We start from the raw sequence: 72,089 nt of genomic DNA, 5'->3' as shown, positions 1-72,089 counted from the left end.
ACATTGGTCTAATAGAAAGGCATAAATGGACGCGTAACTCTTGGCCACATTATGCGGGTCAAAGGTGGTACAGCGAGGGTGGTTAATTGCGTCAATGGGACTGTAGGGAAACCACTTCTAGATTCCAGTGCAGACTTTTGCAATTCGAATTTGGGCCACCACTGCGCAAACGGTCTCTGCGAAAAGTCACACACACTGCAAGAAGAAGCAATAGAACAGTGGGACGGTGTGAGAAAAAAAGAAAGAAAAAAGTCATTCACCTCGGTTCCGTTGACCACCAACGTAAAGTCAATCGAATATGTCAATTCAACCAGTCACGTGGTAAATTGAATTCAATGAAAACAGGTGATGTCTTAGAATTGTTACGTAACCTTTTTGACATGTAAATCATTGAATTGATTTGCAATGGCGGGAATCAACACGTGCATCAACACGTTTAGGGCAACGGAACCCGTTGAACCTGGACAAAACAAGTCATATACTCCGTTGACCCCCAACCTGCCTATGTTATTCACGGGTTCCGTTGCTCACCAACGCTAAAATTGGAAAAAAATTAACACGACAGGAATTTCATTACTCCGTTGCCCACCAACGTGCATAGGCTATGCATGGGTTCCGTTGCCCACCAACGTGTGTTCCGTTTACCCCAAACGTTCATAGAACCTATCCCCGATGTGAAATCAATGCTTTTAATCAACGTCTTCCTCGTTGTATCTTTCTACCTACAATCTTTCTAATAATTTCATTACTCCGTTGCCCACCAACGTGCATAGGTTAAGCATGGGTTCCGTTAAAATTGAAAACAACACGACAGGAATCTCATTACTCCGATAGCCCCCAACGTGCCTATTCTTTGCACGGGTTCCGTTGCCCACCAACGTGTATATGTGACACGATCTGGTCCATAGGGCCAAAGTCGGCAAATTTAAAACTGAGATAAAGGTAAAAAACAATAAAATACATAAGAAAATAGACATCAAAACTTCATAACTTTAGAACCAAGTATGCTAGACATTTAGTGTTTTCAGTAAATGATGGCTTATTGTATGTATAATGTAATAATTACAGTAACTCAATTTTCAAAGATGCCTCCTTTGGCCCCCATGGACCAGATCGTGTCGCATATGTAATGCACGGGTTTCTTTGCCCACCAACGTGCTTAGAGCATAAAATTCCATTAGCGGACGACAGATGGTTTGCTTACGGGAAAGCGTCGGGTGTGACATGCGTCCGATTACCTGCACCGCGGCCGAGCACACAAAAGTAAAAGAACTAACAGAGATATCCGGTATTCCGGGTCATTCCCTGGGTGTGCATTCTCGGATATGGACAGCGTCAGCGCCCGGTGACATCAAACATGCAAACGGTGTCGTCGAAGTTGCCGGCACGGTCTGGATTACTTACCCGAAAGCGCCGGGTGTGACATGTGTCCAAATAGTAGCGCCATGACAGAGTACGCAAAAGTCCCCGAAAGGATGGGAATTTCCGGCGTTTGTAGTCGTCGCGCGAGTAGGCTTCAGGTGCGCATTCTGCAAAACGGGCGGCGTCATGGTGTGGTACCAGCAAGCATGTACTAGCGACCATCAAAGGTGCCAATCCTTCCGTGATCGGCGGGATTGAAAAGTCGCTATTGTAAGAGAGGGGCATCTCTTCAGAAGTAGGTGACTTTACCGAGAGACGTGTCCGGCAGTTGTGGACCAAATTCGAAAAGCAAAAGTCTGCACTCGAATCTAGAAGCGGTTTCCCTAGAGTCCTATTGAAGCAACAGTTAAGAAAAACATGCGCTGGAGAGTGAAAAGAAGCCAACTGATCGTCGGAATTGAAAGATCGCTACTATAGGGGCAAGTATGTATGATGATTGTTTGTGTGGCAGTCTCGCATGTTTCGTTTCATGGCCGTATTTCTCCCCTACTGTTCTGAAGCACTGCTCACAATATTGGCACTTGTGACATTTTATTGTTGTATATGTCCTCTCATGTCTCTTGACATGACTTAGCCGTCCAAAACAGGTACCACGATATTGGAACATGGACCACCCATAGTGGGTAGGAGAACATGAAAACTAATATAAGATACTGTATTAGGATCACATATTAAGTATCATGTGAGAGTATACTCTTGTACTCCAGAAGACAGGATCACATATTAAATATTTGACACCATAGAATATAAAAACAACTAGTAATTTGATAAGTTAAAATCTAAATAATATGATTATGCAGTTTATTCCGTTAAATATTTACCCCATAATTTCCCTCATTCTTCAGGCCCTGCCCTCTATCGGGTGCTAATTTAAAGTTTAAGCTTGATTGCTATTGTTTCTTTGTAAGCCTGCGGCGCAACCTTGCACAATATTGTCTCTTTGTAAGCCTGCGGCGCAACCTTGAACAATATTGTCCGTGAGATAATATGGTTAAAAAAGGGGCTTTTAAGAAGTTAAACCCCAGAGACCTCACAGTCCTCTGTGTATGTTCTTTGTACTGCAGTACCAGTTGACTTGAAATTCTTCGTTAGGACTTGGTAAGGTAGAGTAACACAGCCTCCGAAAGCACCAGCTTTCAATAACATATTAGTACTCTCCTTTTGTCACACATGTCCAATATGTCCTCATTAACCCCTGGTTGTGTTTTCCTGCGATGTTTCCCAAGTGTCTCCGTTGCTGCCTCAATCATGATTTCATTAAATTTTGATGTCAGCATTTCGGCACTGTCGTTGTCGTTGAGTATCAACAAGGGAGCACATTTCCCACCCACTGTTGTTTTGAAGGAGATGTTGGGGTCTTTAATTCTGTCTGTCCAAGTTGAACTTGATCCTGGTGCTCTTGGTCTCTTTGGTAATCTTTAACCTGACGGAAGTTCAATATCACCTTGTCATGGTCGCTCCCAACGTCTGCACCTGGGTAGGTTCTTGTTGTCTCTTTGTTGATTCCTGACTGAAACCGCTTGATTCCTGACTGAAACCGCTTCTGCAGCCTTAGCCCTTATCTAAGGGCTCATGCTTTCTTTGTTATCAACCAGCCTAATCATGAAGCTCCCGTGGCCAAGTGGTTAAAGCATATGTCTCGTAAACCTGAGGTCTTGGGTTCGATTCCCAGGCGGGATCACTTTTTCTCCTTGTCTCTTTATTATTTGCGACGGCGAACCTGGCGAAAAATATTGTTTATTTTATATAATTCCCGTCGATCATGCCACTGTTTTTCCGGGCCTTAGCCCTCTTTCATTGGTTTCAGTATTACAAGAGGGGCCACAGACTTCATCCCAGTCTTTAAATGCATATTCACCGACTTTTGCATTCCAGTCCCCCCTGGATGATCAAAAGGTCCTTCTTTTATACTTTGTCCATGTCTTCCTGCAGTTGGGTGTAAAAGGTTTCCACCTGTTCATCATCATAGTCTGACGTTGGCATATATACCTGGATTATTGTGATGTTAAATGTTCTGCTTGCAGCCGAATGGTAATGATCCTGCTAGAAACTGGACAGCATCCCAAAACAGCATTCTTGATGCTCTTGTTGACAAGAAAGCCCACTCCATTTGCATGTTTGTCAAGCTCTCCACTATAGTACTTTAATAGTACAACACATGGCCTTCCTCTGTTTGATGTTCTCCGAAGTTCTTCCATCTCATCTTGCACAGATAAACTGGTCCACTGCTTTTCCCACGAGACTTGGTTGCTAAGGAAGCATCCTCGTTACCCGGAAGTGATGTTGATTTTAGCAGTGGGTCATATTGTTACGAGTCGTACTTGACTCAAGGCCAAAATCACCTTTTACCCGAACTCACACGAATGCACAACACAAATACACTGTTTGATTAAGCTAACAAATTCTAAGTCTTTAATTGAAAGCACGTTATTATTGATACAATATATGACAACAAATGCACATACACAATAATCAAATATAATCACTCTTTAACTATTTAGTACTTAGCCAGCATTCTTCTTCTTGGTGATCATAAAGTTCTTGCAATGTTCTGGACGACTGATGTAATATGTCCTTATTCACTCGTCCTGCGAAAATCAGCGAATTCCAGTGCACACTTGAGTTTATAAATATCCTTGTGTATGAAATCCTCACACAAAAATGGTGTTGCTTTCTCCTTGCCGTTATCTCCTTGCGCTGCTTTCTCTAAACTTAACTCCTTGCGCTGCTTTCTCCAACCTTGGTGATATTTCCTCCTTTCACACAATATCTTCAGGAAGCAGGACTGCGATGCAGTTGTCCCCACTTATTTTGACAGTTGCGTTGAATCAAAACACCAGACTTCAGAAAGTCGGAAATTTTAAACATTATTTTGTATTGTATCTTTAAAAGTAATGATAAGTACATAAAAGTATACATTTTCAGAAAGGAAATGACACAAGGAATCCAACTAGCATGGCAGATTTCTGCAAAAATGAGCAGTTTTTGAGAAATGCGCCAAAATTGATTTTCGGTCCGCCATAACAACTTACCTAAAATATCAAAATGGATGAAATTGCATATTTGTGTTCTAAAGACACGCATCTAAAAAGTGTTTTCTTAATTTTTTGAAATTTTTCTTCATTTTAAAATATGGGTCAAAAAAGATCAAAATTTGACTTTTTTTTTCAATTTTTTTTCAGTTTATATTAAGGTTGACTTTTTGGCTGCTGATAACTTGTACTTTGGTTTCACCAACATTGATCTTCAGTCCGCGGTTCGAGCTGCTACGAAAGACGTTGTCCACTGCAGTCTGCGGGTTACTAGCAGAGTCAGCGACCAAGACAATATCATCGGCGAAGCGGAAGTTTGAGATCAGATGTCCCTGGATCAATATTCCTATGTCGGTGTCATGGGTTGCGTATATAAAAAGTTCAAGAAGTATGTTGAAGAGTTGTGGTGATATCACACAGCCTTGCCGCGCTCCCACTGTTGTGTGAAACCACTCAAGGAGCTTTCCAAGTGCCGACGTGGGATTCGACCACCAACTTGCAATGGCAAACATCCAATTGAAATTCAAGACTAAACCTAAACCTAAATATCCCAAGCGATATGATGTCTTCAAACTCAAGAATCAATCTACAAGAGAGAGGTATGAGGTCGAAATTGGGTGTAGATTTGCCCCGTTGCTCGACGATGAAGACACTGATATCAATGACTCATGCGAAGCAATAAAATCAGCTTTCAGCAACACATCAAAGAAGATACTGGGAAACGAAAAGGCTCAAAAGCCTAAACCCTGGATAAGCGAGGAGGTCATCAGTTTATGTGAAGAACGTTCAGAGGTCAAGCAGAAGAAACTGACAGATCCTAGCAAAAAGACAAAGTACAAGGGAAATCAAACGGAAAACCAAAGGCTGCAAAGACATTTGGCTGAAAGACATGTGCAGAAATGTAGAGAATGCACACCAAGTCAAAAGAGGTGTATTCTACTACAAAGAAAATCACTAATAAACCAACCACCAAAATGCAGACTGTAAAGAACAAAGAAGGAAATATACTATTGAACTTCAAGATGTGAAAACCGATGGAGAGAAAATTATGCACAACTTTAAAACAACCAAAATCCTAATAATGAAGAGATAGTAAACAGCATCCCACAAATGCCAAGCAAAGAAGAGAAGGATGAGATTACCAGCGCCATAAAAAAGCTAACTAATGGCAAAGCACCTGGATATGGCAACGTGACAGCAGGTGTCAAAATCGTGCACCGGCTGTGCAACAAAATATGGAAGAATGAAGTATTCCCATAGGTCTGGGGAAAGGCCGTAATAACACCCATATTTAAGAAAAAAGAAAAGTTAGACTGTGCAAACTACATGGACATCAGCCTATTGAGCCATGCAGGGAAAGTATTCACCACCATTCTCCAACGTAGAATCATGTAAAAAAGCAGAGGAGGTCATCTCAGAATCCCAAGCTGGCTTTCGACCTGGAAGATCAACAGTTGACCAACTTTTCACCCTACGTCAAATCGCAGAGAAATTCCTTGAGAAAGGCAAGAACATGTATTGCTCCTACATTCACTTTGAAAAGGCCTTCGACACCATATGGCAGGATGGGCTGTGGAAAGCAATGGGATTCTTCGGCTTCCCAAGTAAGATCATCAGGCTTCTCAAAGCACTGTACAGTATATCAAACAGTGCTGTGCGTGTGAATGGCGACCTAACTGAGTGGTATTGATTTGATTAAATCACTTGCATTTGTCACTGCAGTTTTTGAACCTACAAATCGACAAAAAAGGCTCTCTTGGCGGGCGTCTAACTATACTGCGCCAAATATGTATCCTTACACTTGAAAATATAATCATAATTTCAAACCTGACCCATATTGGGGTACATTTTAATAAATTTAAATAGGTTTTATTAATAGATGCGCTATCTAATTCTGCACATTTTGACACCACATTGAATCTAATGTGACTTCAAGAAGTAAAGTTACAAGCAATTGAATAGACGAAGGTCCAGTTTTAAAAGTGACAAACTGGCCTATACAAAAAGATTCCATCAAGCGCAACAAAGAGACATCCAGTTTCGTCAATAAAGCTTTATTTAAAGCAGTTTTTATTTCAGTTTTTACTTCTCTGTACTTTTCATAACTTTTATTTTATTTGTCAGCTGTTTTGTTTCAGTTTTCTTTTGTTCCTTTTGTTCTAAATTAAAGGCACGCACAAATTAGCCATTCACCACTCTCAAACCAGATGTCTAGTAAATGGAGTTTTGAATAGGCCTGTTTGTCACTTTTAAAACTGGACCTTCGTCTAATCAAATGCTTGTAACTTTGCTTCTTGAAGTCACATTGGATTCAATGGGGTATCGTAATGTACCGGATTAGATAGTGCATCTATTAAAAATATAAAAAATACCCAATATGGTTCAGTTTTGAAATTGTGATTCTTTTTCCAAGTGTAAGGATACTTTTTTGGCGCAGTATACTATACATCTTATTTGTAAAATACCAAAACGTGTCGCGTGTCCTATACCGATACCGCCTGATTAAGATTTGACTCTAGAACCGTCCCGTGTAGACGGCATACTTGTGTTTTGTCGTATGCAAAATTTTCTTTACAACACTAAAATCAAATTAACTAAACTAAATCATCCATGGAATGTCAATATTAGTTCATATGTTGATATCTGTATTACTGATCAGACCTTGCCTATCGGTGGCTATCATAATCAATCACATCTGAATGCACACAGACTTGAATAGTCATGGGAATAAAGGAAAACTTAATTGTGTGGTTTTAATACGTTTTAAAGTTACTTCTTACATTTAAAGTTATGGCAAGAATAGGCCTGTTACTAATCATTCGCTCGTAGATATTACTAGCGGAGAATAAATATTAAATGCATTTTATTTATTTACCTGGAAATTTACATCAGATATAGAATATCATGTAATATTTGGTTTTGAATTAGCCAGCCAAAATAGGTTTAATTTCCCTTTTTTAGCCTGAAATTGACTAAAAACTGCATAAAACTAAGAATTGGCTGTTACCATGGGCAACAAGCAAAAATAGACGAACATTGCTCGTCATTGTAACATGCTACCAAAGTACTTCAACCCCCCCAGGTATAAGCAAAATCTATTTTTTACCTTTGCCAACCATACTAAAAATTTACCTGAACTTACAATTCAGTATCTTCTCTTGTTCTGGTTGTTTGCAACAAAATTGACAATTCAGTCGGGTTCCTATACACCATATAGCCTACTCTTTATAGTTATCAATCCGTGAAATTAAATACCAATATCGTTCACATTGGAATTAATCAATCATGTGATTTCAAAAGATTTGTACAACAAGAGGCGCTAAAGTGCATTGCTGTAAATAAAATTCACTGTGGCAAACTGTACAAATAGGAACACCTAAAATCGGTGTACGCCAAAAGTCATTAAAATAATATACTTTTGTATTGTGTGTTGTTGTTTAATTTATTACTAGTTAACATTGGATTTTGCCTGGTGCTTGCCAAATGTTATACAAACATAAATTGAATACATGAATACAAAAGCCACCTGCGAAGTCCATGCGAAGTTATTTTGAAAGAAAAACCTGTGTATCATTTTAATTCCTTCAGTTAGATTTACCTGGTCAATATGGTAAGTTTTACGTGCAAATGAGTGGATTAACCTGTATTAGGTATGACGATTAGCATTTCAGGGACTTCGTGGGGTTCATTTTAAATTTTGGACTTTTTGGGTTTTTTGAATCATATACAAAGACAACAATGTTAGAATGAGATTACCACTAGTAAGATAATACAAAATAAAGCACACAGGTATGTATAATGTTGATAAGCATTCTGCCATGTAATATAAACCACACACTTTCCTTTATTAAATACATACTGGATTTCAATCAATGTGTTACAAGACTCAAATCATGGAATTGGGTGATTCTTTCATACATGCTATTTTTCACATGCCCAATAGACACAGAGGATGAATTTGAGTTGTTCTTTCATGCATATAACAGGCCTATGTATAGCAACAATTTCCCATGCTTAACTCAATTTGGCCAAAGTATGGACTTAGGTGGCTTTTGTATTCATATATTCAATTGTTCAACCAGCTTTGCATAGACTGAACATCAAGATATTGTTCAATCTACTCCACCGCAATTGGTCCAAATAGCGGTGGATCAATTGTGGTTGAGTATAAACAGATTCTTTAAAATTCTTATAAATACAGATTGTTGATTTTAACTTTGGCGCATATAATAATCTAAAACTGGTAAAATGATTAAATTTTAGACTTCGGTTGTTCTTGAAAAATGATAAAGCACTCACTTTAGGGGAAGAAGTAAGGATCCCTCCAGCGGTCTTCCTCGTCAGTAGCTATTCATCAGCGAAGCTAATCTCTACAACATATATTCATATCAACGCGATTTCATCGCCAAGAAGTACATCCATAGCAAGTCTTTGTCTGATTCACGGGATCATTCGTCCTTATCATGACCACTGTTACCTGCACCTGTATTTTTCAACTCAATACCGAAACCCTAACTGGTCGTAAGGGCGTAATCCAGCACATCACTAAAGGAAATGGTGATGTCTACATGTCAAAAGGAATGTGATCTAAAGGAATGTGATCTTTCTTCAAGCGATACATCGGGATACAGAAGAACTACTTTTTTTGGAAGTTTTGACTTAGTCTGCTTCATACCACTGGAAGAATGGCATCGCCCCAGATAACATGCATATATTGGCCCAACGTTGGTTTTCGAACGCCAATCTTGGCATCGGCATTATTTTGCTGGCCATATTGGGCCAATCTTGGCTTACCATCGGTAATCTTCATATTGGCATCACAGTGGCAGCCACCTCGGTTTCATTATCATTGAGGTATAGGACTTTTTATTTTTTCAGAGAAGAGCAGTTAGGGCAACTAAACATCTCAAAAAAGGTAACTAACCCCCCTTAAATAATGGCCATTATTCAAAAACGCGCTGTTGTATTACAAATCTGTAAAATGCGTTGGAAGCAGAATTTATTTCTGCGTATTTTGACACCTCATTTGATACGATAGCTCAGATGTCCGCCCCAGACCAAGGTGTGCAGCCTATATTGGTCCAATATAGGTCCAATATTTGGCCCAAGTCCAATCTTGGACCAATCTTGGGCCCATGAGCAAATTATATTGGGCCATTATTGAACATATATCGGGCCACCATCGGACCAATATCGCCATGTTATCTGGGGCTTCGTACCTCGATCAAGCAGGACATCAAGCACCCACCATTAAAACAATTTTCTGTGAGCTTAGAAACACAGTGGATTACCTTTGAAGCCATTAGGACCACATACAGTAGAAGTTGACATTATGCGCCTGCCTTCTCTACCCGAACCCTTTTGTATGCGGAGACTTCTTCAGCAGAAACACCTATATATATAATGTTGATAGCGTTGCATGGATTAAGCTCAAGAAATTGTTCATCTGTAAAATAAATCCTTGACGTTAACTAATTGTGATTTTTCTCAACCAGTTAAGGGGGTACTACACCCATTGATTTTTTTTTGCATTTCATTTTGTGAAGAAATTACAAAAAAAATTGGACAAAGTGGTATGCAAAATGAAGGGCAAATCTTCTCGTTTTATTGGTGGTATCAGTATCAATGTAGCTTACATGCTTTTACAGATAGAAGCCAAAAGGAGGTACATCACTGATGATTTAAATTCACTTCATTTTGGAAAGCTTACTATCAACGGATTTCGTTAAAATTTTGGATATGTGTTGCTAACACATTAGGGAAATAAAGTTGATATGTAAAATGGGAATAAGTGGTTCCTGATTTCTTTTATGACTTCATGAACTTGGTGCTCCACAACTATCAAAAAAGGAACTGGTTAAAATGCTTCTATTTTCAATGTTGAGCTATATTTTGCATTTTTAACTTGCGACATTATTGCACTGAAACTTAATTAAGCCATAGGTAACAGGTTACAACAACCATACTACAGCAATGATGAAAAAAATTGTATTTCTTGTCACCTATACAACCATATTGGGTAGTTTTCCGTAAGCTTAAGTTTTGTGATTTTGGTAACTATTTTATATTTATTTGTGAAATCCGTCTCAACTAGGCATTCTAAATTGTACTCACCATTTACATCCCAAGGTATATTAGTATATCCACCATGCACTTCTCGATATATATCCAGTTAAAGACAGAATATCAAAATTATGCCTCATATGATATCACAGACTCTCACATGTGTATTCAAAATTGATGCTTAAATTTGACCTGAACCAATTGACCTATAACCTGACATACGGTGACCCAATAGCCTTTTCTTCTCCTAACAACTAATGACTATGCATCCATTGCCTCACTTCAAATATATAGTTTTAGTTTTGGTTTTGGTTTTGGTCACGTGGTTTCCTATTGTCCTGCCTAACCACTTGAATCATAAGATATCGAACTCATTGTTTCTACCTTTTGTTTAAAACCGAACATTTGTGTCAGTCAGTTTCGGTTTTGGTTTCAGTTTCTTATAAGTGGTGTGACGAATAAAATTACAGGATCTTCGAGTTACCTGATCTAAGTATACAAAAGAAATGTTTAAATTTCGCAGTGCAATATTCACGAGCAGAGAAGTCGAACAAAGCAGTCTACATTTGAAAGCATTGATTTAGTTTGAAAGCATTGCCTCATTTCAAATATATAGTTTTAGTTTTGGTTTTGGTTTTGGTCACGTGGTTTCCTATTGTCCTGCCTAACCACTTGAATCATAAGATATCGAACTCATTGTTTCTACCTTTTGTTTAAAACCGAACATTTGTGTCAGTCAGTTTCGGTTTTGGTTTCAGTTTCTTATAAGTGGTGTGGATCGTAAAATTATTTGATTTGAAGTTACCTACTCTAAGTATACAAAAGAAATGTTTAAATTTCGCAGTGCAATATTCACGAGCAGAGAAGTCGAACAAAGCAGTCTACATTTGAAAGCATTGATTTAGTTTGAAAGCATTGACTTGAGACTACGAATTAGCCTAAGCTGATTTCACTGTGAAAATATATAGACCATCGAAATATTTCCACAGACATTACAATAGGCACTTGACAGATTATGACTTCAGTGTTATAAACACTATTATACATAACTCTATTTATGTGCATGTCGCATGACGGAAGATCAATATCATAGAAAGCTGGTTTAAACTAACTTTTATTCAATTTATTTATTAGAGAATAGAGAGAGAGAGAGAGAGAGAGATAGAAGAGATCGCCAGGGAAAGAGGGTATGTGTGTGTGGGGGGGGGGGGTAAGGGAAAGGGAGAGAGAGAAACAGAGGGGAGAGAGGATTGGAAGTGGGAAGGGAAGGAGGGGAGAGGGGGGCTCAAGAGGGAGTGGAATAATAGGGAAGAGTCGATATCGAGTGTGGGGAGGGGGAGGAGGAGGTTATATATAGGTGGCGGAGGAACATAGGTAAGAGGTATGGGTTGTGGTTTCCGGGAATAATCTAATTCATAATCAAATCATCTACATCATCATGCATCGTTTATATTTCAGACAAATAAACAAAACACCCCCACCCCCACCCCTCAATATATGCACATGATGTCTATGCATAACTTATCAACTCGGGTGTAATTTTATGGTGTCATGGAAGTGCGCCACATACGGCAGAGAGCATCAAAAGTCGTCCGCGTTGATAGATATCGATAATGAAAATGTTAGCACAATAGGCTAGTATATACGTATGGTTATAGGCCATTATACGCCTCTTGTGTCCTCCCAGCACAATAGTGTTATGATTGCATACCGGTTCATCTCCACATTTTAATCCCTTGATTTTTGGTTTCTGAACAATAGAGAAACCAAAACTATATATTTGAAATGAGGGATTGACTTGAGACTACGAAATAGCCTAAGCTGATTTCACTGTGAAAATATATAGACCGTCGAAATATTTGCATTCGACATTACAAAAGGGCCACTATTGTAATTGTATAGGTGCTATAAACAAAATCGATTCATGTCCTTAATCCCATGTACCAGAATCGATGGAAGGCCATTATATGACCTCTAATAACCTAATGACTTTTACTGAAGCAATTTTTACTGCAAAAAGTAGAAGATAGAGGGGAGAAAAGATTGTGTAATGTGTGTGTGTGTGGGGGGGGGTGGAGGGCAAGGGGGATATGGGCCGGGAGAGAGAGAGAAACATATGAGAGAGAGCATTGGAAGTGAAAGAGAAGGGGAGGAGAGCTCGAGATGAAGATATCGAATGTAGGGGAGGAGGAGGGGAAAGGGGTAATTTAGGGAAGATGTGGTTATATAGGGAGGGAGCCCCTCTTAAAGAGGTATGGGTTGTGCTTCCTGGGGATAATAAACTAATTCATAATCAAATCATCTCCATGCATCGTTTATGTTTCATACAAACAAACAAATCCCCCACCCCACCCCATCCTTCAATATACGCGCATGTATATGATTTCTAGGCCTAGAACTCGTGAGTGTAATATGCCACCTACCGTCGACAGAGAGCATCAACTGTCGTCCGCGGATAGATTTCCGATATCAATCATGATAATAATTATGTTAGCACAATAGGCTATTGTATACTTCTGGTTATATACCCTATATTGTGTCCTCCCAGCATAATAGTGTTATGATTGCAGAACAGATCAGCTCTACTTTTTAATCCCTTGATTTTTGGTTTCTGAACAAAAGAGAAACCAAAACTATATATTTGAAATGAGGGATTGTATAAGTGTTTATTTAATTTATTCAGTGTTATATCATGGTAGGTATTTTGCATGCACCACTATAGATTTTCTATAGAGAGTATAACAAAGGATTTAATGTATTCTATTCATGTACCCTACTTGAACATTTTCAAAAGAATAAATTATGGTTTGTTATGAAACACAGATCTGAGTTACTAGGTTACAGTAAACAAAAAAAATATATAGGGCTAAAATGACTTACTAAAATTGTTGAAATTCACTTTATATGTAGATATATTTTATAAGTTCAGGACATGAGGTGATAAACATATATATGTACTTAATAAATTTGCAAGAAAAAAAAGAAGAGGGGTACTGATGAAAATCGGGGTATTATATCGCCTTAACGTTACAAGCCTTGCAACGGTTGAACACGAAGACGTTGTTCATCTTCAAAATAGCATTTAGGCCTACATCTTTGACACGATCTGGTCAAAGGCGGCATATTTGAAACTGAGATAAAAGTCAAAATATGGAGTTAAAAAACAATAAAATACATAAGCAAATAGACATCAAAAAACTTCTTAACTTAAGAACCAAGTATGCTAGGCCTTTGGTGTTTTCAGTAAATGATAACCTACTGTACATATATAATGTAATAATTATAGTATTTTCAAAAATCGCTCCTTTAGCCCCCATGGACCAGATCGTGCCACTTGACATTGATAAGATAATTACGTGGAAGGTCCTCAATGAGCGCCACCTGTTTCTTTTTAGCTATAGCTTCAAATGGTGGGCGCTAGGCAGCCTGATGAACTTAATCCATGTGCTGCGTTTGGAAATCGCAATGTCTCTATTAATAGCCTTGTCGCGTGTAGAACCACGCGACATCAAGGTTATCGCCCTAACAAGAAAGGCGAACTACAACTCCAGTCCAGTGAGCACACGGCCTCCACATCACACAAAACCGAACAACTGCCCCCCAAATCACTGTGCTTACACTCCCTCATTTCAAATATTTAGTTTTGGTTTCTCTTTTGTTTAGAAACCAAAAATCAAGGGATTAAAAAGTAGAGCTGATCTGGTTTGCAATCATAACACTATTATGCTGGAAGGACACAGTATAGGGTATATAACCAGAAGTATACAATAGCCTATTGTGCTAACATAATTATTATCATGATTGATATCGGAAATCTATCCTGCGGACGACAGTTGATGCTCTCTGTCGAAGGTAGGTGGCATATTACACTCACGAGTTCTAGGCCTAGAAATCATATACATGCGCGTATATTGAAGGATGGGGCGGGGTGGGGGATTTGTTTGTTTGTATGAAACATAAACGATGCATGGAGATGATTCGATTATGAATTAGTTTATTATCCCCGGGAAGCACCACCCATACCTCTTTAAGAGGGGGCTCCCCTCCCTATATAACCACCTCTTCCCTAAATTACCCCTTTCCCCCTCCTCCTCCCCTACATTCGATATCTTCATCTCGAGCTCTCCTCCCCCTTCTCTTTCACTTCCAATGCTCTCTCTCATCTGTTTCTCTCTCTCCCCGGCCCATATCCCCTTGCCCTCCAACCACCCCCACCACCACACACACACACACACCCCACACAATCTCTCTTCCCCTCTATCTTCTACTTTTTGCAGTAAAAATTGCTTCAGTAAAAGTCATTAGGTTATTAGAGGTCATATAATGGCCTTCCATCGATTCTGGTACATGGGATTAAGGACATGAATCGATTTTGTTTATAGCACCTATACAATTACAATAGTGACCCCTTTTGTAATGTCGAATGCAAATATTTTGATGGTCTATATTTTTTCACAGGTGAATTAGCCTAGACTTATTCGGTTTTGTAACCCACGTCTTTCAATGTAGATTACCATGCTCGATTTCTCTCCTCGTGAATATTGCACTGCGAAATTTAAACATTTCTTTTGTATACTTAGAGTAGGTAACTTCAAATCAAATAATTTTACGATCCACACCACTTATAAGAAACTGAAACCAAAACCGAAACTGACTGACACAAATGTTCGGTTTTAAACAAAAGGTAGAAACAATGAGTTCGATATCTTATGATTCAAGTGGTTAGGCAGGACAATAGGAAACCACGTGACCAAAACCAAAACCAAAACTAAAACTATATATTTGAAATGAGGCACTATCAATATGTTATTGTCCAACCACTTTACCGTTTTAACGCACCAGAACAATAGCTCTGGCTGAGGTGAAACTTGCAACAAGCTATAAGTTGGTCACTTGTTGTCCAATCATCCATGCATAATAGCGGTTGGGCACACAATTCATAGTACCATGGACCAAGAAGCTATAATTGCTCTCTAATAGTTTATCATTGTACTTTTGTTGGAGAGTATTAAATATCTGAATGGTCATCGCAAAAGGGGCATGGATGGTACAGGAATATTCACATTTCAGACTAAAACAGGACTGTACAACAATAATTATTATTATAGAAACAAATGTCAGAAGGACAACTTTATAGGCTAGTAATATTTGTGCAAATGAAATTATAAAGACAAAAATGGCTGATTTTTTTATCTTTGACAATAAATTGTCAAGCTTACGCCTTTATTTCTTAAATTTTATATATTCTTTCTTTCTTTTTCTGTTTCGTACCGTTGATATAAATATTTTATCATATTCCAATATATTTTACAATAATTCCATTTTTCTCTATCTATATTTATTCTCAGTTTTCGTTTTGTATTCAGCATTATTTGATCAATTGTTTTTATTTACTGAATAAATAACATCAATATAGGTATAGAATTTCCAATAGCAAAACACGCCAAAACAAATAAAATATTTACCAAATGTTTTCCATTACTTTAAATATCCCACCCACATAAAATGTTTTCCAGGTTTATTTTAAACAAGTTGCAATTTTCCATTTGACAGATAAAGTTTGAACATTTAATCCAGAATGCGTTGTTATTTGAACACATAAAGAAATGTTCCAAATTATCTGCACTATTACAAATATCACATCTATCTGAATTACTATGTTTCAATAAAATACAAATTCCTTTTACATGGAATAAGATTGTATAACACATTAGATTGGAATTGCCCCAATCTATTGTCAATTCTGTTTCAAATTTTAAATTGAAATATCATTTCCCAATACTGAATACACACAGGTTTCTCCAGATCAGTATTTAATATATTATAAATTTCTTTCGTTTCAAGAATGGATATAATATGTTTAAATTGCTTACTATGAAATTCAAAAATAGACATAGGACATTTTTTCAGTTTTCCGGAATCACATGAATTAATTTGTGAAATAAAAAATGTTCAGTGGATATTTGATAAGTTGAAATTATATTTAAAAACCTATTATTTATTACAATAGAGACCTTGCGAAATGAAGTTAGAAACCACAAACTTTAACGTCTAGAGGATTATAGAGGATTATGTATTCAAATTACTGATTGAATTAGATCAAAATATTTTTTTTCCAAACGTCACACTTTGTATATATACTTTTGTGTGTGCTCATGACGTACACCAAATCAGCTTGCGGAACCAAATTTTGGCTTCGACTTCAACGCCAAGGGGATTAAGTTCCCGTAAAATTGCCTGATTTTACGGGACCCAGCAGTGTACTGAACTTCTGCGAATTGCAGCTACTGTGAACATTTTTTTACAACGTTGCGTGTCTTATAATTACACCTCTATATAACCAATAACCAAATAATGCTTGTACTGTTCAGGTATTTTATTTAACTATTTATTTTATTCATTTAGGCCTACATTATGTACCCTATTCAGCAGAAAGCTGGTCTAACATGTGCCACGCTATACGCTGACACTCTTTAAACACACTCATCAAACATAAGTTATACATTGGGGCATATAGGCCTATGGATATTGTATGTCAACCAAATTATTCATTATTAAAAGAGGAGGCCTATTTGTTACAAAAAATAAGAATGTCAGAAAAGGAGCATCCAGAAATATGTTGGTTTAAATTCAAAATTCTGGGAGTTTTTAAAGAACAAAATGAGGATCATTCGGGGAGATATATTTAATTCGATCAGAATGCAAAGAGGAGTCCTTGCCCTCCTAAAAGAAAACTCCTGGCAACGCCACTGGGGAGTGGGAAAGTGAGGATAGATGAATAGATGGAGGGAGGGGAGGATATGGAGAGGTGGTGGTGGTGGTGGTGGTGGGGGGGGTGGCTAGGGAGAGCAAACAGATAAAATGGGCTTGTGTCCTGATGGAAATATAAAATTGACAAAGCTAACGTTTACTGGAATAATAATTGGGCTTTTATTATAATAATCCGGGACAATAATATAGGCATATCACAAGAATATTTCATTGAAACATGTTTAGAAGTATAAATTATATTAGCGTATAGCTCATAACATAGGCTTAATTCCCATTGCATTGGTCATCGCCTAGAGATGTAACCATGTTAATTCAGACTAAGCGCCTATTGTATTGAAGTGTTACCAACAAAGCACTTCAGCAAACAAAAGGGAGACATTTGTTGCAGTCGCTTTTACATACCCTTCTTTTGATCACCCATTGATACACTTCCTCTAGCTTAAATAACAAGACGCTGTTGGTACAGAAACCAATCTGACGTTCGCGTTGAAGTGAATTTGAGCAAGAAATCCAATCGATATTTTTGAAGTTGCCGTTAAAGACAAGTTCCAGTAAAGTTTCATACTTCATTCCGCAAAGTCTCTATTAAGTCAAACTGCTGGGTTGAATGCGCATGTAATGGTCGTCTTTTTGTTCGCCTCTGCACAGTATACAATTTCGTTCTAAAATAAGTGTCATTATTAAATTATTGCGTATAAACTATGTGACGTTTAGCACCTAAATTGCCGAGCTCGGTGAAATCTAGTAAAATTCTGCTGCATCACCCTCTACATGATAGAATCACATTGAAATAATATTGATTTCTGGCTGCATTTAAAAGAGATGTTAATTTAAAAAAAAATAAGTCTTCGAGTATACAAATGAGAACCTCGCCCTATTGTCAAAATTGATTTCGGCTAAAAACAGTCCCTGAAAGAACCGTATCATCGGAAACTGATTTTTGTGGTACTTTAACGCATAAGCCAAACAAAACTTTTGACAATTGACCACTCCGTTTTTGAAATAAAAGAATTTTACGAAACTCCCGCACTGTCAAGCCTTTCCACAGAGTCAATACCTATCAAAACAAACATACGCATCATGCGCTGATGATGCGCTGTGATTAGGCCATCTTAATTTTTAATCTTAATAGTTCGCCTCAAAAGCCCTTCCCAAGTTAAAAGCCTAATACGGAATGCGGTTTTAATTTATTTTTAACTTTCATTTTGTGTATCTGCAAGAGTAAACCACCTTTTCATCTCTCAGTGATGTTGCACTGTGGTCGAGATTAAGAATATTTTATTGAGATTTATACTTTGGCCTTGTTGACGCCTGACGATGTCAGATGTGAGATTAGTGTGTGGTTGATCGGGAAAAAATGACACAGGGGAAAACTAAAATTTACTCAATCCAGTGGAAATAACGCGAAAAACTGGTGATTTTACTGAGGCGCGCGGGGGCTTTGAGACGCATTATTAAATCAATATGGCTTTAGCACTCTAAAGTTCATCGATTGATATTTGTATCCGTGGAAAGGCTTGAAAATGAGGGCGTTTCATAATATTCTTATATTTCAAGAACGGCTAGGTCAATTGTCAAAATTCAAAAAGTATGTGATAGCTGATTTATTCTTCAACCACACCAATTATTATTTATTTACGTTTTGTTGTGGCGTTAAAATACTCAAGCAATTTAGTTTCTGACGATACAGTTTTTTCAGGGACACCCTGTATAAACTTTTGCGTTGATTACCATTATCGATACGACTAGTAAGTAAAACAGTAACAAATGTTTATTATTATACTGTCTCAAATGTATAAAATGGTTTCATCTGTTTGTTGCCAGTGATTACACAAATCTACAAAAGTATTAAAATGTAACAAAATAATTCAAACAATGCAACACGCCCAAACTTGTACCCAATCTAAGAACCGATACGTCTCATCTTCTCCGTCTTGTATTAGTTGGATGGTTTGGATGATTGACTGAACTACAGGCTAACATCAGATATGTTATTATCTGCTTCGGTATTTTTCAGTGTGGCTATTGTGTGGCATGATTAATATCCGTAAAAAATGACATGACCTATTATATTTCAGTCGAATTATCACTATTTAATAAATGGCGCTGAAATTGTTTCAGCCCATATCTTAGTATGATAGGACAAAGACCTTATATAACCCGACATTTAATGTTATTAAAACGTTTTTAGCTAAACCAAAACCCAACACGTTTTTGTATATAACAATATTTTTGTGCTTGCTAGGTTATTTATTTATTTATTTATGTTTATAACTTTTGAAAATTATCGGTTTCTATCGCAAATGATTTTAGGAATTTGACGTTCTATTACTATTATGGTTGATTTTATTCAGCGGGATGTTGTCGCGCCTTTGTATGAATGATTCTTACGCAAAGTCGCAACTTTTTTAAGGACACACACATTTCCCGATATGTTAATCACTTATAATCAACCTCTCTACTGTCAACATAGCGTTAACGGTTACCCATTATGGGATATTTTTAACGATTTCGCCGGCAAATTTGTTGATTGAACCCTTTCAATATGTGGTCGTCACTACCCACCCCAACCCCCATCCCCACCCCCATGACTCACGTTCTGCGCTACGCCTCTGAAAATACCATAGAAAAATGCTTTTCGTTGATTTTATATAAAACTTATTCTTAAACCCAATAAGTCAAAAATACATAAATTTTGAAACGATTTTGGAAAGTGGTATAATTAGTGTATAATTATCCTTTATCAACTATTACACAGATTCAAAACAATAAATACACGACAAACTAAATTACGTACCTTCTCTACCCAGTTTATTAATTGATTTCTTAAAAATTACATTGCTCTGAACATCACACACATTAGCAAACTCACACACCAACACCCCAGCCGAACAAAACCCAGAACAACCTTAATGATACTGCCACTACCTAATACGTCAAAATAAAATGGTCACTAAAATCATTCACAAATGCTTTATATCGTTATGAATACCACATACGGACAAAAAGAAGACGGTTATAAACTTTCTACGACCAACAGTCCTTTGTATAGTTCTGCCCAATCTGATCCGACTGCCTGCCCAGGAAACATTGCCGGACCAGGCTGTTGATATTATAAAAGATCACACATGATCTAAATATAATTTGACAATTTCTAAAACCATTTTTTTTGACAATTTAATTTGAATATACAAATTACCTTCATTTTGGTTAAAGGTTTATCAACAACTGAACGGATTGTTCATCCATTGATAATGTTATATATTTTACCTAATTACTCTAAACCAAGAAATAACGGTCTATTAAAGGATACTCTATTTGAAATAGAGCATTGCTTTGTGGGATATCATGTTGCCTGGCCAGGTCGTCAGACCGGACTGCTGACAGAGGACGATGCTATCGAAGTAAAACAATGCAAGCCGACTTATCTTGGTCGCTACCGGCGCTCGGCGAATCGCTGTAGGAACTCCACGGTTTATATAGGGACGGTTCATAGTAATCTCGCATTTGGCCACATGCGGTGATCACGACGAATTATGTAGCATTATGCTCCTTCAATGACCAGATTAAGATTCAATGTCTAAATCATTCTATTATGGAGACCTGAGCTGCTGTGGAAGTGCCCAAATCCAATTTTGGCATTTTGAAATAAGCAGTATTCAAAATATTCTAGCAAAACAATGGACCAAGGTATGGAAATAACATTTGGTTTGCACATTGGAAATATCTTTAGCATTGTTTTAGCATAGGAGTTAGTTCTTGATGATTATTGATTATTGATAAGATTAATAGTATTGATTTTGGACTTTAGAAAATTCTATTATAACATCACATACATTAGCAAACTCACACACAAACACCCCAGTCGAACAAAAACCCACAACAACATTAATGATACTAACACTAACTAATACGTCAAAAACAAACTGGTCACTAAAATCATTCACAAATGCTTTATATCGATATGAATACCACATACGGACAAAAAGAAGACGGGTATAAACTTTCTGCGACCAACAGTCCTTTGTATATTAAAATCTGCCCAATCTGATCCGACTGCCTGCCCAGGAAACATTGTAAGACCAGGCTGTTGATATTATAAAAGATCACACATGATCTACATATAATTGGACAATTTTTGACCGGCCTAAAAAAATCACCGGGAGGAATATAATTTAAATAAGAAAACAATTTCTAAAACCATTTTTTGGACTAAAATGCAAATTACCTTCATTTTGGTTAAAAATTTATCAACAACTGAACGGCTTGTTCATCCATTGATAATGTTATACATTTTACCTAATTACACTAAACCAAGAAATAACGGTCTATTATTAAAGGATACTCTATTTGAAATAGAGCATTGCTTTGTGGGATATCATGTTGCCTGGCCAGGTCGTCAGACCGGACTGCTGACAGAGGACGATGCTATCGAAGTAAAACAATGCAAGCCGACTTATCTTGGTCGCTACCGGCGCTCGGCGAATCGCTGTAGGAACTCCACGGTTTATATAGGGACAGTTCATAGTAATCTCGCATTTGGCCACATCCGGTGTTCACGACGAATTATATAACATTATGCTCCTTCAATGACCAGATTAAGATTCAATGTCTAAATAATTCTATTATTGCGACCTGAGCTGCTGAAGTGCCCAAATCCAATTTTTGCATTTTGAAATAAGCATTTAAAGTATTCAAAATATTCAAAATATTCTAGCAAAACAATGGATCAAGGTATGAAAATAACATTTGGTATGCACATTGGAAATATCTTTAGCACTGTGTTAGCATAGGAGTTAGTTCTGGATGATTATTGATTATTGATAAGATTAATATTATTACTTTTGGACTTGGGCACTTTTGTAGCTCAGCTCCATTATGACTTTCTTTTATGTTTATGTTTCAGATCAAAACCTTAAGAAAATACTATTATAACCTTAAAAATAACACTATGTTTAACAACACACCACGACATAAGTCACTATAATTATCACATACTGCTTCTGGTATGTTTCCACCCTTGCATAGACACCATCATTACCCAGCAAACAAAAAAACGTTTTTAAAACGTTTTAAATAAGTTATATTTTGGGCTTTGGTTTAGGTAAAATCGTTTTAATAACATTAAAGTGTCGGGTTATATAAAGGTCATGAAATCGTTTTAAAACGTTTTGTATGAAAACACACTACAACAATATTTTTGTTTTCGAAATGTCATTGTAAATTATTTATGCAAACATTTTTGGCCACATATTTTGTCAACACTTAAATAACATTATGTCAAAATATTTGCAACCACCAAACAGAAATGTTCTAACCCCAAAATAACATTCTGTTTAGAATAATTTGTACCAAGTTTTCAAAAATGTTTTTGGAATGTTATTAAAACGTTTTATACCCGTTATATAACCTGACATTGAAATGTATTCTGTAAAACATTTGTGTTTGCTGTGCAGTAAATTACCAACAAATGTTTTTTAATGTTATGAAAACGTTTTATACCATTGATGTACCCTTTATATAACCCGACATTTAAACGTTTTCTGACAACCCGAAAGATGTCGAAAACGTTTTGTGTTTGCTGGGTTGGTAATGGTAAATTTTATTGTGGTCAATAATTTTCATAAAAGCTGCTTCTTCTTATGTATATTTACTACAAATGTAGTAATACTAGTACTGTAAGAGTAGGGATCTGGTGTCCATTCTGTATGTTTTTCCCACCACCAAATTCAGGTACAGGGTAATAATTAAAAAAAATCGAAGAAATTTTTCATTACCTTATAAAGTAATTTAAAATCAGTGTCAAAATATCTTCCAAAATTAATTAGACAATAAACAAAGCAACTTGTTGTTTAATTTAAGAATTTGGAAAAAAATACGCCATAGGAGCCTTCATTATGTTGTAAAGATATTATTGAAAATAAACTACACAAAACTTAAATTTACAAAAGACGTGATATACATTGGATATTTGATTCAGATGGTTTCTTATCTTTTGACAGCTCCCGATGGTGACAATGGGCTATTCCTTTTCAAATACATACACCCCATGGAATATATGATCTTAATTTTCCACACAAGGAGTATTTATTTCAAATGTTTTACCTCAATTCGAAATCTGCACCCCCCTTTAGATTGAGAACAGTTGCGGCGAAAGCATTACAACGGGGAGGGGGTGGTTCTACAATATTGTTTTTTTTTTGCCGGTCTAACTGATATTTAAGGTGAATGTTGGTATTTGATGACCCAGTACGCAAAAGTTTGGTATTTTACCTTATTTGGGTATCAAAACAAGGCGTATAAGCCTATGATTAAGACCATGTCCCCAATAGGGGGTTAATGTATTTTATTGGAATAGACCAATTATGGAGACGTTGCACACATCGGATGGTGTGTGTCTAGAAGATATTATTCTGGAACGCAGGGGGCTGGTTGAGGTATTGGCTCTGAAAGAAAATAAATAAATAATTGTCAAGACTTTAAATACACATACAAGTTAGTAATGGTTAGAATGTGCAAAAAGTTCATCATCAGTGACGTGCAAATAAATTCGGGGGCTCGTGATTTCCCGCTTTTCTGCAAAATACGGCCAGTTATGAAGTTTCTGGTAATCAACAGCATCCCGTAGCGACATTTTTATGAAAGCTAAATTAATCCAGACAAAATTATAATATTGTGGATTTTGAGCAAATTAATTACCGACACAAACATATACAAACAAGTATCATTATAAGACCAATATATTGTATTGGCAAATGTACGGCTCAGTGTATCGTTTTAATTTAGTTTTCATCAAAAACACACTGTATGCTTGTAGACGAGGTTTTGCGGTATTAGGGATGCATTTTCGGACTTTTGGGTGTAACTTGAACATGGGATGCAATTTTCAGAAACCTGGTTTTATGTTTTAAAAAATCTGAAACCAGTGCACAGATTCATCATTGTGTTTTAGCAATATTTGTGATGAGAGCTCTACCCGCAATCAAGAACCCCTCAGATAATGGCTCCTTCACGGTTCGTGCGTGAAATCTATTGCTAAGACTGTCTAGTCCTAAGACTGTTCATTATGCTACAAGAGGTGTTCTGCCAGGAGCTCATTTATCATACTTATTGACATTGGCGTGGCCAGCATGGTGGGGGAAGGGGTAGAGTTCACCTGGTAAAAACGAAAGCGGAAATCGTAAACTTGGTGAAGGCAAAAGAAACGACCAAGGGGACACTCAACATAAATGACCTGTATATACGGGTATGCCCCCCTCGCCCCTCCCCCCGAAAGACCCTATATCCTTTTAGCTCTGAAAGACCCATACAGTGCCCATTCCTCATATTTCTAGTTTTTTGAGGCGATTTTTAACCAGAAAGCAAAGTCAGACCATTGATTTTGATTGTTCGCAACTCCAAAAGACCGCCGCCAGCTTCGAAAGGCCCATTACCCCAAAACTTCCTGAGGGAGAATAACCACCAAAAAGCTATGATGTGCCCCCCCCGTCTACCAAGAAAACTGGATATGCCATCCTTATTTATGACGGATTCAAGCCATTACACACTAAGACTGTTTAGTAGTATTGAACATATATGCGTGTGATATCAATAATAAATGAGAAAAATAATTTCACCCACCGTCGCGCCGTCCGTCAACATGAAGTTATTGCTAAAATCAGTTGCTGGCAGATTAGGTTGAATACCAACAGGTGCAGGGGGCAAGATTCTCCTAGTTCGTAAAAGCATGAAGATGACACAGAAGACAATGCCTAGAGCGGCCAACCCCACAATGGCGCTAACGGCAATACCTGCAATGGCGCCACCCGATAGGCCTGTCATTGGACAAAGAAAAACATCACTCCAATGTAAATGTTAGTTTACTTTACTTTAAGCAAAAGTACAATTGCACGGAATTCTGGATAGAAATGTGATTCAGTCGTGTACCCGTCAATTTTAGCGTTGGCTTCCGGATCAAGGTCATGATATCAAAGATCATTTCATATCAATCAATAAAGAATTGATCGGTGAATCAGAATATTAATAATCGATTGTTAAATCAATAATCAATTGATAAATCAATAATCGATTGTTAAATCAATAATCTATTGATAAATCAATAATCAATTGATATATCAATAATTTATCAATAAATTAAATATCGATCGACAAATTAATCAATCAGTACTGCATCGATAAATCAATGAATCAATTAAGCATCAATAAATCAATAAATCGATTATCGATTGATACATCAACAAGGTCTTTATTAATGATGATGATTGAAATACTTTTTTGTGTGAGGTGAAATTTGAAATAATGTATGTAGGAGTGTGGCTTGTCGGTACCATATCAAGATGTAAATTTGTGTATATAAATGAGTGTAATTGGATGAAAGTGTTTCACAGTTATGACTAAGTTGCGCAAGTACATGCCAATAATGAATTCACTTGCATTACATTACCTTTTTAATATAGCTGGTGTTTACATGTAGTTGATGACGTTATAATCTCATCTTCTTCTTTAAATTTACAGTTAGTATATTTATAGGTTAATGAACGCGTATTACTTATTGGGAGAGAAATTAGACAAATAATACACGCGCGCTGATGTTGATGCGTCTAATGCACGAGCCCCGAAGGAAAACAGAACCAAATATGATAAATGCATCAACCCGCCCAAAAAATGAATCAATCCTACGCGACGCGAATGCGCGAGAAACACTGCGCGTAGTACGCGGAGTGCACAATATACACAATCAATGCATGTTCCGTACTTTTCTAACAGCTTTTCTGATTGGCTGCTTTGATATAGGAGTGTATGAATGCTGATTATCGAGGATTGAAAGCCAGAAAGCCTTGACTCACAAAGGATTTTTTGTGAGTTTTTCTTGTTCTCAACCCTGGATTATGTAGAAATATAATCAAATTTCCAATCCCCCACTTAGGCGCCACTACATGTTAGCAGAACCATATTGACATACCTGCAGTAACTGGTGTCTCACATCGAAGGCCTTCATATCCTTCCGAACATCTAGTTAATAAAACAGTAAAGGTCCGTTCAAACTACGCCGCAATTGCGTTGCGATGCGCTGCGTTGCCGATATATCGATTACATGTTGCCGCAACTCGCCGTAACTCGTCGCATTTTCAAGTTTAAATGTATTTAACTTTATTACGATATCGGAATGGATTATTTTTCAATACGATGCAGTGCGGCAACGCAGCGCATCGCAACGCAATTGCGGCGTAGTATGAACTGACCTTAAGAGATTTGTTGAATATTATTTTAAGAGCTAGGTGGTACAGCTATGTTTGAGCAGACACGAATATCTATGCCCGTGACTCACACCCTAACACTTCTTAACACACAATGACACCACTTAACCCACTCTAACACCCCGTCAAAACCTAAACCCACGCTGACACATCGTAACCCACCATTACACCCCTCAGCCCAACATACCACCCCTAACCCAATGTCGATACACTTTGGGCAAGATTTCACCATTTTTTAATATGACTCAAAACAGAAGCATCCATTGAAAAAAATAAAGATCGTGTGAAATTTGCCACATTTTTGTATCAAGGTCGATACACTTTGGATAACATTAAACACTTTTATGTTAATAAGCTAATTTGCATATAATTGGAAAATTAAAGATTATGTCCAATGTTGCTCGTGAAATTTGCCACATTTTGTTACCAGGGTTAATACACTTTGGATAACATTTGAGGACCTTTATGCTAATTAGACACATTTGCATAAACAGAAACAGAAACAAAACAGATCATATAAAATATTTCTCGTAACATTTGCCTCATTTTGATACCAAGACAACAATTGAGCATTGTATGCTCGTTAGATATAACTGTTTTAAAACATACATATTGCTCCCTGACCCTGACCTAGACCTTGACCTCTGAGGCTCCCATGGGAAGTATTTAAGGGTAATGGGTGGTGGAGAAGGAGGAGGAGAAGAAGAATAAGAAGGAGAATACTAAACACAACAAATACAATATCTATGCCCCGTTGCACGGGCACGGGCTTAGTCAAGAAGGAGAAGACTTAATACAGCTAATCAAATAATTTGGTGAAATCATATGAAAACAGGAACTTTAACCCTAAAACTACTAAATTGGAGGGTTGTACCAACATGACCCCCCCCTTATCCGGGATTAAAAAACGCGTGTGTTTCCGGCCAAATGACTTGAGGTAGTCGTAGGTCCATCCTTTACGCTCATTTTAGAGAGAAACGTTTTACACCAGCACCTTACCCGTGGGTAGGACCGGCCATCAAAGATTACCCTAGAGGGGGTTGATGACAGGGCCGTAGCAAGGTTAAAACATGTGGGGCGGCCATCACAAATGTGGGGCGGCCAAATTACAAATATATGCCCAAATTGAAATAAAGATAAAGAAAAACCTAACACATTTCTCAAAAAGTGGGGCGTCCATAGCATCCCCGGCCGCTCCGCTTGCTACGGCCCTGGTTGATGAGGACCACCCATTAACAGTAAATTTACAGTAAAACCTATTAAAATTATTCTACGAACTACTAACTTTTTACCTTTTAGTTAGATTGAAATAGTCATTTCCTTTTAGGAGAACATTTTGTGAAAATTGCATGTTCGTAGAAATTTTTAGCCGAAAATCAAGTTGGCTTATAATTTGATACAGAGCAAGAATTCCCAAAATTTGCATGGGCGCGCTCACATTATGACGTCATAGCGACATTATGTGGAGAATGTTTGCACCAAATATAATGGTATATGTCGTTTATAATAATAGTAATGTATATGGCAGCAACTACAGGGTCGACTTGCATAGAGTTGATTCAATAAATTCATCTGCAACAGACACAAAAATGGCTGGATGTCTCACTGAAAAGTTTGCTACAGGAGCATTGTAGTACTTACCGGCATTCACAATTGTTCTCCCTAAGTGCGCATGATCCTCCATTCAAGCAGGGACATGTTTCTATAAATATAATAATACATGGAGTTAATATACAACTAAATATAATCTTCACCATATTACAGTTTTACCCATTCACTCAAGTCACATCTAAAATCAACTTTTAATGATATGGTACTTATCTTAAATCCCTGCCCCAAGAGGACAAGTTTAAGTGTTGAACAACGCTCAAGCCATCTGATTGTGTTGGTTATGGTGACTAATTATAATGCTAATACCTACCTCCTTCACACGCTGAAAATAACAAAAACATGAAAAACTACTGATAAGATGAAAACTAAAGTTTTAAATGAAATCAAATACTAGAACTTACAAATTACTACGTCGCGTCTGAAACCACCAAACTTCATCAGACAACACAGTTGTGATTCTAATATGTCTAACGACTGGATGATTAAGAATATTTACTATTTTGTTAGATTCAACTGTTAATAAAGTTCATTTTGCACAATTCAAAAAAATGTTTAACTCACATTTTTTTTCTTTTCTTTTTTTTGGCGTATCTAGTTGGCCTTTTTAGCCGCTTAGTGATCTTTTCATTTTCTCTGTCGATAACCTTTTAGTTCTTCAAATTGATAGTATCGCTTGCAGGAACTATATGCAATCAGTAGCGGCGCTACTGGGTGTGGGTAACAAGGGCATCCCCGATTTTGTTCTTGCCCCCCAGATTTGAGGCAAAACACCCAAAATTCACTTTGCCCACCATGCCCCCCCCCCCCCCTGCAGCCAAGTAATATTTTTGAACCTAAACCTGATAAAATTATATTATGATTCTTATTTACAGCTGAGCCATGTGCACTAATAATAATTTATTCCCGCCCAAGACATGTAATTAGTCTTCGTCAAAGACTGGTATAAACTTAAGAGCAAATGTGGTATCAAATTATAGCGATTAGATTCTGCACATGACAGTGTACTATTAATCAAATTGTCACTACATGTTAAGGTTTAGATTTGATTTATGATTTGTTAGGGTTACATATAGTAATGACGTCTTTTTGTGTTGTGTTAAGTTTCAGCTGTAACCCATTTGATAATTCGTTGTTAGCCTATTACAAACTTTACCAGCACGAAGCTAATTTTGGCAAACTTACAGTCGGAACTCACGATGAATACAGTGGCGGTTGATGGCTCGCAAATGCGGCTCGGATCTGCAGCACTGATGTGCACGGTAAACTGCTCCCGAGTTTCATACTCGCCGTCCGGATTAACAGTAAGCGGCACGTACATTACTCTCTGATCCGCTTGGAAGTCTAGAGATACCATTATGCTAGTGAAATCTTCATTCTCTTCTGCCGAGCCTCCATTGGTCTCAAAATCTGCAATTATAGAATTACACAGCAGTTAAATCAAAATAAAAGGAGACAACGCTCACATTGGCCCATTAGAATACGGTAGTCGCGCTTCTGTTAAAGCTATTTAAATATTAGTTGTCACTGATAGCTACTGATCGCATTGCCCCTTTTAATTTCGAGCCAAACAACTGAGGTAAAACAAAGAAAATTGGTATTTCATTCCAGCGCCTACAATGTGTGTATTTTAGCTCGCCGATTATAAAATCATGATTATTGGGAGCTTCACACAGCTGATGGGATTCAAACAAGACGTATAAGACAAATAGCGATATACACACAGTTTATGCGTCAAGTCGACGTACAGCGACTACAATACGTGTATAATCTCGCCAATCGTATTACTTTTTCATGATTATTGCCGAGCTACACGCAGCTGATGGGATGTACAAACAAGACGTACTACGAATAGCGATATGCATACAATTTATACGGTACGTCACTTATTTAATGATTCACTATCAGGCTTAGTCTTTCACATGGCATTGATGTACACCAATGGCCATTACAATGGTGCAAAATGTAGACATTCAACAAAATGGAGGGCGTTGCTGTGGAGCAAATCACACATTATGGCTTTAATTAAAAGTTCAAAATATTGCTATATAGACAGGGGTAACCATTACACAAGAGGACACCGTTACAAAATATTCAGCATTTTACAAATGAAAAACATGTAGGCATATCTTAAAATAAACATAAACACAAACTAGCGCATAATATCATGCTCATGTTTTATAATACTGTACAAATTGTAAGACTCCACTGCCGTGTAATTTGAGGTTCAAATTAGAGAACAATATCAATTGCCATCTTTTTGCGTATCTGCTGTCGTAGTGTGACATAGTGGAACCACGATCAAAATGATCACAACATTTATAAAGTCAATTGGTAGGCAAACCAAGCGTGAACCACTTACTAAGGTGTGCCGTATGACATACGGAGAAGAAGATGGTAATCGATAGCATTGATATGCACTGTAGTTACAGTGACTGATTTTCCTGACCAGTTACATGCAGCCTCACCTTAAAACCAGGTAAGTGACCTTACGGTGTTTTAATTTATGATTTGTCATAATGTCAAACTAAAATATTGAATTTATTATTAATATTACCTATTGTTTTAATATAACTGATATACTAGAAATATATGACGTTATACTGTTCTCGTGCAAATGCAAGATAATGATGGCTATCGAGCGAGCAAAATGAGCTCTCGAGCCTGAAATGCATCGCAATCAGTTCATTATCCTTATCATAAAAAAATTCTTTCAAGTGAAAACATTGTTCAGTCTCGTGCTACACGCTCTAACATTCCTATAAATCACCGTATATAATACACGGACACTGTAAAGTCATAGATCCCGGATTACCTAAACTGACCCCCCCCCCCCCAATTTTGCCTTTTTGCTTGTAACTCAAGAACGGTATGTCGCAGGTAGAGCAAACTATACTTTTTCTGAATCCTCGCAATGAGAATAATTCTAATTGCTTTGCAAAATTTGACCACTGTGTTGCCCTTTATGAGGCCGAAGTGCTGGGATTTATTTTTTAGGAAGCTAACAGTTGTGTCCTGGGGATACACATTAACCGCAGGTACGTACTGGACTAAGTGATTAAATGCTTACAAGAATGAAATGAAAAACGCACTTACTAACAACGTTTGACGGATCTCCATAAAAGCCACGCTTAACGACGCCGATATTAAACAGCTCGTCAGATTCTGGGGCACTGTAATACAAGCTTTCCAGGGAGAAGCAATCTGAAAGTGATCATAATTAGAAGTTTCTCATGCAGCACATAGAATTCAACATTTTTGAAAAAAGATTGATATATTTCGGATTCGTTGTCTACTGATGTGGCAAGGAGCCTTTTAGCAAACATATGGTGGTGAAATATGCTGAAGTCATGGAATGCATTAACAATAAATATTCACCTTTTGCACACCCATCAACACATTACAATAAGTCTATGTTTTTCGTATGTAATACAACTTAAATTAAGCTTGGGCTAGCGGTTCTCCTGACCACATTTGGTGGTCATTTAAAGGAGAAGTAGCATTTTTTAAATATTTTCACAAATTATCTCCTAATAACCCTTACATGACCTTTGGCCTATATATTGGTATAACTTATATTAAACTTTAGTCAATACTTCTTATGGCCAAGTTTGGTCGAAATTGCAAGCGGTTGGTACTATTTGACTAAGGTAAGAAACTTACAGTCATCATCTTTGATATTGACAGTAGCACTGCTGTGTGTGCATAGCAAGCCACCTATTGGTTGAGACAGTGACACTTGGAAACATTCTGCTGGTTCCAGCAGCTCGTCATCCACAATTGCTACTTCTTGAGCCTTACAGAGTTCATTAGGTGCGAAGCTGACACGTTGAGTCACGATACTGTAATCATTAGAAGCTTTAGCATCTACATCGGATGTTGTTAGAACTGAGGAAAAGATGTCAAATGACATGAGAACTACCTGCCGATTGGCCAAAATGAATGTTGTGTCCAATTTTGAATCAAGGAGGGTATTAATAAGATCATCTGCAAATGCAAGTTTGAATAGTTTAAAGCCTAGTCATAATTGGCTATTGAAATGAGCATTTCAAAATACCAACCAATCATAAATGCTGTTATATGACCAGTAGTGTCCAGATGGTTAAATGTCTAGACAATGTTGTCATTCTTATTTGATTTCTCTGTTTCACTGAGTGCGCACAAATCGAGATATCAAAGTACATGAGAATGTGTAAGAAAGGGACATCATACATGTGTCGCATACGTATACATACCAACATTTCCTTCCCGACTGACGTCCCCTTTCCTGCAAATCTTTATGTTCACAGCAGAACTTGACTCCATGACTGGGTACGATGTTCCATCAAGACAGTACTCGCTCTCTATAAATTAAAACATTAGACCTTTTCAAATCAAGATTGGAAAAGAATGGAAACCGCAGTATTTATTCAGTAAGCTAGGAGGTCAAATTGGCTCACATGAATAAATCACGTACCCCTTTTGAGTGAAAATACAACGTATTTAGCTAAAATCAACATGAGTCATCACGGAGAAATATCGTCTAAACTTCCACAATTTTGGTCTTCGTGTCGTCATTCATGGAAATGATTTGAAAAACTTTGTAGACTTTTCAGTCGTATTGTCTCTCACAAATACTCACGGGTAGAAGAAGAATCATAAAGAGTCACTGTTGCCTTGGTAACGACTCCAAGCTCGCCGGTACTTGGATTACCGATTGAAATTTCAAACACTTCAGGATCTTCATGCGATTGATCAGGTAGTATTGTCACACTGCAAGTGGCAGTATCAGATTCGTCAGTAAACGTCGCTGTCACGTCAGCTAGAGGTTCGAAGTCAAAATTTGCTGTAGCACTAACATCGCGGGTAGAACACGCTGTAAGAAATGACGGTAACATTAAAATATTACTCTTATACAGAACCATCTTCAACATGTATTAAATAATACAGTTCAATTAAATAATGATATATTTTCATCCGTTTTTGTTAGTTCCATTTTAAGCATCGTAGATTAAGTATCAAGTGACGTGTGTAAATGTAAGCGCTCTTTTTAAGTCATATGACAAAACAGGCGAAAATAGTAACTTTTTTCACAAGATTTGCAATTTAAAGAGAACTTGTCATTGTTCATTCTAATGAGGCTAATATATGGACAATATAAGTGTGCTCTTTCAATTAATGACATAGAATTTGAAAAATATTGTAAGGAACACTTAAGGTTTTGACTATTAAAAGCTACATTTTGGTCAATAAATGTGCTGGGATAGGTTGTTTTCAACAGATTTACCACATTTGCCTAGCTATGAACATTGAATTGCGTTATCTGTTGACCTAATAAGAAAAAGTGATTTTAGGGGGAAGTGTTAGAAAAAATCTGATTGGATGAAGGGAACACTTGAGTGTTTTGGCAAAACCCAATCAGAGGAGCCAATTTTCCAGCTAGAATCTCACACAGCTCTTACGATGCTATGCACTCAACCGTGTGGTGTAATTAAGGACTGTGTAGAGCCAATTCAGTGCTTGCTTGGAAGCTCTTGGACGCAAATGTGTGTTCAGGTGTATCGAGATGGAAACTGTGCATAAATGGTTTGTAAGAGAACAGTTTTTGTATAGAAACCTTTCCATATGATTCAGTCGGTAGAAAATTATCGACTCGGAGCTAATTAATTACGGCGAGCGAACCGAGCAGAAATTTTGTAAACAGTCTGGAGACCCGCCCCTACTCACTTCACACAGCGTTATTTATCCTGTAGAAATTCAGCAACGGCGCTCCCCGCTAAAAGGAACTTACGTACACCGTCAGCCAATCACCATCCAGGAATCTCGATGATGTCATAAGAATGACGTAGTATTTTGTTTCTCATGTTAGCTAACATTTCATTCATGATGATCCAGCTTGCCATATTTGGAACTATTAAAGCCCACAATGCTATGGTCAGAGATATCCCTAATCATGAATATGCATATGGCATGTTTTTAAAATCGAAACGTCAATGTTAATTGAACACCTTGTATATAGAAAATTTTGATCGTTAAATTTGTAAGGGAATTTCACTGTTTGTAGGGTGTACGATAAAGTCTGAAGCCTAATGTTTGCAATTGAAAATTGTGACTTGCAATTGAACACAAAGAGCTCTCAATATTGCCCGTTTGTGTGACAATAATATGCGTAATTAGGTATGCGCAGTGAGCTGTGTATGTAGCGTCCAGAGTTTAGAGCCATGATGAAATGCCAGCCATGCAGTTTACTTCTTTTTTACTGTCATTTTCACTCTGAAAACTGACAATTTGTTAGTATTATATAAGAAAGGTGATTCATATGCCTACAATAAAAGACAATACATTTAAAGATGATAGGGGCGTAAATATTTCAAAATTGACATTTCTTTGATCACCTCTGTGGACACATATCGCTGTTGAACACGCCATTTGGGCAATTCCACATATCCCCTGTGGAAGACATAACCTCAATCTTCCACACCCTGGAAGATAAGCGTTTTTCTATAGGGGTGTTTAGATTTCTCTGGCATATCACTTCGTAGTGGTTAAGATCAAGATATTTTCAGGTTACGCACTTTTCGTCAATGCAGCCTAAAAAGACATAATATAGATATGCCACGACAAAAACTAAACTCGACATGATATGATAAAAGGACGGGGATACCATTTGCAGGCATTGTTATAAAAGTAGCTAAATAGTAAAATGAGGGATGAAACAAGTTCAAGTAAGATCAGTCTTCTGGTGCTTATTAGGTGAAGTTTTATTTTTATACCTTGCTCGATTTACTTTTGCTACAGTTTATCAATGACTTTAAATGCTTATCTCAAAATGCCTCAATTGGACCGAGGTACTTCTGCAGTTTAGCTCTTCAAGTGGAAAGAATCACTTACTTATAGTGGCTACATCCCCAGTAGTCGATCTCTTGATGTTAAACGTGAATGGTGATTTGGATTCATCAGCTTTGTAGTCACAGAACTCGATCCAGTAGGTTGGTAAAGCGGGGAGAGCTAAAGTGGAGAGAGAGAGAGATAGAGGGAGAGAGAGAGTATGCCAGGGATTTGGGAATCCCAATATCATTAGCTAATTAAAAAAAAAATTGTGTCACATGAATGAAAGTGACGTCATACGAAGAACATTTGAATCAATGTTTAGAGGAGAAATTGAGAAAGGGGTTGTACCACTCCCTAGTAGTAACACAGAATATCTTAATAAGGCGATGACTGAAATGCTTAAAAACAATATGGGTATTGTGCTTTAAAACATGGACATAATTAGAAATAATATGCATATTAACTATAATAATTATTTATCGCCCGAGAACGTTATGTTTTTATTCCTGCACTTTATAACTCATGTAGTGTGTGAAAGTATGCCATAGCGAACACAATAATTACGTGCATCTAATAATATTCGTTGGCAGGTTTATAAATACTAATATACTTTTGTCTTTATTTCATTCTCATTATTGGTAAAAATGTCTACTTGCTATCAACCTGAATGCTTAATTGCAGAATCTAGTTCGGCCAGGCATAAATCAGGTTAGCCTATATGACACTGGTGTCACCGTCAGTTAGCGTAAAGTTAGGGTTAAGTTACAGTGTGGGTTTAGGGCTAGGGTTAGGGCTAGGGGCTTTATTGGTTGATGTTCTCCCTTTCTCCCATTAAAGGGTTTTTTTAAAATTCTAATGAAAAAGAGAGGATTAAATCCCCCGACCCCGTTTAAATCCTTCATCCTATTGAATTTTTGTTGGTAAAAATTGGTGAGTACCTACCCGGAACGGTTGTCATATCTGCGGCATCACATATCCATACTGTGACATCCGACGGAGTGTCGAGTTTGTAGTCAGTCGGGCTTGTAGGTGGATCGATACATATTTGAAACGCTTCACAACCTTCATTAACGTCATCGGTTACTGTTTCTACTAAAATCGCTCCAGCTGGGACTGTAACATCAACTGGACTTGAAGCTACTGTGTAATCTGTAGCATTGGCCGATGCGGATGTAGCGGTAAAAGCTATCCAAAAGAGATATAACATTTTACAATTGTTTCCTTCCATTTATAATTTGATCATTCTACATAAAAGAAAAGCTCGGTTCCTAAAGGAAGTAATTCCATAAAAGTGAAATGTGTTTAAATTGTAAATTATTGTTCCGGAAATTACTTAAGGCAATAACGTCGGACCAGAATATGCTACTGATGTGAAACAAAGGTTAAAAGACTTATTTTGTCTAACCATCTTTCTTTATTTTGTACATAACTAAATTTCAACAAAAAGCTCGTCAACTAAAGAAAAAAGCGTGGAATAAAGAAAAAAAGCGAATGCTATGATACGTTTATGGGCCAGTATTTATCTGACTATAATCGCAACTGCAATTTTCCTGCAGCGATTTCAACCATGTTGTAGCGTAGGCCTCAGCATAGAAAATCTCAGCATAAAACCGACCAAACTCGCAAAACTGATATTTAATATCAAGTTCATTTTCTGCGCGCAGTGAAAGTAGATGCAATAAGCATCTCGTTGATTTTTATCAAAATTATCGGACTAACGTGCAGTTAGTGAATGCAGGGCCGGATTTACCTTTTTGGGGCCCTGTGCCAGGCCAAAATTTGGAAGCCCCAAACTGCACCGTGAGGAGGGCATGTGCACTCAAGTGGCCAAGTTTGGGTTAACAAATAGGGGGCGAGTAAAGGACGAGAAAATATTCCGATTTCTAACAATTTTAGCCCAAAATGAAGGCGAAATTTGCTATGTAAATGGACAGTTTTTTAAGCATATTTTGGTCCAAAATATGGTGTATTCGGGCTAAAAGAAACATCACGCACATAGCCAAATTGGTGGCCCCCAATTCTTGGGGCCCTGGGCCCGGGCCCATCTGGCCCAATGGTAAATCCGGCCATGAGAGAATGATAGATTAAGTTTCAATATTCTGTCTGGCATAGTACTTACCAGTTAGTGCGTACGTATTAACGACTGAAAAGCACGCACTTTATTCAAGGATCCGCATCGAATTTCGCTACGTGCGTAATTTATAAGTTTTAGGTAAAACCTCGATACCTACATGCATTTCGAGTGTGGAGTGGTCAATTTTATTTAAATCATTTTCAGCAATTAGAACTTTACATATCAATGTAAAACCTTACCTATACTAACAGAAGGCAACACTGCAGCGTCTACATTGGAAATCACAAGTCCTATGGATGCTTCCCCACCTTCTGTTACAAAGTAGCTGGATTTTGCAAATGAAATGCAAGGCACTTCCAAAACCAAAAATATATTTGTTAGTATTTTTAGATGGAATGACGCCTATTACGGAATTATTTTGTACATACCCAGCAAACACAAAAACTGTTCCACATTATTCGTAAAAAGGTTAGAAAAGGTTGCCAGAAAACGTTTAAATGTCGGGTTATATAAAGGATATAAAACATCGGTTTCATAACATATTCCAATACATTTCTTTGAATTTATAATACTAATATGTTATATGAGTGCTGATAAAATATTTGTGTGAAATGGCACAGTCACGCGCAACCAGCTACTCCTTGAGTGGTCGGGTACCTAGCCGCAATGCGGAAAGGAGGGTCTTCCATCATAAACCCCTACCTTGGTACTGTGTAGCTTAAGGACTGTGCAAATGTCTAGTTCCTTCCTCCAAGTGGTGCACCCCAGTAACTGCTCACCAAAGAGCAGGCAGATTGGGAGAGACGACTGGGTTCCGCTTCCTCAGGATAATTTATATAGCGGTTGGGCGTAGGGTTAGCTACCCTGCCCTGTGAAAAATCTTTTGGCTACAGAAACGTTAACAAGTGAACTTAGAGAAACTATCTTGGAAGAGGAAGGTTCTCCAACTGGAAGATTTATGACGCTACGATGGTATTCGCTGCAGGGTCTTACATGAAGAGCAGTTCACCAGACAATTTGAAGTGAAAACTGGTGTCAGGCAATGATGTCTGCTCTCTCCTTTCCTTTTCTTCTAGTCATCGACTGGATAATGAAGACAACAACGAAACAGAAAAGAAATGGAGTTCAGTGGGCATTGTGGGAACAACTAGAGGACCCGGATTTCGCTGACGACCTGGCATTACTGTCGCATACTAGACATCAGATGCAAGATAAGACCACCACACTTGCAGCCATCTCACATTGATTTCAACAGGACTCAATATACACAAAGGAAAAACAAAAGTAATAAAAGTAAATGCAAGTAGTACTGAACCAGTTACATTGGAGGGTGCTGCTCTGGAAGAGGTAGAGTCATTTACATACCTTGGCAGCATCATTGATAAGAAAGGAGGCTCAGATGCCGATGTTAAGGCTAGGATTAGAAAGGCAAGAACATCATTCATGCAGATTTAAAAATCTGGAACTCAAAACTACTGTCACAACGCACAAAACTCAATTTTCAATGCAATAGTCAAATCAGTCCTGTTGTATGGTGCTGAGACATGGAGAATGACGAAGAGCAATACACAAAAAGTGCAGACATTTATAAATAGCTGTTTAAGACGAATTCTCAAGATACATTGGCCAGACAAGATCAGTAATTCTGACTTGTGGAAGAACTCCCATCAAGACCCAGTGAAAGAAACAATAGGCAGAAAGAGATGGAGTTGGATAGGACATACGCTTAGGAAACCAAGAAGTAACACAACAAGACAGGCACTCACTTGGAACCCTCAGGGAAAGCGGATTATAGGCCGACCAAGAAACAGTTGGCGAAGGGACTTACAGACTGACACTAAAAAGATGGGATACAGCTGGAGTGAGATTGAAGTCAAAGCCCAAGACAGACAGATCTGGAGGACACTTGTTGGCGGCCTATACCCCGGGAAGGGGTGAAAGGCGATCAGTAATAAGCAAGTAATTTTGACAACATTTTAAAACATGACCAAGTTTGGTAGTCATTGCATATAACTTAGTAGCATTTTGAACATTTTCACAAGTGACCTCTAATAGTAACTCCTACATGACCTTTGAACACAACATATGATCATTTGTCTAATGCTTAGGCCAGGAGTTCTTCTTACTAAGTAAGTTTGGTCTTGTCTTGTCTTGATGAATACTGCCTAACACCCCTTTGCAGGAGTCACTCAAGCAGGTTTAGGTGGGCGCGTATAGTGTTATTTGCTGCTATTCTTCTTCTGTGTTGTTATACAATTTGTTGACTGCTGATTTGAACTTTTGTTTCTCTTCTATGGTAGTAATTTCTTTGGGCAGATTATTCCAATCAATCAGTGTTCTTGGAATGAATGATTGTTTATAACAGTTTGGTGGTCATAACGTGTAGTTAAGAGTAGGAGTAGCATTCTAAAGAGCACGTGTAAAAATTTGTTCCATGGTGTCATACCACGTAATTGAGAATAAGAGTATGTTTTTGAAGATTTTCACAAAATGATCCTTAATAACCCCTTCATGATCTTTGACCATGTACATGTGTACAACTTGGAGCTTGGGCCAGCAGTAAGAACGGATGCTGAAAAAAAAAAAAAAAAAAGTCCAGCCAATGTTCGAACACTTCAAACCTAATGAATATAATTTCATAATTGAACATAATCATATAGCACGTAATATATACCAAGATTATATGCCACCACTGATACTGTACACATACCTGGTGCTGCTGCACCTGCTACTGGATCAACGATAATTACTGTAGCTGTTGACGGAATGCACAGAGTGTAGGTGACCGGTTCTGCTGTATCAGCTGTAAGTGTTACTTCAAAAGCTTCCACACCTTCGACAGCTGCATCATCTGCAGGTGTTACTGCTATTGGAGTACCAAAAGCAACCATACTTGCTGCTGCTGCGGGCATTGTGTAATCATTGGCCATACTTGTCGTAATGTCAGTAGTAACATAGTCTGTAGTAACAAAGATAAACGATATAATACTTTTATTGTGTGCTTGCGTAAACAAAGTTAACCCTCGCCCTAATCAGCCTCGTCCTATTCATTTATCTATTCATCGTCCCATATTGTAAAACTAACTAAACCCCTGTATTTTGCTGTATTAAACGTCGTATACTGCACAGTGTCATCGCTCCGATATCTTCATGGCAGAAATCGCCATGGTAGATTGAATCCACCGCCACACATGGCCATTATACATATCGACCTGTTAAATATAATAGGCCGAAGGCCATCTGACTAAGGCTACTGACAATAGCCCCGATTAGCTCGGTGACTCACCTCGCTGTGTGTCAGTCAAGCATGGTATGCCATAGGTCTTATTCTTTTAGACAACCTTCAGGATTGGCCTATACACTGCGCTATATAATTCGGCACATATAAATCAGAACTATTGCGGAATTATTGTCAATTTTTGACTCAAGACGCAAGCTACTGTCTCAAAGCGCAAAGCTAACGACTATCATATCTGTTCAAAATATATGTTCATGTGCAAGGAACCACATCTAGTTTCTTTATAAGAAATCATTTACGGTAGCTATTCATCATTTTCTAACCCGGTATCCGAAGATTTTCGTCTGATATCAAAATCGTGCATAGCAATTCACGTGTATCGATCCCGTGTATTCACTTTAGTGTCTCCGCTGCCCCAAATAATTATTAGCCAGGCGATGTCGGTGTGTACTATTATAGTTGGTACCAATAATTATGTTGACTTATGCAAACTTTGAAGTTGATGCGTTCTCTTAAGGGTAACCAATGTAGTTTATGCATAAAGTGGAGATGGACTATCGCGTCTTGCGGCAGAGAAAATTAACTTGACAGCCTTTTGTTGGAGTGACTGCAGCCGATCAGGATCTTTAGATTTGGCTCGATATAAAAGGGCATTACCATAATCAAAACGCGATAGTACAAGAGTTCTGACAACGGCATATACCCCTATGTGTTTTTTGGCGAGTAAAAATGAAAACATGTACCCTTTTGGGACTCGTAATTTACCAAAAACTTGAAAAGGTACCCTAAACAAGTTATTCAGTTTCAGAAAATTGCCCTTATTCTTGAAAATCAGTGTTTTTAGGCCCTGAATGCGTCACTCGCGTAACTTGCCTTGCGTAAATATATCACCTCCTAGTAGTAAGTGGGTATTAATAGACGTTCACTCACGGTTTCGGGTCACAAGGTCAAAGGTCAACCGAGGTAAAAGGTCAACTTGGGTCAAAGGTCAACCGGAAATGCCCGCTATTTTGAAAGGTTAACCGGAAATACCGCCGAAAAAATTCGAAAACAAATTTCAAACAAAAAAATTTCAAACAAAAAAATTCAAAAAGAAATTTCAAACAAATTTTTTCAACAAAAAATTTAAAACGATTTTGAAAAAAAAACTTTTAAAAGAGCGACCTTTATATTAAACAGGAAGTGATCTTTGACCCGAAATGATCCTCACGGAGGTGCTTTTGTTCTAATAACACCGATGGAACTATGGAACGTATCGGTGTCAAATTTGGTATACGGGTTAAGGGTCGAATTACAAACTACCCGCGGGGTCGAGAGGTCAAAAGGTCGATGCCCTTTAAAAAAATTATTTCCTCTAGGGAAATATCGTATTTTTCGTTCTATGCCCCGTATCGAAGTCAAAATTACGGCCTTGACCATGCAAAAAGGAAGTGACCTGTGACCCGGAAGTGACGTTTGTCCCAGAGTGACCCTTACACGATCGTTGACCACTACGTGACCTCTCCTCAAATGCGCCGATTGCACCAAACACATCAATTTTGCGGTGAAATGAGTAAATGAGCATGGAAATGAGTAAATGAGTCAATGAGCAGGGAAATGAATCAATGAGCATGTAAATGAGCAGTAAAATGAGCGAATGAGCGGTGAAATGAGTCAAAGAGTATTTTTTTTTGGAATTTTTCTTTAAAATTTTTTTTTTTTAATTTTTTTTTCCCAAAATTTGTTTTCGAATTTTTTTTATAAATTTTCAAAATGGCGGTATTTCCGGTTGACCTTTCAAAATGGCGGCATTTCCGGTTGACATTTGACCCAAATTGACCTTTGACCTTACTACCCCCCCTTTTCCTTGTTTGTTGGTCACGCATGCGTACATACCATTTATGTGAGTGCCCCCCCCCCCGAAACACGTACAGTATGTACAACTACGACGGGCTATACGGATTTCAAAAGCGTATAATATGTAAACCTACGGTGGGTTAAAATGATTACAAAAGCGTGTAGTGTGTACATCTACGACATTTCGTTCAGGAGGTATATGGTCATGGTCAAACGAGAACAACTATCCAGTAACATCCGGTTTATAAAGAATGAAATTGTTCCTCTCAATATAGGTGATCAAAATATGTATACTTTTATCTTTATGAAATTGACATCTTATGTTGAGAAAATTTCGTTTCTTTTAATTCGGACCGTGCTTGTAGTGGAGGGGACATGGTGTTAGTTCCCAGAAAAGAAGAATAGTTTTTGTCCAAAATAATGAACTTTATGATCTGCAGATACATTTCACAAGTTTAAAGCAAGTTTCCTAAAACTAGTATTTTGTAACTTGAGTCCTTCTTCCAACACGTACAGTCTTCAATTGTGAGCTTGTCATATTGGGAACTGAATCTTTCAAGTTGAACAATTATCTAAAATTTCAAAGAACTTGTTGCGTAATGATTTATAATGAATTTATTATTTCAAATTTAACTGCCATAACCTCTATATCAGAAACACTTACAATATGGAAAAAGGAAGACATGTTTTGTTAATATTGCATTATTGTTACTACGACCTCCCTGAAACACGTGAATAGGTGCAACACAATTATTTTTTAAGCCTATGATCAACTCATCATTAAACGGCAACTTGGAAATTTGGACACAACATCGAGACCAAACAGTGTTGCCGCTTCATCAAACATCTAGAAACACCACAACAGAGTGATCAAGATTCACATGAATTTGTTTTAAGGGACAAGTAAACATTGATAACGTACAAAAAATAATGGGAGCGGGTGCTTGTCGCATGCTTTGGATGTCATAATGCTGTAAATGTCGCTTTAAATCAATCGGAGTTTCTATTATTTTTTATTGTCGTAATACTCACCTATCATGGTAGCAGGGTCCACTGTGGTAGGGTCTTCTATATTAGTAGCTATAATTCCAATCGATGAATCAACGCCTTCTACTACTACGTAAGTAGATCTATCGAAGGATACGCACGGCACTATAAGAAAAAATGATGAATTAAGCATAAAATATATTTCACTTCTCAAATGAATTATCCAAGATTGAGATCTTGAAAGAATCGGAGTCTTGCACTTCTTAGAATAAAAACATAATTATGAAGTATTCATGACGCTTAATCAAAACGGGTGAGACATTGAGGTCAAAATGGAATGACCTGCATCAAATGTTCAAGCTGACCAAATCAAGTTAAACCCATACTAATATATTTCTTTCATTTCTAAGGTTCATAACAAAAATAATTTACCCGATTTCAAGCAGACCATTTATTCTTAAGATAGTATGCAAAACCGGTAATATGCAAAAAGGTCGACGGTCAAATTTTAGGCTCTACATGGGTCAAAAAGTTGTAAATGCTTCGGTTTTGATAGCAATTGTATCAAGTTGTTTCAATACTTAGGTAACAAGGCAAAAATAAATGTAAAATACCATTAAACTATGTTGCTCTTTACATATTCTGTGATGATACATTTGTTAAAATATTCAAAACAACTCAAATACAGTAGAGAAACATGCTGTACCATTTCACACCACCCTACGCCATACATAAATTTGCACAGCCCCATTTCTCTAATTTAATTTAGTTTGACAGAGGTGAGACTCGAACCCACGCGAGCACTTTGGTTTCCAAGAGTGCGTGGTTCCCAGTAGTCTCTCTCCCCGTGGGTAATATAGGTACATGGTCTGTAGCTCAGACTACTACCTATATGATTTAACAGGATGTGTGTGCGCGAAGCGTGCGAAAATTTACAATTGTATGCTAAAGTAGCCCAAAATAAGAATAATTGTTTGCCAAATGGAAGATAAACCTCTCAATTTTCAATGCTTCTTCGTCCACAAATTATGTAGGACAGTGACGCCACTTGCACACATGCATTGTTATTACCCAGTATATATAGGGTATACACAGACTTGGGGTCAAAGGTCTTGAAGGGGTCACTTCCGGTATAAATCGAAATACCTTAAAAAATTGTTATTAGCTACAAAAAACATAGGGCATTAACGGTATGTTCACACATGATTGTAATTACCCAATATATTAATTAATTTTGGGTCTTAGGTCATTAAGGGGTCAGTTCCGGTATAAAACGAAGTACCTTTAAAATGCTTCTTCTTCCACAAATTATGTAGGACAGTGACGCCACTTGCACACATGCATTGTTATTACCCAGTATCTATAGGTTATACACAGATTTGGGGTCAAATGTCTTTAAGGGGGCACTTCAGGTATAAAACGAAATACCTTCAAAAAAATTTATTAGCTACGAAAAACATAGGACATTAACGGTATGTTCACACATGAACTGTAGTTACCCAATGTATGTGTGGTATTTTTAAATTTTGGGTCAAAGGTCATAAAGGGGTCATTTCCGGTATAAAATGAAATACCTTGAAACATTTTTATTAGCTAAGGAAAACATAGCACAGTAACGGTATGCTTACACATGAATTGTGGTTAGCCAGTGTTTTTTTTATTATTTTTTGTTATTTTTTATTTGGGGTCAACGGTCATTAAGGGCGACTCACTTCCGGTCTGAGACGAAAAACCTTCAAAATGCCCCTTCTGCCACAAATAACATAGCAAAGTGATACCACGTGCACACATGCATTCACATTAGCCAATGTCTATTGGGTTTTCATATATTTTGGGGTCAAAGCTCATTAAGGGGTTCCAACACGGCTGTGTTATTGGTCTTAGACCACAGCTATGTCTAGTTATCATCTATAATTGGTCGGGGTATTATTGTGTAGGACGTGGACATATTGAGCAAAGTAGCATTTGAAAGAATGACGTGTGTAGTAAATGATAATTTTTTTAATTTGTTTGCAGAATCAGGAAAAAGAGATATTCTAAATTCACAAATACTCTGTAACCTTTAATTTTATTTATGTTAAGTTGTTGTTTGGACGAATTTGAGAGAGTAATGTTAGATGCTCGATAGGAAAATCCCAGCGCGTCCACTCCACTGGGCCGTGGAGTTGGCTGTATACAGGGAAATGCAATGAATAAGTTTGAAAGGCTTCCTCCCCTCCCTTAAAATCTCGATCACCCATCCGCTTTTCCTCTTTTCACCCCTCGACCCCCTCTTCACTCCCTCACTTGCCCCTGGCTTTTAAAATGGACTTTCGTAATTATTAAGAAATTCATTTGATTTTATTGAATAACCATGATAACAACATAATACTGCGAAAAAGTTAATAGAAAATGACACAGATAGATCTATATACTTCGCAGCCACACCAGCCGTAGATCCTGGGGATGGGGGCGGATAAATCCCCCATTATTTTGTCAGGGGGTTCTCCATACAAGAATCCCCCCAATGTTGAGGCCTGTATGTGGGTTTCTGACTAAATTAGCCTTATATTTGGCCATTTTAGCCCCAAAATGCAAATGCATTTGTACAGTCAACTTATTCTGTCGCCAAAAACTGCTGGATTATCTCTCGGTTCCAAATAGTCCTGGCCCTGTCCTACAGACCCGTATATATTTTTCAAAGAGGAAAGTTTGAAAGTTGATTCGAGTAGGGTATGCATAGGTCTTCCAAATTCTACTAGGTGGAAAATTCCAAACCCGGGCAACTCTGTATATGGCCATTTTCAAAATGGCCGCCAAAATGTACTTATGAACCAGGTAAAATGACAATAACTCTGAAACTACTGGACCTAGAGGGATGATTTAGGTGTCTATCCCCACTAAATCAAGGCTGTCTGATTGAATGAAGGGGGTTTCATGGATGTCTGAGGTCCAGGACACCTGAAATCCAAGATGGCCGCCCGTAGCAACCATAATAATCATATTAGCCAGATGAAAAGACAATAATTCGGAATCTACCTGACCTACAAGGGTCATTGAGGTGTCTATCCCCACTAAATCAAGGCTGGCTGAGTGAATAAAGGGGGTTACATGGATGTCAGAGGTCTGGGACACCTGAAATCCAAGGTGGCCGCCCGTAGCAACCATAATCATCATATTAGCCAGATGAAATGACAATAATTCGGAATCTGCTTAACCTACAATGGTCATTGAGGTAACTATCCCTACTAAATCAAGACTGTGAAGTGGTTGTCGTGGTTGTCTGATGTCTAAGAAGTTGCTATATATACTTCAAGAAAATTGTCCAAAACCATCCCCATCCCCCATGTCAAAAAGAAATCTACGCCACTGACGTTTACGCGGTATCTTAATTCTATAGAATATTCATAACAAGCTGATCACTCGCACCTGTAAGATTAGTAAATTTGAAAAAGAGCGTTATTGTATTCAATCTATGATTGCAGACATACACAGGAGATACGTGCAACCTGCTTGTATTTCAGGGTGAAATATTCAAAAATAATGATCAACTACTAACCTGGAGTATCTATAATGCATACTTTGGCTGTCGACTGAGTGCCTAGTTTGTAGAGGGGTGCAAGAGGATCCGGAGGTGGATCGATAGATAACACACAACATTCCACACCTTCAGTAAGAACATCGGCCACAGCTGTTACTGTAATCTCCTCAGTGGTAATATCAACTGGATTTGGATCTAATGTGTAGTCTATCGCACTGGTCGATATGTCTGTACAGGTAACACCTATATCCAGTATAGGAGAGAAAATATTCAAATTGTTTACCGTTACAACAGTTGTTTCCCTTCCATTTATGATTTGACAATGAGGACCTACAACTACTACAATAATAATAATAATAATAATAATAATAATAATAATAATAATAATAATTCCTTTGTTACGATGTAATAGGTGTATTGTCTATCAATAGATACAGGTATTAAGCATATTATTGCATTGTGGTAAGGAATTTCGGTACAAATTGACTTTTGAAGAATCCATGTAACCCTTGCTAAAATTTCCCGCTGGATCGAGGTTAATTTGTCCGTGTGCAGTAGTCCACTTGCAAAGTATAATGGTTTCCAAAGTTAGTCTATATTGTTGTAACTAAGCAGAGCGTCATCATCCCTATATATTCGTGTCAAAAATTGCCGTGATAGTACGGCGAATCCACTCGTTTTTCAAAAGCTACGCATGGCGATTGTGTTCGAGATAGGCTGAGCGACTCAGACTAAGTATACCATTTACACGATATGAGATATCACAGAGTTTTTATTCTACACGTTTTTACGATTTGCGCATGCTAAGTACCCTATATGATGTTGTAATTACAAGAAAATTCGATTTGTTGTCAGATAAAACCCGGGTTTTGTGTTCAATACACTAACTGGAAATTCAATACACTCAGCAGCGATTGCTATTGACTTTATACGCATATATTTTAATGCATTTTTACCATAACGATTTTTAAATCGTACATTAAATATGTGATATATTAAATTGTTTGAGAGTTATAAGCATATAGAAAGGAACACACATGGCCCATTCAGCTCAGATCCACGTGCTGTATAGAATATTAAATCACAAGTCTATAATACAATTTATACTGTTGTACTGTATTTGGTCAGTTCTTATTTCTTTCTTTCTTTCTTTCTTTCTTCTGTCGAACTTATAACGAGCCATCGTAGCCATATGCTTCAAGCCAATGTGACCATATTTGGTCACAAGGACCATTGGGTGGAGGCACAAAAGTTACATGACCAACTCTGGGTCAAAGGTCATCCAAAGGTCATTATGGCCAAAATGTGATTGCACTAAAAATGCTACTTCTTCCACAAATTACATAACACAATGACGTCACTTGCTTACCTGCATCGTCTTTAGCCAGTGTCTAAAAGTTGTACAAAGAATTTGTGGGGGGGTCAGGGGGGGGGGGTAAAATCTTACAATTGCATTATCTAAACATCCGTAAGGGGTATGGGGCTCAAACTCAGTGGCAACAAATCTCATGACCAGACGAATATTTTACAGGGGTCAGGTCAAAGGTAATGCAGAGTTCAAATTTTAGAAATGCATTTTCTGTACATCTGTAAGGGGTACGGGACTCAAAGTCTGTGACAAAAAATTTAATAACCTGGCGAATATTTAGGAACACTTTGCAGGGGTCAAGTCAAAGGTTATCTGGAGTCAAATCTTATAATTTATTTTTCTGGACATCTGTAAGGGGTATGGGGCTCAAACTCAGTGAATATTTTACAGGGGTCAGGTCAAAGGTCAAGCAGAGGTCAAATTTTAGAAATGCATTTTTTGACATCTGTAAGGGGTACAAGGCTCAAACTCAGTGACAACAAACTTAATGGCCAGGGGAATATGTTGGAACACTTTGCATGGGTCAGGTCAAAGGTTATCTGGGGTCAAATCTTATACCGTAATTTCATTTTCTGTAAGGGGTATGGAGGCTCAATTTCGGTGACAACAAACCTCGGAAAGGTCAAAGGTCAGGTCAAAGGTCATTAAAGGGTTACATGCCTTGCGATTGTCTGCGCTCTGTGAGCGCAAATTATCTCTAGTTTCTATTAAGAAACTAGTAATAAAAAACAAACATTTCTCACGGGGCGGGCAATATTTAAAAAAAATCAGTTTGTCATTATTCTACTTGGGCCACTGTATTACAAAATCTTAACTTATGAAAAGGTTTGATTACAAAAACGATTCTGCATCTACGCACAGTTTCCACCTCGATACACCCGAGTAATATTTCCAGCACAGCGAGTCTAGTCTCCACGCAGTCTGTGTTATATTACACGGTTGAGTGTATAAAGCATCACATGAGCTGTGTGAGAGCTAGTGGAAAATAGACATCTGTGATTGGTTTTTGCCAAAACCTCAAGTGTTTCCTTCATCCAATCATAAAATGTTTGATATCGAACGAAAGCAAACACCCCCCTAAAAACACTCTTTTACATTAGGTCAACAGAATCTAACAGATTTGTTAGAATCAAAACTTCAAGTGTTCCTTACAATATTTTTTTTTCAAATTTTATGTCATTAAATGAAAGCGCACACTTATATTGGCCATATACTAGCTAACATTACAATGAGCAATGGCCAGTTCTCTTTAAATTGCATACATTGTGCATAAAGTTACTGATTTCGCCTGTTTTGTCATACGGTTGTAAATTCAATGAACCATGACTTTGCTAAAGAGCGCTTACAACTTGATATGATACAGACTTGCCCACCCCCTACCCCCCCCCCCAACCCCGAAATCCCAGCTACGCCACCAAAATGTAATCTGGGTACTGATTTCACGTGTGGAGTTGTTAATATTTTCTTTATTTAATTGTCTGCAATCTGACCTTTACGTAATCCTGAAAAACCTTACCTATACTAACAGGATCGACTGTCACCCCTGCAGGGTCATTGGTAATTTCAAGTCCTATGGTTGTAGCAGCAGCCCCCTCTGTTGCTACGTAGGCGGGTTCAGGAAATGAAACGCAAGGCACTATAAACAAACAAATCAACATAATATTAATGAATATATATTATTATTTTAAATGAAATGAAGTGTATGTAGTTATTTGCAATTCAATATTATTCATCACGTGTGAAATACAATCAGCGAGACATGTCATTAGCTTGCTGCAACCACACCCTACACAAAAAACGCGTTGTGCATATTTGATCTTAATCGCTGGGATTCAACATTGGGCTTTTTGTTGGCAAGTGTGTGTTTTAAAACGCGCCGATGTGTCTGCTATTTTAATTGACTTATTCTCCAAATCGGTTGTTTAAATTCGAAAAAAAAAGAAAAAGAAAAAAAAACGAAAATGAAGTCATTCTTTGCACTCACTTTAGCTTTAAAAAATCCAACAACCGTGCCCAACCAAGAGCAGTGGCATAGCGTCAAATTTGGAAACGGGGCACGTTTTGAAGCAATTTGAAAACTTAGAAAATGTGATAGGAAAATTGCCAAAAAACGACTTGTGCCCCCAATCATGGTCCATGTCCCCATAGAAGGACTCACGCTATTCCACTGCCCAATATAGGGGGGATTGAACTAATCACCTCCACACTTATATTATAGAATTATTTAAAGTTTCAGTTCAGATGTTTATAGTTTCACTGTCACTTTACATACAAGACAGTGGAATAAGAAAATATCGGGAAAAAAGTGTAACGAACCGTCATCATCGATAATCTGAATTACAATACCACATGTTATCCCAGCACAATCTCCAGAAACCATTCCATCGGGAGTGATGAACTCAGCATCCAACACAAACTCTTCCGTTGGTTCAATATCCGTATCATCAATGATTGGAATAATTAAAAATGTTTGGTACATATCATCCGCGGCACTTGGGATCGGTATAGTTTCCTTAATAGGGATGTAGTCTGCTCCTGCAGTTGCTGCTGTTACAGGAGCTGTTGGGGCTGCACTAACACCTGTGAATACAGCTGAAAAAGTAATCTCATAATGTTTAAATGGGAAGCAGCACATATGATTAACATTTAATAATAATAATAATAATAATAATAATAATAATAATAATAATAATAATAATAATAATAATAATAATAATAATGATAATAATAATAATGATAATAATAATAATAATAATAGTTACAATACCGTATGAGTGATGTTATTAGCCAGTCCTTTGTATTCATTTTATGAAGAAAGTGAGATGTTACAATATATAATATGTTAGTAGCCATACCGCCCAACAATAGTATCGCCAGGTTATGTGTATTAATAAACTCCCAGCACTAATTGGGTAGCAAGATGTCGGATTACAGTATAAACCTCGTCTGCCAGAGCTCTTGATTTACTGATAGATTATACGGAACAGGATATCGTTACAATAATAATAATGATAATAATAATAATAATAATAATAATAATAATAATAATAATAATAATAATAATAATAATAATAATAATAATAATAATAATAATAATAATAATAATAATAATAATAATAATAATAATAATAATTAATAATAATAATAACAATATATCTTACATTGTGATAAAAACGTATCATCTACGCCATCACCAGCGGTAGGACCAGTTTCTACATCCTGAAACACAGCGATAAATATAACACCAAACCCGTCACCCTCTGAGAACTGACATATTCCGTCGGCTGGTGGTGTTATTCTCGTGGGATCCGTGGGATCTACGCACAAATACCAGGAGCTGTTTATGAACATAATTTAATAGAAGTAGATATCAAATTAAGTAATTTTGTGATCATTTGGGTACCCGATCATCAGACGGATAGTGTTCCATGGTCGTGTCTTAACCAGAAAAATTGCATGTACCTATAGTCCATGGCGTCGAACCAGGCCATTCCCAGAACATGGTCTCTACTGTGCAAAAATAGTCAGAAAGTGCTCAACCACTACAAGTAGTGGGGCCGTAATATAACAGCATTATTTTCAGGTATACTAACTTTGCAATTAAGAGTGCTCAATTCAATTCCATTACAGGAGAGCGTAAAACAAATTTCAAAGTATAGACCTCTGGAAAGGCAATCGATGATCGGGTACCCAATGATCGAAAGTGAGGGTATGCCGTGATACTCAAAGTAACGGTTGCCTTTCCAGAGGCAAATTTAACTTTACATTTAGATATTCCTGAATTAGCATTGAATTCGCTATAGGAATTCTAAAATGGAAAAAGGCTCTTTTTAAACGTAATTCAGTGATATATTGCTGTCGAGTAGAAAACACCTTATCATGTGAAATGTGTGCGGTGTGTGTGTACATGTAGACCAATGACGTCTGGCTGGATGGTTCAGGTTTTTTTTTAATAGCCAACGTCAATTAATTCATGGTAGTAATTAAATCAATAAGAACATGAAGAATAGAAAGAGCTTAGACACAAATAATTTCCAAAGCAACAATAAAACAATCAAATGAGATTTAGAAAATGGTCACTCAATGCCACTGAATGCCATGTTATTGCCAGAAATTCTGATTAAAACAAAATTTACCTGTAAAGAATAGATGAACACGCTAATCTTTTATTTAGAGATGATACGAACAGCCACTCACACCCAACTCCTTAATTCCCCACAGACAATCGGCTATACACCCAGACGGGTAAATTACTTACGTGCAGTATTCCCATATACTCGTACATCATATAGAATCAATGTGAGTATACCAATTAATATTAAGGTATGCCCCAACATGACTACATCTATGCTTGGTTGGTGTTTTATTTAATCTCCACTGCCTGTGTGTATTCCGTTATGCTACTTTGATGACTGTTCCATACGGATAACTTTGCGATTTTGATTCGGTCACTTACTAGACAAACTGTTTACCTATCAATAAGGAACAAAATTTGCATATTTTAATGTAAGCGTTTCCTATTGGCTGTAGGAAAGACCACTTAAGTGCGGTGATCATGGTGATAAATATACATAAAGTAAAAAGAACTTATACTGTAATTGTTACTGTAAGTTCTATAAAAAAAACTTGACTCACATTTTTGAAGAAAACTACCGTGTTTATGTTATACCTATTATGAGGTGTAGATCTCGGTGGGGGGTAATAAATCCACACCAATATTTTCAATATTTTGACAGGGGAGATCACCAATTTTCGCACGCTTCGCCCGCATATATTCCATAAGTATTCCTGCCTTGCATGGCTTGCCAACATTTCACAAATCAGAAGCAATTCACTTTCGGCCTATTTTCAGTTGCATTGGTTCTGTGACATATAATATCGCCAAACACTTGACTAAAATTCTGTCCCCCATTGTTTGTCAAGCGCCCCATTACATTGCCAGCTTGTAGGACTTTGTGGACAAAATTAATAATAATTATAATAATAAAAGCGACAAGGCACATATCCACTCAATTAAGAGCGCTCAAGGCACTAAAACAAAAACAAAAACTAACAATACTTATAGACACAAGAAAACAGGAAGTAAATTAAGAAACATAACTTGAGAATTACAGAATATCTCTGACATAAGATGAGTTTTTAACAACTTTTTAAACACAGTTACATTTTTAGCAGTTCTAATATAAATAGGCAGTTCATTCCATAGACGTGGAGCTGCGATTGCAAATGATCTGTCACCCCATGTGCGGTTGGATTTTGTAGAAGTTGCATGTTTCCAGATCGAAGCGTACGGGTGGGAACATAATGTGAAAGGAGTTCAGATAAATATGACGGAGCATTATCATTAATACATTTATATACAATCAACATAAGTTTAAAAACAATTCTTTGTGTGACAGGAAGCCAATGCAGTTCCTTTAGGATTGGCGTGATATGGCAATATTTTCTGGTGAAAGTAAGAATTCGAGCGGCAGTGTTTTGAATTTTCTGAAGGCGATAGAGTTGGTTTGCTGGTAATCCATAAAGAAGTGCATTGTTGTTATCTAAACGAGAAGAGATGAATGAGTGAATAATTTGTTCAGTAGCATCGCGACTTAGGTATTTGCGGATCCGGCTGATGTTACGTAGTTGCAGCGCTGAACAACGAATGACATTAGAGATATGAGGTTGCATGGTCACGTGAGTGTAAAAAAATGCACCTAAATTGCGTGCTTTGGAAGATAAGGCAATTGCAGAGTCACCGATGCAAACATTTTCAATGTTGATTTTAGAGAGATGTTGGTGGGATCCAAACAGAAGAAATTCTGTTTTATCATCATTTAACTTCAAGAAGTTGAGAAGATTCAAATGATAAATAAAGTTGCGTGTCGTCCGCTTAAACATGATAACTCAATTGATGGCGAAGAATGATATCCCGTACAGGGTAGGTGTAAATGGTAAACCACTGAGGTCCAAGTACCGAGCCTTGAGGCACAGAGTAATCAAGAATGGTAGAATGAGAGGTAGCATTGCCGATGCGAACATATTGCGGCCTATTTGTAAGATATGACTTACACCAGTCCAGGGCAAGATCTTGAATGCCGAGATAATAGTAAAGACGGGAAAGAAGAATAGTATGGTCAACAGTGTCAAATGCAGCACTTAAATCGAGAAGAATCAAAGCTGTGATTTGGCAATTGTCAAGTGATAACTCGAAGAAGAGCAGTGTCTGTTCCGTGGAAGTGTTTATAAGCTGACTGATAAGGATCTGATAGGGCAAATTTATTGATTTGGTTTGAAATTCTGTTAAAAACAATTCTTTCAATTGTCTTTCCAAGAAATTTGAGATTGGATATAGGTCGGTAGTTTTTGAAGATTTCTTTATCCAAAGTAGGTTTTTTAATAAGAGGACGAACATAAGCAGTTTTTTGACTTTGTGGAAAAATTCCTATAAGAAGCGATTTGTTGACAATTTCAGTAATATATGGCACAAAAATATCAATGTTGTCCTTAATTAGAGATGTAGGTAGAGGATCTAATTCACATGATTTCGATGGCGATTTCATGATGACTTTTCTAACCTCATCACAATCAGTGGGTGCAAAAGAATTCAATTTTGGTACAGACGAGCATGGATTTGATGTAGCACAGATAGGTTTGATAATGAATGTTTTCCGAATGGTTTCTATCTTCTCACGGAAAAATCAGCAAATTTGATTGCAAGTGATTCATCAGAATCAGAAGACGGTAGCACAGTTATTTTAGATTTTTGAAGAAGTCTGTCAATGACATTGAACAGTTTCTTTTGATCACCCGCACTTTCACTAACTTGTGAAGAATAATATTCCACTTTTGCATTTTGGATCATGTTTTTCACCAGGGCACGTTGATTTTGATATTCCAGCCTGTAAACTTCAAGTTTCCCATTATTTCACCACTTTCGTTCAAGCTGACGCCGTTTCTTCCTGGCTGCGCGAATATCATCATTAAACCATGGAGATTCAATGCAAAGTTAAAGACATAATGATGAGGATGAGATAATCACCTGTTACGAGTCTTACTGACTCAAGGCCAAGGCATGGAGGGATTCCAACAGCTTTTCACCACCACATTCGAATCAGTTCTGGTGTATGGTTCCAATAACCTGGACAATATTATTACATCAGAGTTTAGGAAGACGCTTGATGGTTGTTACACAAGACTACTGAGGAAAGCGCTTAATGCTACCTGGACACTGTGCCAGAAGTGAAACAGAGACAGAGTTTTGCTGTGGCAGCCTACGCATGGTAAACGATCAAGAGGACAACCACGGAAGGACTACATTATGCAACTAATCGAGGATACTGAGCTAGAGAGACAAATCATTAGGAACTGATTGCAGAACAGAGTCGCGTGGAGAGCCATCAGTCGTGTCCGATTATACAAGCCAACCTAAGCAATTGCCACCTGGGCACCTTGAGAGAACAATGCTAGTGCGTTGAAAGGTCAACCCAGGTTAAATAATGAATAAATAAATAAAACAAATAAACAAATAAATAAATAAATAAACAAATAAAAATTATTTATTTATTTATTTATTTATTTTTATTTATTTATTTATTTATTTATTTTATTAATTAATTAATTAATTAATTAAATAAATAAATAAATAAATAAATAAATAAATAAATAAATAAATAAATAAATACGTTAATAATGTGATCAATTGTTTGAGAATAATTATATCAATAGAATATTTACACCGCCTTGCATTTGACGAAAATCAGATTTTTTTTTTTAAATACCCAAAATAAATCACCACGTCGGGAATAATAATAATAATAATAAAATCGCATTTCGCTTTTCAAACCACTTTCAAAGCCTCTTCAAAGCACATGCCTAATGCATTTATACTGTGATTTTATACTCGGATTCCAAGGTATGCTATCTTAACATCACTAGGTGGGACTATGAAATTATGGATTTACACAAAAATAACATAGAACTAAAATTCTCGTTAAAGCTATGTGATTTGCTCCACAGCGACGCCCTTAATATTTCTTGAATCGTTTTACTTTTTACATGATTGTAATACTCAATGGTGTACTCAAATACCTTGTGAACTACTGAACTTGAAGTGCTTTAACTACAGACAAGAAGTTTTTACCAAATCCGGATATGTCAGGTTTTATTCCGAGTTCATAAACTGTATGCATATCGCTATTCAATATACTACGTCTAATTTATATGTCCCAGCTGCGTGAAGCTCCGTTCAAAAATAATAATACATGTACAGTTGACAAGCTAATACACGCAATGTAGGTGCTGGAATGAATAGCAATTTCTTCGTTTAACTTCATTTGTTTGGTTCGGAATTGAAAGGGGACAATGTGATCAGTGAAAATTAACAACAATTAAACAGGACTCTATTCTTTATGCAACATACGTTGAGATAGTAGAGAGATTGCGATTTTCCAAACGTAGACGTAGGACGTACGTTTTTACGTACGTTAACACGTACGTTTTACGTAGCTATGTATTGCAGTGAGGCCACATACTTTACCAACGCTCGTGTTGTGGCGCTATGTCCTATAGTCAGTCATCTGGTGATTTGTTTTGCATGAAATCAGCCCGGTGTAGTCGGTGGGGTCAGGGATCAATAAAAGGATCTTAATCCTCTCTACGTCATACATAAATTAGCCCAGTCTCATTTCCCTAATATTAAATTTAAAAAAAAATGGAATTTCAGTTCGCACAGGTGGGCCTCGAACCCACGCCGCTGCTACATACAGAATACAGAAGTCCAGCGCACTAATCCACTGGACTACATGACAGTTCGGTAGACATATTGAATTTTAAACATATAGGGTCCTGTGTCATAAACTGGGGTCTTTGTGTTACATGTCACAAATTGTTGAAAATCAGAGGTGGTGTGGTATAAAGTGCTGTAACATTTTTTCCATAAATCTGACAATAGCAAAAGTATATATTTTCGGATAGCTTATAATATAGGGATAATAACTTTTTGAGTTTCAAGTTGATATACAGGGTTGCCCAAAATATATACAGGGTTAAACAAAAAGAAAGTGCTTGAAAACTTGTCCGTGTAATTTACCTATTTATTTTTCACTGAAATGATTTTAGCAATAATTGTGATATATTTGAATAGTATAATGACGAAGCTTTCACAAAATATACAGTTTGTTTAAGTTTTACCTAAAGTTAAAATATACAGGGTGTGCCAAATACCTGTACAAAATTTATATAAAATATTTAGAGTACTGTTTATGTACACATTATTTGGCCAAGTATTAACAAATGAATACCCAAATATACCCCAGAATGACTTGAATGTTGCAGATTACAGTAAAAATGTTAAATTATGCCATACAAAAGTATATAGTGTGTCATTAAAAAAACATAATTTCTATGTAAAATTATACAGGGTGTGATTTAACGAGTCAATCAAAGTCGCTATCCTGGTACCATAATATTGCACCCAATTTGTTGCTAGTTGGAAAGAATTTCAAACAAATTCATGTACAGACCTATGAGTTCTTTGAGTAGAACAAAAGTCAATTATTAACCTTTTGGTAATATTTGATGAAAACAGCAATGTAACTGTGTGGGGTTGGCGTGCCGATATATGACAATAAATGACAAAAGTCTCGTTTCGCTTAACGGAGATTCCCTTACAGATTCCCTCTTAAAACATAAATTTCACGTGGTGTGATAACATTTCAGGTGGATTGGAAGTAATTATGCGTCATTATGTATCTGCAACAACCAGAAAGGCAGATAATTAAAGTTTTCAAAGTCATACATCTGACGCCGGTGGGACAAAGCATAATATTACTCAAGGCGATAATTGCCAAAAAAATCGTATGAAAGACGCAAACACCTTTTGATTGAAAATGGCACGGATTGTTACCATTTTCTGCTTGGTTAATGTAATGTAATGGAATTGACGTTAATGCAGTATTATGACAATAAATCAAGTGTGACAAAGGTCTCGCTTCCCCCGTAAACAATTGTAGGAAAGACGTAAACACCTATTGATTGCAAATGGCACGGATTGGTACTATTATCGGCTTAATTTGTGAACAATACAATGGAATATTGTGAACGTCAGCGCATTATTATGACAGTAAATCAAAATAATGACGACAAAAGGTTCATTTGAGACATTGCGACACTGAAACATTGCAAAACTGGTTAGGTTAGGGTTTAAGACGCGGTATAGCTAAGTTTATAAGCATATTCAGCAGTTGGCCTAATTAAAGATACGGACGATAGACATTGACCAGTGAACTACATTCATTGTGCTTGTAAAGTACAATCCACCTCATTGGTCAAATATTAGTCTCCTCTAGATAGAGTATAGGCCGTCCATACGTCCATACACCATAGGTTCTCGAATGTAAAGATTCAGGCTAATTAAAACTCGATTATGTATATCAATTTATACTTGAGATGCAGGTGTTTTAATCAGTCCACGTAAAAGGCAGTATACACAATAAAATACTGTGTGTGGTTGTATTTAGTAGGTAATTGGTATATGAATGTTTTGCAATCAGTTTGCTGCCAAGGTAAAACGTAGTTTCTACATTTAATTAGCAAAGTATGTGTTGCCTTTTGCCTTGAAGACCAGACTAGACAATTAGTTGCGTGCCGAATTATGCATGACACTGAGAATGAACTTAAACCTACTCCGAGACAATCGCTTGACGTTATTGACATGAATAGAAACGATGATTGTGACTTTTTCGACTCTAATGCGTCTTAATAGGTAATATTGACATGAATAGAAACGATTACGGTGACTTTTTCGACTCTAATGCGTCTTAATAGGCAAAATATTCCTGAAGTTTATCCTTCCGTTGGCTTGCAAACAATGTCTTTTGAATCTGTAAAGCCATTAATCATACTGTCATTTTAATATCACCAAACCATTTCAATACACTGCAAAATTGGAAAAACTAAGAATCACGTGTCTAGCGATGCCGACATTATTATTCCAGGCAATCTAGCTGTTTTTGACTCTACTTCAAACTAATTGCAATATAATATTTATTAACTACGTACATTTTTATGATGTCCATAGAACACAATACTAAAAGTCTTCAAATATTCCAGCAGGGGAAAGGGGGTATACTTTGCATAAAACCAAAATGAGAACCCGGGCCTCTGACTATGGGAAACTTGGGGCTAATATGGCACCTAGCAGTAACTACCCATTTTCGCAAAATTGCCGTGCAAAATTGTTGATTTTCTGATGGATAATCAGGCTGCTGCACGTATTCCTATGTTTAGAGCTCAAAGGACATTCGAAAGGTCGCATTAGACCCAATGATTCAACAGTGGTTGTAACCTTAAAGTTTTCTTTGAAGAAAACGGTGTAATGATAATTCCCGACTTATCAACCATTTTAAGCGACTTCTGATAATTGAACAGTTTTTTTAGTCTTCGATGGATCTGTGAATATAAGTTGCTCTTATTAATTTCTGAAATATATTTTGAGTAAAAAAGTAACAAAACATAATTTCTATGTAAAATTATACAGGGTGTGATTTAATAGTAACACAACATAATTTCTGCTATTTTAAATGTAGGACATACACATACAGGGTGTCCCAGAAAAAATTACCGAGTAAATAAAATTGAACGTAAGTCGAGAAGTAGACATCAGAATCAAAACATTTAAACTATAACGCATAGCCTATTTTATTGTGCATCGCGTACGAAAATTTGATTTGATTCGGTTGACTGTCGGTTAGTCCTTCAAGGAGGACCACGCTCCATTTAGTACGATAGTCCACGCCGTCAGGCGTGGGTCCTTCTACATTAGACATATCCTTCCCGGAAAGTCGGGGGAAATGTCAAACTGATTAACCACGCCTACTGACAGCTACTAATGATATTCAGCCAATCCGATTGACTGGATATCATCAATAACTGTCATCGTAGGTGTGGCTTGCCTACCTGCTACCAGAACACTAGCTTCTAGCTTGGGGTTGACACAAGTATTGCGTAACAAAATTGATTATTAATCCTCTTCAGTTGATATAATTATGTTAATGCTATTATAATACTCGGTTTTCTTCTTACCCTCAGTTCACTGACCTGTAGGTTGCACACAATCAGTTCCTTTAATATTGTCCTGGTTAACCACGATTCGTTACTATTTTTATATAGAGGTTGTGCTTGAAATTATTGATTGGCTTCAAACAAAGGATTTGAACCGGTGTCCTTCACCGTGATCATGGGGCTGTGCAGTCCATTTAATCAAATGTTGTCATCAACCTATTTGATCGTAGTGCATTTTGTTATGTGTGTGAGACAAACTGTCTCGGTAGATTGCAATCATGCTTTTGTTGAATGGATTTGAGTAGTCCGCCATATTTACGATATATGATACGTCATATGCACAGGCCTATTCGTTTAACATGTTTAAGAAAAATATAGAAATGGAGGGTACACGCTTTATAAAAACTTTGGGTTTCACTCATTTATTTACTTTAATTCCTTTTCGTGAAAATAATAAGTTCAGCAAGTTCTTTCTTTCTTTCTTTCTTCCTTTTTTTTCTTTCTTTCTTTCTTTATTTAATACGGGCCTATAGTTGTATTTATTTCGTTTATTATCATTTATGTTTTATTATTAATGTGTATTCATTAATTATTCGTTAATATATTTATTTCTATTCATCAGTATTTGTTTTATTATTCATTTATTTATTTTCTATTCGTTTATTGATTTATATATTGCCGTTTATCAGGCTTATGGTTTTTATTTATTTTATTCGAATTATTTGTTGATTTATTTATCCATTTATTTATTTAAAGAAAATATTTATTTAATATTTATTTACATTAAATTTATATTATTTTATAATATCCCCCCGCTAAACTGAAAATCGATAATATGACATCATCGAACTTTTGGTTTGTTCCCTAAATAATATAGCTTATATCGAGAAATCATGATTTCTTTCATTTTTGCTTGCTTACTTTTTTGTTTAGAGATTTTTAGATCAAAGACTAATCATATCAGAACCAGAGAATTAAAATTGCTCGAATTGCCATTCCATTTGATGATTTATCAGTCATTAATTAATGAATATCATGCATATGAATTATAAACGAATGCAATATGTAATTAAATTAACGAATGAATGATTGGTAGATTGGTTGATTGAGAGACTGATTAATTTGATATTGATACATTTATGATCGGTCAATAACTATTTGGCTGACTGATTGAGATTGCCAGATCTAACACTATGGACCACAATGGCCCCATCCCAATGACATAGTTCAATAACCTCAATTAAATACTCAAAAGTGCAAATTTGACCTCAAGTTGCAGATTATGAGTTTGTAGGCCTACCCAAATTTTCAAAGGTCATTCAATGAATATACAAATGCATTGGGGTTAAAGAATTGTGCGCTTATTAGATGAGCATGTAGTCCATGGAGACTGATTATAAATTGAGTGGTTGCTTGACTCGATTACTTGATTTAATTGATATTGACAATGTAATTTGTTAATAATTGATCGATTGATCAAGGGAATGATTATTGATTGATGCTTGATGAGTAGTTCAAATTTAATTAATTAATTAATAACTATACTATGCATCGATGACATTTTTTAGTGAATTTGGCGCATGTTTAATTTTTGCCCCCTATATGACTAGCATGTAGGGTGTTTGAGGGTCTTTTTTGAGGGTCACGGAATTCTTATGGTAGACAAAACTTTTGAATTCAGCATACCCGAAATAAACAGAACAATTTGGTTGTCAGCTTTTACGCGAACTTGCCGCTTGATGATTAAATAAGCACATTTCGAAATAGAACCAGACTAATATAATAACACTGATTTTACAAAATAAATCAATATGATTAATGATATCACGATTTAGGCCTACACTGGTCTATCGAAACCCAGCAACTTCAAAAGTGTGAAGTGTTTTGATCCATGCAATCTCAAAATCAATCGATTGAGATGACTAGCGTACTCGTCTCAGTTACATAACAGATGCGGTTAAATGATGGGCGGAGTTACCAACCATATTTGGAGTTATTACGTTGTCATTAACTGGGTTGGTTCAGGTCACTGCTTATGGTAATTCGAGTACGCTGCTGGGGGTTGAGCACCAATCTATAAGGACCAACGCCTGACGGCGTTGATTATAGTGCTAAATATTGCGTTGGTCCTGTATGGACTACTGTCGGTGGGTGACAGGCTTAAAAGTCACAGGAGTGACTAAAAGGATGTGCACGTATAAGCCAGGTCACAGGGGTAAGTGATGCGTCTAGTGCGTATGTAGTTGTAGTTGTAGAAGTAGTTGTAGATGCATGCTCCCTCCTTCTTTCCCCTGGCTGTCTAGTTCTTTTTCTCTTCCTTCTTTTATCTAGTAGCATAACTCTCAACCTCTGATCAATTGCGACCGAAGCCGCTGGCTAGCCTTCGGGTGAAAAGAAGAGCCGAGTGTGTAAGTCTCTTCTCGCCAGTACATAGCCTCTCCTTACTCAAGACTCCTACATGGCCTCCCAGCGGTCACCGATGGTAACTGGTCATCTTGCGATTTCCAGGCTAGCATGTAGGGGATCTCGGAGCAGCTAAGGGCCCCAGAGGTGCAGTACGTATGGCCCACCAGCGAGTGGACACGCCCTGGTACTCACCATCCTTAGCCACTGATTGAAACATGACAGTGTGAGTGGAGGAAACCTTTTAGATTCAACAGTCTCTGTTAAGGTTCAACAGTCATCGTGTTTCCGTGGGAGAGGCGATCCACCCTTTAACTAGTGGACCTCGGCTGCTACCCACCTGCCCAATAAGCAGGAAACTGTCTCGGCTCCATTTATGGACCGGGGAAGCTGCGAATGGCCCAGCAAGCCTGCAGCTGATAAACTACCGCTCAAAGTAAACAAAGGAAATGTAAACGGACGGATTCAAATGGAAAACGACACGGAACTGTTAAAAGACAACGAAATAGCCCAACGACTAGGACTGCAACATGGAATGTCAGTGGAATTGGACAGAAGGAACCAGAGATTGTTGAAACAATGCAGAGGTATAGCATCTCAATCATGGGAATATCTTATACAAGACTTAAAGGAAAAGGCATGAAGGAATCGCACAACGACTATGTACTCATCTGGTCTGGAGTGGACAAGAACAAAAGAGCCGTCCATGGAGTGGGTTTCTACCTACACCCAGAATTAGCTAAGAACATTATGGAAGTTGACTACATATCCGAAAGAATAATCAGACTCAGAATACAACAAGAGAAAGAGGTTACAACATACATCCAAGTGTATGCTCCATGCAATGATTCCTACTCAGATGAAGACAAGGATACATTCTTTGAAGAGTTATCTGATGTTATAAACAGTACAAAGAATCAGGATATGCTGGTGGTAATGGGAGACATGAATGGACACGTGGGAAGTGAACGGTCACCACGGTTGTTTGATGTGATCATTTATTAGTTTTTCAAACAAAACATTATGTACAACCCAATTTTAGGCTTAAACAGCTTAAAGTGGTATCATGATATTGTATACATATGCTTTTGAACCATTTTCAACTCTAATTTCCCCTTATTTACAACATTATTCACTTTCACAGCAATTTTTAAAGCTTTCTCGGATATAAAATGTATCTATTTATGACAAGATTGGTGGCGCTATTTAGATACTGGAAATTACTCTTTCAGGGTTTTAATACAAATAATTCCTTTTATTTTTTGATGAAATATGTTTATAAAATTGCTTTGTTACTTGTTTCACCTATTCCATCTGTTTTAATGACAGTATTGATTACCTACCCCTTGCAAATTAAGAAATACGATTTATGATAAATAGCGCCACCTATAGTTTGCATTTACTTAATAATGAAGCCAATTCTATATACATCAAACAACCGTGTCACCTTGGGAAGATTACCTAGGACCCCACAGTGCACCAAACACAAGTCGGAACTACAATGGACAACTCATCTTGGAACTTTGTGCCCAACATGATCTCTTTGTCACAAACACATTCTTCCAACATAGGAGTAGCCAAATATTCACATGGTACAAGTGGAATGACCTCACCAAAGCTTCTCAGCTTGACTTCATCCTCATTAAAAAGACAGATCGATGCAAAGTGAATGACTCTAAAGCAATGCCAAACATCCACATAGATACTGATCACAGACCAGTCATGATGGAAACAAGTGCCAGGAGAAGACCACGGCCAAATAAAAGGCAGCAACCTGAGACAATAAACCTCAGAAAATTAGCAGAAGAACCAGTGAAGGCAGCCATCGAACAACAGATGGATCAGCTATTCCAAAAACTACCAGATCAGGAAGGAAATACAGAAGAAGAGTGGACATGGTTCAAAGATGCTCTAACAGACACCCTTAAAGCAAACTGTGGGACTAAGAAAAGAAAAACAGGACAAGTGAAAGGGACATCCTGGTGGAATGACACGGTCAAAGCAGCAACCAAAGAGAAGAAAAGACTCTTCAAGAAATGGTCCAAAAGCAACCTGGAAGCAGACTACAACGAGTACAGGGAAGCCCGGCGTAACTGCAAGAAGACTATCAAAGAAGCCAAAGACCAGTCTTGGAAAACATATGGGGAAGATCTGGCAGAAAAATCAAGTAGCTCAAGCAGAGAGTTCTTTAGAGCAGTTAAAGCCTACAAACAGCGGGACGAGCCTTTTGACCCAACCGCCATCATAAACGACAAGGATGGAAACCCCCTCACAGACAGCTGCAAAATCACCAACAGATGGGGAGAATACTTCGAAGATTTGCTCAACCCAAGCGGTGATGGTGACAGACAACAGCAGCAGCCCTTCCATCCTCGGTTCCAAGAGGAAGTTGATCCACCCATACTCCAGGAGGAAGTCAGAAATGCCATTAAAACCAGTCCCGAAAACAAGGCAGCTGGAATTGATGACATCACAACAGAAGCCATACGTGCTTGTGGAGATACAGGAGTCAAATGGTTGACAAGAGTGTTCAACAGGGCTTGGGAGGAGCGAGCTGTACCCGATGACTGGCAACGTGCAATAATTGTCCCCATCTGGAAGAAAAAGGGAGTAAAAGAGATTGTAGCAAATATAGAGGAATCTCTCTGCTCAGCCATACTGGGAAGATTTATGGAAAGATCTTAGAGAAACGAATACGACCAGTTGTTGAACATCAGCTGAGCGAAGCGCAGTTTGGGTTCAGGAAGAACAGAGGGTGCACTGATGCCATATTTGCTCTGAGACAGCTGTGTGAAAGGAGTATTGAGTACAACCAAGATCTGTACACTATATTCATAGACCAAGAAAAGGCGTTTGATCGAGTAATAATAATAATAATATAATAATAATAAAATGCATTTATAAAGCGCATAAAACTAAAAGGTCACTATGCGCTGAACAACTTAATTACACTTAACTTACACTACAAAAGCATGAAAGAGCAAAATATAAAACAGCAAACAAAATAAACGAAAATGATTTTAAAACCAACAGCCTCAGGAAACGAGCAAATGACACAGGAGGAATGAAGCAGTGGATTAAAAGCATTAACAGCATGGCAAGATTTAAAAAAAACCCAGCAACAATAATTGTAAAAACAGCAATTTTTGATTTAAAAAATTGGTAAGCAATATATACAACCAATATAATAATATACACAATTAAATCAAGTTCAAAAAACAGGAGCTGCAACAGACAAGCGGAAGACATCGGCAAGAGTTGTTATTAAGTGCCATACACAGATTTAAAAAGGTGAGTCTTCATGCGCGATTTGAGTTGTGCTGTAGTGGCAGAGTTTCGGACGGAATCCGGGAGGAATTCCAGAACTTGGGCGCTACAACCGAGAAGCACCTTCCGTATGTTACAGTCTTGCTGGGAATTTCAGACAGCAGATTGCGTGACGCAGATCTCAAGGTCCTTGATGGAATGTAGCGCGACACAAGATTAGAGAGATATGCGGAAGCTTCACCGTTGAGTATCTTGAATGTCAACAGAAGAATTTTATAAACAATCCTTTCTCTTACTGGAAGCCAGTGGAGTTTGTACAAGACAGGGGTTATATGGTCTGATTTCCTGGTGAGGGTTACTACACGGGCAGCCATGTTTTGGACACGCTGTAGTTTGGCGATATCCTTATCGGGTAGACCAACAAGAATACTATTACAGTTGTCTAACCTGGAAGTGACGAACGCATGCACTAATTTCTCTGTATTGTCCGAATCTAGGTAACGCCGAAGTTTGCCGATCCTGTGAATTGCATATGATGCACGGCGACAAATGTCATTTACGTGGCTGACCATTTTGAGATTTTCGTCGAACAACACGCCTAAGTCGCGAACTTCCGGAGATGAAGCAATAGTTGCATTGCCGATGGTAATGGAGATATCCTCAGGCACAGATCTTGCATAGCGTGATTTGACATGCAGAAGTTCTGTTTTAGAGTCATTCATCATGAGCTTGTTCTCAGTCAGCCATGAGTGGATGTCACGTATACAGTCCTCTAGCTTCGATAACATGCTAGTGCGATCACTGGGCTTGATTAGCACATACAACTGCGTGTCATCGGCGTATGACATGCTGCAAAGATTATGGCCATTAATAATGTCTTCAATTGGAGCAGAGTATGCAATAAACATCTCGGGGCCAACGACAGAGCCTTGCGGCATGCCCCAATCGATGGTCATAGGATCAGATTGTTCGCCGTCGATAAGCACAGATTGCTGTCTATTGTCCAGATAGGAAGCAAACCATTTATGAACTGTACCTTTGACACCGTATCTCTCATGTAGTCGACGCAGCAAGATGTTGTGATCGACAGTGTCGAAAGCCGCGGACATATCCAATAAGACTAATACAGCCTCACCGTGGGTATCAACAGCTTGGAGCAAGTCATTGTTGACTCTGACAAGGGCAGTTTCAACGCTGTGATACTTTCGATATGCCGATTGATTTTTGGTGTACAAGTTATTGTTCATCATGTATGACTGGAATTGAGAAATAGCAGCACGTTCGACGATCTTTCCCAGAAAAGGCAAATTTGAGACAGGTCGAAAGTTTTTCATTTCTTCAACATCAAGACCTGCTTTCTTAAGCAGTGGCGTGACAAGGGCTCGTTTTAGGCAATCTGGGAAAACCCCTGACTGCAGCGATTCGTTGACAATGGTGGTAATATGAGGAAGCAATTCAGCAAGAACATCCTTGGTAAGGCACGCTGGTAACGGGTCTAGAGAGCATGTCTTAATCTGCGAACACTTGATGATCTTTAGTACTTCCTCACATGTAAGCGGTTGGAAATCGCTCAAATAGCTCTCACAATAACGCTTATCGCTGATATTGACTGAAATTGTAGATGGAGTAGCCAAGTCCAGTGCAAAACGGATTTTTTTGATCTTTTCATCAAAAAACTTGCAGAATGTATTGGCAAGATCCTTCTTAGAAGTATGCGATGGAAGGGCATTAGATGGTTTGTAAACCGACAATCTGTTCACCAGACGAAACATTTGTTTGGTGTCACAACCAGATATTTGATCACAATAGTAATCCCGTTTGGCACTGTGGAGGTCATTCTTATATTGGCGACACTTTTCGCGATGGATTTCTTTGTCAACAGTCAATCGCGATTTCAGCCACTTGCGTTCCGCTTGTCTTTTCTCTGTCTTAGCCCTACGTAGAGACTCAGTGTACCACGGTGCCTTTGGTCTTAGAGACACTTCACGCGTTTTCTCAGGAGCATGAGCATCAATTAGTGCACGAAGCGTAGAGTCGTAAGATAAAACCATGGCATTCACGTCACTTGATTGATCTAAATCCAAGCAGTCGGAAACCTCTTTACGGAGAGTTTCCATGTTGATTTCACGAAGTTTCCGGGATTTGATAACACGTTTAGATGTTTCAGGTCGCGAAATCATGACATCAGATATCACCGCAGCGTGGTCAGATGGAAGTCCCCACTGAACATACGTATTGAATACATAATCATAGTGAAGGTCACGGGTAATCAGAAGATCGAGCATGTGTCCTTTGATGTGTGTTGGTTCTGTAACATGCTGAGTTAAACCCGCGGACTGTAAGATGTCATTCATTGTTCTGGTCCCAAGATCATCTGGGACATCCATATGAATGTTGAAATCGCCTGTGATTATCAGATGTTCGGAGGCACCAGCAGTAGATTCAAGTAGACAAGAAAAGTCACTGAAAAACTGCTTTGTAAGATTGGCTGATCCAGAACGATATATAACAATCAAGTTAACGACATCTTTTAGGCCGTTAGAGATGGATAACTCAAGGCATTCAAACGAACTGTACTTGTGTGGTGTAGTTTTGACGCCATACCCTTTGCGTAAGATGACACATATACCGCCACCGCTCTTTCCAGATCTGGGCAAATAGTGGATTTGATGGTCAGGAAGAGTATTTGTAATATCAGCAAGAAATGTATGATCACGCTCATCACCCTTCCACCATGCTTCAGTTATGGCAAGGATGTCCAACTTCTCATTTAAGATAAAATCACACACATCTGCAGCTTTTTCGATAACCGATTGACCATTCCATGTCGCAATACGACTTTTTAGAACAGGTTTTGATTTACTTATTTGAGCGCCCGTTTCAAGTTTAATAGTGACCAACTCCTTAGGACGATATTGTTCAGATTGAAATTGCTTGACCGGACGATTATTAATACACACAGGAATATATCGTTGTTTTCCTTTACCGGCTCTACATCCTCTACGAGTTTGTTTGGCAATTTTCAGTTCTTTCAATAGATCCCATACAGGTTGCTTTATTCTACAACTTTTGTTCTTAATCACCGTCTTGCGTAATGAGTAGAGTGATTCACTACCATACATGAAAGGTCTCATAATGTCAGTGAACTGAGATCAATTTTGATCGATGATTTCATTCACACACAGTTCAGCGTTGTACAGAATACTATAGCATAACATACCATATGAAAAATGAATTCGAAGCCGAAAAACGTATTTTACCACGCAATTTTGTAGCTTTCACAATATAAAATGGAGCATTATAACGACTATTACTCACATAAGTCCATATGAAAAATGTACACAAGAAAAGTTCGACGAAAACAGTTAAAATTCGTAAAATTCACGGAGAACGATGTGGAGTGCAGCCACTAGTGACGGGCGCTCAATCGAATTCAGAGTAAACAGAGATCTACTCTGGACTGTGCTAGAAGACTACGGTGTAAAAGGGCAACTGCTGGACAGTGTGAGAGCCATCTACAGGGACAGCCTCTGTACTGTCAGGACAAGGACAGGACTCACCAAGTGGTTTCCTGTGAAGTCAGGTGTCCGACAAGGATGTGTCCTCTCGCCTCTCCTGTTCCTCATTTTTATGGACAGGATCGCCCAAGAAGCAAATCTAGATGAAGAAGCTCTCAATGAACTACTGTTTGCAGATGATCAATGTCTCATCCACCAAGACAGCCTTAGCTTACAAAACCACACCAACAGACTGCACGCAACCTGCCAGAAGTATGGCATGAGCATAAGCATCCCAAAGACAGAAACCATGCTGATCAGCCGATCCCAAAAGACCTTGGACATCAAGATTGACAACACAACCCTCCAGCAATCAAAGGAGTTTAAGTACCTGGGCAGCATCTTTACTGAAGACGGGAAGATAGACCGAGAAATTGAAACCAGATGCCAGAAAGCAAACAACATCACCTTCATGCTTGGGCCTATACTTTCCCACCCAGCTGTGCCAATGGATGCAAAAAGAACAATCATCAACGCAATCTATACTCCGACTCTCTGCTACCAGGCACAAACATGGGCTATGAACAAAAAGACTGAACGGAAGATCACCACCTGTGAAATGAAATGCCTACGAAAAGCTGTAAACAAGACACGACGGGACAAAATTAGAAATGAAGTCATCAGAGACATGGTTGGCACCAAGCCTATGCTAGACCAGATTGAAAGCCATCGCATCAAATGGTTTGGTCACCTTATGCGCATGCCCACAAATCAACCAGCCCTGCGGACCTACAACAGCAAACTGTCCGGTACCAAGCCTGTAGGAAGACCAAGAAGAAGATGGATTGAGGGGTCAAGAAAATCCTGACAAGGCACAATACCAACCTGACAGATGCTACCCATGCAGCCCAAGACAGACGTCCCATCATTTCCCCGCGACTCTGAGAGGAACAAGCGGAGGACAAAAGTAAGTAAGACTGGTTGCGAAGCAATTAACGATTATATAATGCGCGTATAAATGCAGTTCATTCCAAGTTTGATCACATGCGCTTTTTACATACTCGCTCACCGCTTCCTAAAGTTTGTGCATCTCATTAAATTTTGTCCACATTATCTATTTTATAATCCGACGGTGTTATGTTATTCATACTTTCACTGAAGATGAATAAAAGTTTATTCGAGAAAACTTTGATTTCTGCATTTGGAAGCTTTCCAACTTTAATTCTTTAGGTTGTGCAAATGATTATGTTATATTTTAACTTTCCAAAGAACATTTGAGCCAAGAATGACAAGGATCAAGTGCTTACAGTTTTCGTGTGATTTTTGGTACCAAGCAACATTAATATTGAAGTTTTAAAAGATTTAAACTTTGCATTACAATTTCTACGAAATATTCCAAAAACTTAATGTGTGTGAGAATTTTTTTTAGCCAGCTGGAATTATTTTATGCGATAATTCTTTATGCAACATTTATATCAATTAACGAAAAAAGATATTTACAAGTACCGAGCATCATTTTACATGCACGCTTTCATTTTCAATATCGTATTTTCAGATTTGAACAAAAGCTAAGTAAATGTTTTGACAGAAGCAGATTGTTTAAAAAGAACGAAAAGGATTTCACAGAACAAAATCTCAAGCCCATTGACATAGTGCGCATTGTGTTGAATGATCTTTCTTCAAACTGAAGTGAATTGACGCATGCGTTATGCAATCGCTCATTTCTTCGCAATCAGTCAACCGATTCCAGTAAAATTGACGTATAGGATGCAGAATAAGATGGGCTACCAGCTGACGTTTAAATTTTTGGAATTTGATGTCTAGTTTTTGACTTACGGCCAAATCCATTCGCTCGGTAATTTTTTCTGGGACACCCTGTATGTTGTGAAAAGAAAAACAGGTTTAAAACATGAACATGTTTCCTACATACATCATCCCATGAAGCAATCCCTTATTAGGCCTAATTATTTTTAAAAGGAATGGATATTAGCCGTGTTTATACACTTTACCACACTTGTATAGGGTGTGACATAAAATTCCATGATTTGATATTTTCACAATTGTAAGTGATCATTAACTTCAGACAAATGTTTCATACAGTGTAATTCCAGTGTACTTGGTAATGCTTAAGCATGTCAATAACTAGGCATGATAATTGAAATGTATACAATTTGCCCAACATACATATGCCATTTGGAAGTTCAAAAAAAAAAATATATATATTTTGAAAAGATTAGGGCGTATTTTGTGATACATTATACTATTTATGGTGATTCTATATTCCTAGCGTCAGCAGGTTTCCAAAAATGTATACTATTACTATTCTAGGGTGATTGGCTCACAAGATGAAAAAAATTGTGTATGCAATGAAATTGCGCAACTTCACACTTCAAATTACTGAGTCTTGCATAACGACAAACAGCATGGTCACGTGACGTGCATTTTCTTAAAAAATAAGATAAATAAAATAAAACAAATTTCGGTGTTTATATAACGCCTTTTCCCAGATCTCGGTGGTTTGTAATTTTACTGCCATGGTGAATCATCACAATCAGATCGCATCAACTAGGCTGGTTATCCCGAACCTGGCACAAACCTATCCACACGTAGATGGTAACATCCACCAATTATCTGTGCAGCTCCCCAAATTCCATTGGGTGAAGGAAGTTTTTGATAACCAAACAACTAATAACCGATTTTTGAAAGCAGGGGAAACCGGAGATCCCGGAGAAAACCTGCGAGAGCGAGCATGGACCAAGTGCACATGAGTGCTTGGGCCGCGCCGGGCTTTAACCCAGGACCTCGGTGGTGCAAGGCGAGAGAACAACCGCTGCTCTCCCTAGGGGTTTTGTTATAATAAAATCAATTTAATAATATCTAACTGCAACAT

The 72,089-nt window shown here is 37.6% G+C and overlaps 1 protein-coding gene across 1 annotated transcript; it reads left to right on the top strand.

Moving 5' to 3' along the window:
* The first annotated feature begins 63,038 nt into the window (after window positions 1-63,038).
* LOC140172531 (uncharacterized) lies at window positions 63,039-65,120 on the top strand. Its single transcript, XM_072195679.1, has 2 exons — window positions 63,039-63,399; window positions 63,892-65,120. Exons 1-2 carry the CDS (start codon window positions 63,039-63,041, stop codon window positions 65,118-65,120), a joined length of 1,590 nt encoding a protein of 529 aa, XP_072051780.1.
* Window positions 65,121-72,089: the final 6,969 nt, after the last annotated feature.

The sequence above is a fragment of the Amphiura filiformis genome, chromosome 2 (genome assembly GCF_039555335.1).
Source record: "Amphiura filiformis chromosome 2, Afil_fr2py, whole genome shotgun sequence".
NCBI lineage: Eukaryota > Metazoa > Echinodermata > Ophiuroidea > Amphilepidida > Amphiuridae > Amphiura > Amphiura filiformis.
The sequence above is the reverse complement of the archived record's forward strand: the minus strand, read 5'-3'. Positions and strand labels throughout refer to the sequence as shown.

Excerpts from the sequence above, each read along its gene's own strand:
- LOC140172531 (XM_072195679.1), top strand. The coding sequence starts at position 63,039 with ATGGGAATATCTTATACAAGACTTAAAGGAAAAGGCATGAAGGAATCG. Across the intron at positions 63,400-63,891 it reads CATGAATGGACACGTGGGAA|ATTACCTAGGACCCCACAGT; the intron begins GTGAACGGTCAC and ends CACCTTGGGAAG.